This window comes from Schistocerca piceifrons, chromosome 11 (assembly GCF_021461385.2).
Source record: "Schistocerca piceifrons isolate TAMUIC-IGC-003096 chromosome 11, iqSchPice1.1, whole genome shotgun sequence".
In the NCBI taxonomy this organism is placed as follows: domain Eukaryota; kingdom Metazoa; phylum Arthropoda; class Insecta; order Orthoptera; family Acrididae; genus Schistocerca; species Schistocerca piceifrons.
In genome coordinates this window covers 149,926,318-149,998,406 of record NC_060148.1, presented here as the reverse complement: position 1 = coordinate 149,998,406, position 72,089 = coordinate 149,926,318, and the positions used below count along the sequence as shown (strand labels likewise).

Sequence of the window (72,089 nt, the reverse complement as noted above, 5' to 3'; positions counted from 1 at the left end):
AGCAACTCGCGATCGCGTAAAAGTAGTGATATTTGGGGTTTCTTCGCCGATTTAGGTGATGGGAAAGCAAAGTGCAGCTGTTGCTCTAAGATTATTTCGTCGCGCGATTCGTCGACGGGCAGTAGAGGGAGGACTGAAGTGAAGGGAGAATGAGTGACGTAGCGCCGATGTAGTGGGAGAGGGAGAGGGGAAGAGAGTGAGTGAACTAGAAAAAAGTGTGGAGTGTGCTATCTGTGAAGAGTTTGAGGTACCAGTTCATTGAAATTGAGTGGTTAGTTCACACTTCACTGGAGTGAAGCGTTCATTTGAACGACTCATTCACGAGCTTCCCATCACTATGTGCAACGGACCTAAGACGCCGATCAATTGCTTCGAACGTCTTCCTGTCGTGACACCTTCGTTCTGGAAATCTGTCTCGATACAAACGTATCGCGCCACGGCTATTGCCCCGTGCTAATCCGTACATCAAATGGGCATCTGCCAACTCCGCATTTGTAAACATTGCACTGACTGCAAAACCACGTTCGTGATGAACACTAACCTGTTGATGCTACGTACAGATGTGCTCGATGCTAGTACTGTAGAGCAATGAGTCGCATGTCAACACAAGCACCGAAGTCAACATTACCTTCCTTCAATCGGGCCAACTGGCGGAGAATCGAGGATGTACAGTACACACTGACGAAACTAAAATGAGCTCTAACATGGAAATTAAGCATTTCCGGACACATGTCCACATAACATATTTTCTTTATTTGTGTGTGAGGAATGTTTCCTGAAAGTTGGGCCATACCTTTTTGTAACACCCTGTATAGAGACCAGCAGCGGTCCTACCACACTTTCCTCGGATACTACTGTCAATAACCCTATCTCTGATGAACACTTGCCATTGAGGACAGCCTAGTGGGTTCTATTATTTAACAAGTCGTCGGGCCAATCACATACCTGCGAACTTGTTCCACATGCTCGTACCTTCGTTTGTAGCCAATAGTTTGGTGCCGTGTCAAATGCTTTCCGGAAATCTGCCCCGAGCGGCAATTTGAGGGGGGCGCAAAATTCAGATTTTTGAAGAAATACACCTTGTTTCACAAAGCGCCTAGCATCCAACACACGTTGGTCTATCGATTATTCATATGATTTTGAAACGCATCCCAGTTGGTTACTGAACATTTTTGAACACATTCTACGTTGACTTCTGAATGAATCATACGATGATTTTTGAATGCATGCATAGCGCACGTGATGTCGCTGCCAGGGGAATCCACATCGCACTAGAAATAAAAAAAAAAAAAAGCCTTTCCCGCAGACAGAAGAAGACGGGGCTACGCGAGCCGAGACGAATAAACGCGAACGGTTTAACACCAATCGCTGTTTGTTTGTGTCGTTATAATTATTAGCGAAATCCACAGGTTGAGACTACCAGACTGGAAACAAACGCCTAACGGGTATAACAGACGAGAAAGATTACACATTATCTTCTCGGTATATCCAAGAAAACGAAATTATGACAGAAAGTTTTTGCCGGATCGCTACACCGGTAACGGTCTCGGAAACTGACACACGGCCGGGAAAGCGGTGTGCTGACCACATGCCCCTCCATATCCGCATCTAGTGACGCCTATGGGCTGAAGTACCGTTGGGCCATCATGGCGTGTTCGGGACGACTTTAATTTTCGCTACACTGTTAACCAGAAGTTGTTCAGTCCAAATTTAGCAACCGCCTTAAGTTCTATACTCGAAATAGCACGGAAAAAGCTTTATACGAAAACGTAAATAACGCCTAACCGGAGAATAAACGCGAGACAACTGAACCGGTGATTCTAACATGGCTAGGGAAGTTAACCAGAGAATAAGTATTGACAATGACGAGAATAGTTACAGAATTAGTGGTGTCAAGATTTTTTGTTAGAACGAGCAAGGAGAAGAAACGGAGACATCACACAAATTATATGGAAGAATATGATTCCAAATTTATATTAAAATTTCGTACTACCACTTTTCGATCTCGTGGATGAGAAACTGGAGTGTATAAATCAAATGTCAAACTATTTACTAACATAAAACTGCTAATTATATTTATATGTTTTGACGATGCCATTATGGCCTTTTCACTTTAGGACATAGTGTAAAAAAAATATGAGGATGGTCATTACGGACTGAAACCAGTCATCGTCTAAAGAATTGATGTTGTTGTTGTGGTCTTCAATCCTGAGACTGGTTTGATGCAGCTCTCCATGCTACTCTATCCTGTGCAAGCTTCTTCATCTCCCAGTACCTACTGCAGCCTACATCCTTCTGAATCTGCTTAGTGTATTCATCTCTTGGTTTCCCTCTACGATTTTTACCCTCCACGCTGCCCTCCAATACTAAATTTGTGATCGCTTGATGCCTCAGAATATGTCCTACCAACGATCCCTTCTTCTTGTCAAGTTGTGCCACAAACTCCTCTTCTCCCCAATTCTATTCAATACCTCCTCATTAGTTATGTGATCTACCCATCAATCTTCAGCATTCTTCTGTAGCACCACATATCGAAAGCTTCAATTCTCTTCTTGTTCAAACTATTTATCGTCCATGTTTCACTTCCATACATGGCTACACTCCATACAAATACTTTGAGAAAAGACTTCCTGACACTTAGATCTACACTCGATGTTAACAAATTTCTCTTCTTCAGAAACGCTTTCCTTGCCATTGTTAGTCTACATTTTATATCCTCTCTACTTCGACCATCATCAGTTATTTTGCTCCCCAAATAGCAAAACTCCTTTACTAGTCTAAGTGTCTCATTTCCTAATCTAATTCCCTCAGCATCACCCGACTTAATTCGACTACATTCCATTTGCTTTTGTTGATGTTCATCTTATATCCTTCTTTCAAGACACTGTCCATTCCGTTCAACTGCTCTTCCAGGTTCTTTGCTGTCTCTGACATAATTACTATATCATCGGCGAACCTCAAAGTTTTTATTTCTTCTCCATGGATTTTAATACCTACTCCAATTTTTCTTTTGTTTCCTTTACTGCTTGCTCAACATACAGATTGAATAACATTGGGGAGAGGCTACAACCCTGTCTCACTCTTTTCCCAACCGCTGCTTCCCTTTCATGCCCCTCGACTCTTGATAGACACGAAGGCTATGCCTACTACAGTAGTACAAGTTTATATGCAAACTAGCTGTGCAGATGATGAAGAAATTGATGAAATTTATAACAAGATAAAAGAAATTATTCAGGTAGTGAAGGGAGACGAATATTTAATAGTCATGGGTGACTGGAATTCGAGAGTAAGGAAAGGGAGACAAGGAAACATAGTAGGTGAATATGGATTGAGGGTAATAAATAAAAGAGGAAGCCGCCTGGTAGAAGTTTGCGCAGAGCATAACTTAATCATAGCTAACACTTGGTTCAAGAATCCTAAAAAAAGGTTGTATAGATGGAAGAATCCTGGAGGTATTAGAAGGTATCAGATAGATTATATAATGTTAACACAGATTTAGGAACCAGGTTATAAATTGTAATACAATTCCAGGGGCAGTTGTGGACTCTGACCACAATCTATTGGTTATGAACTGTAGATTACAACTGAAGAACCTGCAAAAAGGAGGGAATTTAAGATGGGACCTGGATAAACTGACTAAACCAGAGGTTGTACAGAGTTTCAGGGAGAGCATAAGAGAACAACTGACAGGAATGGGGGAAAGAAATACACTAGAAGAAGAATGGGTAGCTCTGAGGGATGAAGTAGTGAAGGCAGCAGATGATGAAGTAAGTAAAAAGACGAAGGCTAGTAGAAATCCTTGGGTAACAGAAGAAATATTGAATTTAATTGATGAAAGGAGAAAATATAAAAACGCAGTAAATGAAGCAGGCAAAAAGGAATACAAACGCCTCAAAAATGAGATCGACAGGAAGTGCAAAATGGCTAAGCAGGGATGGCTAAAGGACTAATGTAAGGAGGTAGAGAATTATCTCGCTAGGCGTAAGATAGATACTGCCTACAGGAAAATTAAAGAGACCTTTGGAGAAAAGAGAAGCACTTGCATCCATCACATCAAGAGCTCAGATGGAAACCCAGTTCTAAGCAAAGAAGGGAAAGCAGAAAGGTGGAAGGAGTATATAGAGGGTCTATACAAGGGCGATGTACTTGAGGACAATATTATGGAAATGGAAGAGGATGCAGATGAAGATGAAATGGGAGAAACGATACTGCGTGAAGAGTTTGACAGAGCACTGAAAGACCTGAGTCGAAACAAGGCCCCAGGAGTGACAACATTCCATTAGAACTACTGACGGCCTTGGGAGAGCCAGTCCTGACAAAACTCTACCATCTGGTGAGCAAGATACATGAGACAGACGAAATACCCTCAGACTTCAAGAAGAATATAATAATTCCAATCCCAAAGGAAGCAGGTGTTGGCAGACGTGAAAATTACCGAACTATCAGTTTAATAAGTCACAGCTGCAGAATTCTAACGCGAATTCTTTACAGCCGAATGGAAAAACAGTTAGAAGCCGACCTCGGGGAGGATCAGTTTGGATTCCGTAGAAATGTTGCAACATGTGAGGCAATACTGACCCTACAACTTAGCTTAGAAAATAGATTAAGGAAAGGCAAACCTCCGTTTCTAGCATTTGTAGACTTAGAGAAAGCTTTTGACAATGTTGACTGGAATACTCTCTCAAGAAATGATATTGTGATCAAAGACTGGAATAAAAAACATTTAACATAACACTTGTTGTTTGTAGTAGGCTAATAGGCATTTGATACTGGTACTTTATGAATTATATTCAGTAGTGTTATTTATGTAAATCAGAGAGATAAGCCGGCCGAAGTGGCCGTGCGGTTATAGGCGCTGCAGTGTGGAACCGCAAGACCGCTACGGTCGCAGGTTCGAATCCTGCCTCTGGCATGGATGTTTGTGATGTCCTTAGGATAGTTAGGTTTAAGTAGTTCTAAGTTCTAGGGGACTAATGACCTCAGCAGTTGAGTCCCATAGTGCTCAGAGCCATTTGAACCATTTTTAGATAGATAAACGTGACCATTTGCGGCAAAACAGTCTGGCTTATTCCGCGTGTATTACGACTTCTGCATTATGAGAAAGGTCTATTTCGTTTTCTGTAGCAGACAGTTACAAATTAGACGTAATCGAAATCGAAAAGTCACACGAGTACTATTCATGTTAACAGCTTTTTCTGTATTGCACAACGACATTTTTATTTTTCATGCAGCAAAACGTTTGATGAACTTAGATGAGGTAGTTGATTCTTTCGTAGAAAGGAAAGCAGGCCGTGTAAAGCTGTAACAAAACAAGACAGGAAAAAAGTGCTGGGACCTAAGGACTGAAAATACTGTCGTGTTTGTCTCCTGTCTTTAGCGCTTTTGTGTTTCTTATATTTTATTTTATGTCACACAAAAGACAGAGTTATTAGTTAATGGGCAATGAGAAGTGCAGATTTTCTGAAGACTTCTTATTCTGTCGGTCACAAATAATCCGACCCTGTATTAATTGTGAGTTCTTTTATGTGGATTAGAATGTCAAACCGGTCGACTGGGAGCAGGAGAGGCACCACAGGACATTTTAATTTCCACTGTCCTGAATATAGGTTCGATGGCGTCCATTACAAAATGTACACGTTTGAGTTCCACAGAGCGAAATACAGTGACGTGCGATAGGTGAATGCTGTAAAGAGGGATGGTACTGCAGTTTGGCACACTCGAGGCTAAACAACATGTCTTAGATTTACTCCAACATATATGTTTTATATGTATCAAACAGTTCAGAAAGACGTGCGCTACAAAATGAACATATTTTTGAGAAACAGATTTCTTTTTAAAATTTTGGCCACCCCAATAGCTGAGTGGTCAGCGGGGTGGTCTATCACGCCAAAGGGCCCGCGTTCGATTTCCGGCTGGGTCGGAGATTTTCTCCACTCGGGGACTGGGTGTTGTGCTGTCTTCATTATCATTTCATCATCACCAGTGGAAGACAACGGGAAACCACCACTGGAATCACTTCCCTAGACGCTCATGCGGTGGACCTCTCTGACGAGGCTTTCCCCATGACAAGACCTGCCGTAAGGCATAGCACAAAGTTCAGGGTAAGAAATCTAATGTGCACTCCGTGTGCATACCGGGTGGAGTCATTCCAGATGTGGAAAGGGTCCTCCCGGATGCCATGAAGAGCACAGGCTGCAGCCAACTGCAGGTGGTGGCTCACGTCGGTACAAATGATGTGTGTCACTCTGGATCAGAAGAGATTCTTTCCAGTTCCAAAATGGTTCAAATGGCTCTGAGCACTATGGGACAACTTCTGAGGTCATCAGTCCCCTAGAAAGAATTACTTAAACCTAACTAACCTAAGGACATCACACACATCCATGCCTGAGGCAGAATTCGAACCTGCGACCGTAGCGGTCGCGCGGTTCCAGACTGTAGCGCCTAGAACAGCTCGGCCACCCAGGCCGGCTTCTCTCTGGTTTCGAGCGGCTAACAGGAGTGGTAAAGACGGCCAGTCTTACTTGCAAGATGAAAGCAGAGTTGACCATTGGCTGCATAGTCGACAGGACCGATTGCGGACCTATGGTACAGAGCCGGGTGGAGGGTCTGAATCAGAGGCTCAGACGGTTCTGCGACCGTGTAGGCTGCAGATTCCTCGATTTGCGCCAAAGGATGGTTGGCTTTCAGATTCCGCTGATTAGGTCAGGTGTCCACTATGCACAGGAGGCGGCTACACGGGTAGCAGGGGCTGTGTGGCGTGGACTGAATGGTTTTTCATGTTAGAGGATCTCGGGAAAACACAAGAAAGGCTTCAGTCACAGGTGGTGCAGGCTCAACACAGGAACCATTGGTATAATAGTTGTAAATTGTCGAAGCTGTGTTGAGAAAGTACCAGAGTTCCAAGCGCTAATAGAAAGCACTGATGCTCAAATCGTTATAGGCTGAAGGCGGATATAAGCTCAGCCGAAATTTTTGCGAAGAACCTAACGGTGTTCCGAAAAGATAGGCTAAACACGATTGGCGGTGGCGTGTTTGTTGCTCTTAGAAGTACATTGGTGGCCATTAAAATTGCTACACCACGAAGATGACGTGCTACAGACGGGAAAATTAACCGACAGGAAGAAGATGCTGTGATATGCAATTGATTAGTTTTTCAGAGCATTCACACAAGGTTGGCGACGGTGGCGACACCTACAACGTACTGACATGAGGAAAGTTTCCAACCGATTTCTCATACACAAACAGGAGTTGACCGGCGTTGCCTGGTGAAACGTTGTTGTGATGCCTCGTGTAAGGAGGAGAAATGCATACCATCACGTTTCCGATTTTGATAAAGGTCGGATTGTAGCCTATCGCGATTGCGGTTTATCGTATCGCGACACTGCTGCTCGCGTCGGTCGACATCCAATGACTGTTAGCAGAATATGGAATCGGTGGGTTCATGAGGGTAATACGGAACGCCGTGCTGGGTCCCGACGGCCTCGTATCACTAGCAGTCGAGATGACAGGCATCTTATCCGCATGTCTGTAACGGATCGTGCAGCCACGACTCGATTCCTGAGTCAGCAGATGGGGACGTTTGCAAGACAACAACGATCTGCACGAACAGTTCGACGACGTTTGCAGCAGCACGGACTATCAGCTCGGAGACCATGGCTTTGGTTGCCCTTGACGCTGCATCACAGACAGGAGCGCCTGCGATGGTGTACTCGACGACGAAGCTGGGTGCACGAATGGCAAAACGTCGCTTTTTCGGATGAATCCAGGTTCTGTTTACAGCATCGTGATGGTCGCATCCGTGTTTGGCAGCATCGTGGTGAACGAACATTGCAAGCGTGTATTCGTCATCGCCATACTGGCGTGTCACTCGTGATATGGTACGGGGTGCCATTGGTTCCACGTCTCGTTTACCTCTTCTTCGCATTGACGGGACTTTGAACAGTGAACGTTACATTTCAGATGTGTTACGACCCGTGGCACTACCCTTCATTCGATCCCTGCGAAACCCTACATTTCAGCAGGATAATGCACGACCGCATGTTGCAGGTCCTGTACGGGCCTTTCTGGATACAGAAAATGTTCGACTGCTGCCCTGGCCAGCACATTCTCCAGATCTCTCACCAACTGAAAACGTCTGGTCAATGGTGGCTCAGCAACTGGCTCGTCACAACACGCCAGTCACTACTCTCGATGAACTGTGGTATAGTGTTGAAGCTGCATGGGCAGCTGTGGGCAGCTGTATCTGTACACACCATGCAAGCTCTGTTTGACTCAATGCCCAGGCGTATCAAGGCCGTTATTATGGACAGAGGTGATTTGTTCTGGGTGCTGATTTCTCAGGATCTATGCACCCAAATTGCGTGAAAATGTAATCACATGTCAGTTCTAGTATAGCATATTTGTCCAATGAATACCCGTTTATCATCTGCATTTCTTCTTGGTGTAGCAATTTTAATGTCCAGTAGTGTAGTTTATCCTGTCGGGAAATTGAAGTAGATACTTCCTGTGAGTTAGTATGGGCAGAGGTCATTGTTGGCAACCTGAATAAAATAATAATTGGATCCTTTTACCGACCTCCCAATTCAGATGATACAGTTGCTGAAAGGTTCAAAGAAAACTTGATTTTGATTTCAAACACGTACCCGACTCATACGATAATAGTTCGTGGTGACTTTAAATTACCCTCGATATGTTGGCGAAAATACATGTTTAATTCCGGAGGTACGCATAAAATATCATCCGAAATTGTGCTAAACGCATTCTCTGAAAATTATTTCGAGCAGTTAGTTCATGAGCCCACAAGAATAGTAAACGGTTGTGAAAACGTCTTGACCTCTTAGCAACAAATAATCCTGAGTGAATAACCAGCATCAAAACCGATTCAGGGATCAGTGAACACAGGGTTGTCGTAGCGAGATTGAATACTGTAATCCCCAAATCCTAGAAAAGTAAGCGAAAAATACACCTATTCAAAAAAGCAGATAAAAATTCACTTGACGCATTCCTGAGACACAATCTCCACTCATTCTAAATTAATAATGTAAGTGTAGACCAGATGTAGTTTAAATTCAGAGAAATTGTATCGGCAGCAGTTGAGAGATTTGTACCAAATAAATTAACAAACGACGGAGCTGATCCTCCTTGGTACACAAAACGGGTTAGAGCACTGTTGCAGAAACAACGAAACAAACATGCAAAATTTAAACAGACGCAAAATCCCCAAGATTGGCGATCTTGTACAGAAGCTCGAAATTTTGCGCGGACTTCAATGCGAGATGCCCATAACAGCTTCCACAACGAAACTTTGTCTCTTAACCTGGCAGAAAATCCTAAGAGATACTCGTGGTATGTGAAGTATGTTAGCGGCAAGAAACAATAAATGCCTTCTCTGCGCGATATCAATGGAGGTACTATCGAAGACAGTGCTGCCAAAGCATAGTTACTAAACACAACCTTCCCAAATGCCTTCACAAAAGAAGCCGATGTAAATACGCCAGAATTCGAATCGAGAACAGCTGCCAACATGAGTAACGTAGAAGTAAATATCCTCGGAGTAATGAAGCAACTCAAATCACTTAATAAAAGCAAGTCTTCTGGTCCAGAATGTATACTAATTAGGTTCCTTTCGGAGTATGCTGATGAATTAGCTCCATACTTAACCATCATATACAACCATTCGCTCGACAAAAGATCCGTACCCAAAGCCTGGAAAGTTGCTCAGGTCACACCAATACTCAAAAAAGGTAGTAGGAGTAATCCACTAAATTACGGGCCCATATCGTTAATGCCGATATGTAGCAGGATTTTAGAACATACATTGTATTCAGACATTATGAATTACCTCCAAGAAAACGGTCTGTTGACACACAGTCAACATGGGTTTAGAAAGCATCGTTCCTGTGAAACACAACTAGCTCTTTATTCACATGAAGTGTTGAGTGCTATTGACAAGGGATTTCAGATCGACTCCGTATTTGTGGATTTCCAGAAGGCTTTTGACACTGTACCATACAAGCGGCTCGCAGTGAAATTGCGTGCTTTGGAATATCGTCTCAGTTGTGTGACTGGATTTGCGATTTCCTGCCAGAGGGGTCACAGTTCGTAGTAACTGGCGGAAAGTCATCGAATAGAAGCGATTTCCGGCGTTCCCCAGGGTAGTGTTATAGGCCCTTTGCTGTTCATTATCTATATTAACGATTCTGGAGACAATCTGAGCAGCCGTCTTCGGTTGTTTGCAGATGACGCTGTCGTTTATCGACTAATAAAGTCGTCAGAAGACCAAAACAAACTGCAAAACGATTTAGAAAAAATATCTGAATGATATGAAAAGTGGCAGTTGATCCTAAATAATGAGAAGTATGAGGTCATCCACATGAGTGCTAAAAGGAACTCAAACTTCGGTTACACGATAAATCAGTCTAATATAAAAGCCGTAAATTCAAGTAAATACCCAGGTATTACAATTACGAACAAGTTAAATTGCAAGGAAGACATAGAAAATGTTGTGGGGAAGGCTAACCAAAAACTGCGTTTTATTGGCAGGACACTTAAAAAATGTAACAGATCTACTAAGGAGACTGCCTCCACTACGCTTGTCCGTCCTCTTTTAGAATACTGCTGCGCGGTGTGGGATCCTTACCAGATAGGACTGACTGAGTACATCGGAAAAGTTCAAAGAAAGGCAGCGCGCTTTGTACTATCGCGAAATATGGGAGAGAGTGTCACAGAAATGATACAGGATTTGGGCTGGACATCATTAAAAGAAACGCGTTTTTCGTTGCGACGGAATCATCTGACGAAATTCCAGTCACCTACTTTCTCCTTCGAATGCGAAAAAATTTTGTTGTCACCGACCTACATAGGGAGGAACGATCACCAAGACAAAATAAGGAAAATCAGAGCTCGTACGGAAAGATATAGGTGTTCATTCTTTCCGCGCGCTATAAAAGATTGGAATAAGAGACTTGTGAAGGTGGTTCGATGAACCCTCTGCCAGACACTTAAATGTATTTGCAGAGTATCCATGTAGATGTAGATGTATCTCAAACGTTCGAGGGGAGGGGGGGAGGGGGCAGCGCCACTATCAAGTTTTTGCCCCAGTTCGGAAACATCGTAGATCCGGAGCTGATTCAGATTATACCTTTGTTAATATTTCTGGTAATGAAAGGTGGGTGGAGGTAGGAGCTTTCACGCTTTGCATAAACGATGTCACTACGATAATTCACAATCTAAGCTTACTTCTAAAGAAGATGGTGGAAAGACGCTGTGGTAACTTCTCCATTTCCGTTCGTTGCCAATAATATTTTGAGCCATCGCTATATCGAGTGACTGAAAACGTGGGTCCGATAACTGTGAACGTAACGACGTAGTTGGAATACGTATTCTAAACATGAACTCTTACGGCGCTTTGTGGTAATGTGTGTTGTGATTCTCAACATCACACTATCAATATTTTCACACTTGTTCCATTAATACATAATTAAAACCTAAAAAGAACTTAAGTAAAATACACTTGCTAGCGATTAATCATCATGTGGTGTTGTAGTTCGTCTTATGTCCGTGCTTGCTCCGGAAATACCACGATATCAAAACCATGAGAAGTTGTAGATTGTGTAGCAGGAAAGCTACCAAAATAAATGTCCAACAGCATCATGTAAATTAGAAAATACAAAATAACCCACCGAAGATAGCACAAAAGTGCTGAAACATGTATGGGTGAAACAAAACAGAAAGAAACGGTATCTTGCATAAGGCGGAGTTCCCATTTGCTACCGACTGTTTTGTTGATTTGAAATTATGTTTGAGAGCAAGCGCACCTCTTGTATATCGTGCAACAGCTGAGGAACAATCGTTAGAAATATTAGTAATAGCATTTCACGGAAATTCTTGTCAACTGGGTTACTGAAATGCTAACCTTAAATCCTGGCAAGTAATCGCCTACACACGCGAGAACATATTTCTTGATTGTATCTACAGACTTACAGTTCTTGTTGTTGTTGTGGCCTTCAGTCCTGAGACTGGTTTGATGCAGCTCTCCATACTACTCTATCCTGTGCAAGCTTCTTCATCTCCCAGTACTTACTGCAACCTACATCCTTCTGAATCTGCTTAGTGTATTCACCTCTTGGTCTCCCTCTACGATTTTTACCCTCCACGCTGCCCTCCAATACTAAATTTGTGATCCCTTGATGCTTCAGAACATGTCCTACCAACCGGTCCCCTCTTCTTGTCAACTTGTGCCACAAACTCCTCTTCTCCCCGATTCTATTCAATACTTCCTCATTAGTTATGTGATCTACCCATCTAATCTTCAGCATTCTTCTGTAGCACGAGATTTCGAAAGCTTCTATTCTCTTCTTGCCCAAACTATTTATCGTCCATGTTTCACTTCCATACATGGCTACACTCCGTACAAAAACTTTCAGAAACGACTTCATGACATTATACTCGATTTTAACAAATTTTTCTTCTTCAGAAACGCTTTCCTTGCCATTGCCAGTGTACATTTTATATCCTCTCTACTTCGACCATCACCAGTTGTTTTGCTCCCCAAATAGCAAAAATCCTTTACTGTTTTAAGTGTCTCATTTCCTAATCTGATTCCCTCAGCATCACGCGACTTAATTCGACTACATTCCATTATCCTCGTTTTGCTTTTGTTGTGTTCATCTTATACCCTCCTTTCAAGACACTGTCCATTCCGTTCAACTGCTCTTCCGAGTCCTTTGCTGTCTCTGACAGAATTACAACGTCATCGGCGAGCTTCAAAGTTTTTATTTCTTCTGCATGGATTTTAATACCTACTCCGAATTTTTCTATTGAACAACAACGGGGCGAGGCTGCAACCCTGTCCCACTCCCGTCCCAACCGCTGCTTCCCGTTCATGCCCCTAGACTCTTATAACTGCGATCCGGTCTCTGTGCAAATTGTAAATAGCCTTTCGCTCCCTGTGTTTTACCCCTGCTACCTTTAGAATATGAAAGAGAGTATTCCAGTCAACATTACTTGCGACTAATGACAGGTGCAAGATCTACCAGTGCTAAATCGCGCAAAGCGCAGAAATCGCAGACGGCACAGAAATCGCGTACATAACAGAAGTAGCAAGAATTGCAGAAATAGCATTAGTGGCGTGCGGAGGGAATACGAATTGTGAATTCGTTAACTGCCATTCTTAATTGCAACAAATCACAGTTAAGAAGCGTAGTTACCGAAAAGTACCATTTACAGATATCACTGATACTGGAAATTCGCAGTTTAGCCCATGCATATGCAGAAGTATCGGGTCGGTTAGTTGCCAAGCTGCACGGTACGAAGGTCACGCCTCGCGCAGGCCCTGAGTGAGAAGGTACCCTGGGGAGGGGAGGGGAATCATGTGACGTTCCAACTGCGGCGTTGGCTGGCGTAAAACAGTTGCTCGAGAGACGTGGCAGCGGTGGGAAGTGTTAACGGCAGACAGCGTTCTCTGCTCAGCAGGACGTGTGAACACACAGCAGGTAGGAGCGCTGACCTGGCTAGCCCTCTTCTGTGCACATTTTGCAACGTGCCGCATTACCAAGTGATATTTAGAAGTACTTAGTACTGGTGCACAAGCAGCAGCATAGGGTGAAAAGCTCCGGTGTCCTGTGTGCGAGCGGCCATGTCGCGCTACAAGATGGCTGCTTTAGCCGGCCAGCTGTTTGTATAAAAGAGCGCCCCCTAAGCTGTAGAATATCACACCTGGAGAGTAAGCCTACAAAATTAGGTTTACTTCAGAAAATATAGCGAAAAGGAATGGTGTGCATGAAATTTACAACGGGAGGAATTTCCTTGGATAGTTTCATAAATATCAAGTACGAAGATAATCATATTCTTCGAATAACCGTGAACGAACAGAGGAGCATTCGATTATCTCATCAACAAATTAAAGACGAATGGTTTTTACATGATCAAGAAGTTTTAACAGGCTATAAATGCGGAAGAATCACTAAGTACCCTAAATACGCACACACAAAATGGCGACAGCAACTAACAGCTAGCTGCGGTATAGCGGTATCGTTGCTGCGGCGTACCACGTACTTTTTATCTTTTAACTCAGTTACAGTTCCGTATACTAAGTTTTACATATACTGTTTACACTGCATCGCTAACTATATTTTTAGGTCTTGCCGAGGAACATCTGTAAGTGTTTACGCACCTATCCCAGTATATCTCATTAAATTCCTAATAAATTACAATGAACCATGACATTTTACAAATTTTTGCTGTTGCGAACGTAATTCATCAGCAGTCAGTGTTAAGGCCAAGTGTTTCAATTAATCTAAATAGTCTAAAAGTAAAGCGTACAAAATTTTTGAATAGGGAGTCAAACGTTGTGTGGAATGAAAAATATTAGGGAAACGTTGGGTCCACCTGATTTTCTATTCACGATTTCGAGCATCATTCAAAGGCACGTAGAACGTTTTTCTACTGTACTTGTTTCTTTTCCACAAATCATTTCACAAAATAATTGACAGATTTCTTTCCTTTTTTATTTTCAAGTGTTATTCAGAAAGCATGATATTACTCCTCGTTTGCCTTCCTAACGTTTTTCTGTTCTCGAAAATTCGAACTTTGGTACTTGATTCCAAGGAAGTCTTTTTGGCATTTAAATACGCCACCAGTCAGTGTATCTTACGTCCAAAATAGCTAGGCGTTGAATAGATGAAATTTTTGACACTTCATTTATTTGCTTGGCAGCAGCTTTTCGTGAAATATTTCAATTTTTCCTGAACTCATTAAGTTTTCGTTAATCACCCTGATTACTTTCAAGCAGTTAAATATTTTCATGCAAAACTAGACCTCACGCTGGTCACGTTGATACGCCGTTTACCCGTTTACCCGTTTCTCTCTTTTTTTGATATGAAAATTCGGACAAAACCTCGCGGTGTAATTTATAGTAAGTGTTTTCGCTCTGCTTACGCGTCTACAAACACGTATCGAGCGTTAATCACACGATAAAATAGTCCTTTCTGATTGCTGTCATTTACAAAAATCGTCATTTCGGTATCTTGAACCGTTTGAGATACGATTTTTACGACCACTTGATTCCCGAAGTGCAGGAAAGGTTCGGACGCGCCGCGAGCGACCCGTCCGCGGATACAACAATCAGTATCCCGAGAATGAAGAGAGATGTTCCGGTCTCAACTTTATATACAATTTAGATATATTGATTATTTCATACGCAGTAATGTACGGTTCTAAATGAACTATACGGAAAGTCTATGCAATGTGGTTTTACCTCTGCAAGTTCTTAAAAATGTCGTGCAGCCATGTACTCAATTTCGTGCATCACAGTAACTATGACGAATAACGAAAATAGACCTTCGTCGAGCAAAGATACAAGATTGTACACTATCGTAAATAATTTTAATTGTACGTAACATGTTTTTCTTTTAGTTCAGTAGACTCAGGAAATGTTATTACTCCCTGAAAATTTGAATACTCGACTCGAAGTGGTTTCTGAGATTTAAGGAAAAATGAAAGCGTAAATTTTTAGTAACGGCTTCTGAAGTATCAAGACTGTAACTCAATAAATGCTTAATTTTTTTTTATTCGCTCAGAAGCACCCTGTACCATACTGTGTATCATTCTCTTCATCTTTTTTCGAGTTTCTTCTTCTTTCTGGACTCCTTAGTGGCCAGCTGTGCTCAATACTCTGCTTTATCAATGCGAAAGTTGTCCGTCTGTTAAAGTTCTCAGATGCAGTTTGCTCCAGGATTAATTGCTATTGCTATGCTGTAGCACTTTCACCCTACCAGTGTTGCCATCATTAAAAGCAATAACAGCATCAAACCTCTCCCCCCCCCCCCCCCCCCACTTTAGTGTCTTTATTCCAACAAAACATTTCTTGGTAATAGTCCACGTAAGATTACTGAACGCCTCATTGGGATTGAGTCTGACCATGCAGACACCTCTTCAGCAATTCAGGATTTGCCAGGACTCTGTAAATAGGTTTTATGATATCCATGACTGCTTCTGCACCATGAATTAGGTTTTACATCAGTTGACAGTCTGTGTAAGATGTAGCCCATACTGCCTGCTTCATTTTCAACAAATCCTCAGTATTATTTCTAATGGACATCCCATAATACTGCTGTAGTTCATCAATTATTTTGCATGTTACCCTGCCTCTTACGGTTTTACCGTCGGGAAGTTTCTTGTTTCTCAAACATTGTGTCAACTTCCTCAACCTCATGCCCATCCTCTTATGGACATGACCAACACTGTTAACCTTTATAACTCGGCAATCCGCAGCCTTCTACATAAAAAAATACCTATTTAATTAGATCTTGAAGTAATGCACGTAGAAATTTTAACATTTTCAACCGGTGTAGATTGTATTAAAAGAAAATAAAATACTTCCCATGTGAGTTTATAAGTGATATAATTTTATTCGGAAGATTGCAAATTTTATGAGATAAAAATCCGAGAATGAAAAAATTTCCGTTCTGACTCCCCTCAAAAGACAGGAATTCAGCAGTGACGGCTTCTTAAGTTTTTCTCGCGTAGATTTCTCTAGGTAACTTAACAAGATGCCAGTTTAAGCCATGAAGGACGTGCAGTATTAATGCGATATTGCAGAGCCTATGTTCTTCGGGCATGTCTGACCGAAGAAACATTGCATCGCATTCCTGAACAACAAAGGCACTGCAGTGCCGTATTTATTATACACAGACACCTGGCAAACTACTTTAAATTAACATGTGCCGCTCCTCGGGAATATACACAATGAAAGAGTACAGATTGTTGACATATGGTGTGGCTGTGAGTCGAGTTCAAACAGCCTAATTGGAACGCGACTGCTCGCAGTAGGCAGGAAACCCGGCTTCGCCTCCTGGTCCGACACAAATTTTCATTGTCGTCACTCCATTATACAGTTCGTGGTTGTTCATATTCGTAATTGCGAGTACGTTTCGTGTGCAGCATTAATGTCTAGGCCTACCTATATTTTCAGGTAACTGTTCGTTAAAAAAATTAATAACCACGTCTCAGCTTCGCATTACTGCTTTTCGATTACTGAATTACCTTTCCAGTATTGGTTTATATATATATATTATCTAACTTAATTCCCAGAGTGCTTTAAGAATGTAGTTGCTGGTTGCCTTCCATCTGATACACCTCAGCTGATACCATGATGTTTAAAGAGTGTTGCTGTCGTATTGAAATTACTTTCAAAGCCGGATTTTATTTATTTACACGCCCAGTTCAGTAGGGCCAAGCTGATCTAAATGTTCGTTGAAGATGTCAGTACTTCTAATTTCAATATAAAAGTAATAACATTAAATAAAATGTATAAGAACCCAAGAATTCAAGCCATAAGTTTAAGTAAACTGAATCAACAATACAGCATAAGAATGAGCTTAATTTTTCAAGTAACTCCTCAAGAGGATAGGAGTGACACATGAGTAAACTCCTCAGTTTCGATTTGGAAGCGCGTGTATTACTGCGAAGTTTATGAATTTTTTCAGTAGCTTACCGAAAACGATGCAACAGTATGCTGCACACCTTGCTGCACAAGAGTTAAGTGCTATACAAATGCAGATTGGGTTTCTGCCTAGTATTAACTCAGTGAAAGCTGCTAATTCTTGGGAGTAAGTTGGTATTGTTAACAAGAAACTATAGTAAAGAATATGTATATTGAGAGGTCAATGTCAAAATACCCAGACTAGCGAACAGGGGTCGACAAAGAGGTTCGAAAACTTAACACCACTCATTGCTCGAACTGGCAGTTTCTGAGCCAAAAATATCCTTTTAGTCGAGAGTTACCCCAAAATATTACACCATACGACATAAGCGAATGAAAATAAGCAAAGTAGACAAATTTTCCCGTCGAACGATCACTTACTTAATATACCGTTGGAATAGTAAAAATGACCGCATAAGTCTTTGAACAAGATCATGAACGATGGCTTTCCACGACCGTTTCCTATGTATCCGAAGACCTAGAAATTTGAACTGTTCAGTTTCACTAATCATATGCCCATTCTGTGAAATTAAAACGTGGAGTTTTGCTGAATTGTGTTACAAATTATTAAAACTGAGTCGTACTGTGATTTAGCGTTACTTTTGTACAAGCCATTCTTGTCACAAACTGTACTATTCGAAACAGAGCCAATGTTGCACACAACGCCCTTTACTACCAAGCTAGTGCCATCAGCAAACGGAAATATTTTAGAGTTACTCGTAATACAAGAGGGCATATCATTTGCATAAATAAGATACGGGAGCGGCCCCTACACTGATTCCTTGCCCCCACCCCAATTTGACAGTACTCCACTCAGACCACACATCACAGCCGTTCTCAACAATGTGAATAATGACCTTTCGCTGTCTGTTAAAGTAGGAGGTGAACCGATTGTGAGCTACTCCCTATATTCCGTAATGGTCCAACTTCAATGGTTCAATCTGAGTCATCTCTTCCAGTATATAAACTCGATATGCTCCTAGCTGTATGACACAGAATACTGTAAATCCAGTGGCATAACATTTATTATTAACTTTACCTAACAACTGTTACTGGATGTAATTATGTGGATGACTTTTTAAAAGAGAGACCAGCTACAGATGAATGCCGTAATTTTTCTGTTTGAGAGGAACAGGATCTTTTCTGATTCTTTTTGTGATATCAAAAGACTGGAGAATTCCTGCGTTCTTCTATTGACGTCACTTACATCGAATTAATCAGTTTTCTACTAAGTGGAAGAGTAGAGACGAAAGAAAATTACAGTTTGCCTCGGAACTGTATTCTCGCGTAACAAACGTTTTTCAATGTGTAGCAAGCAAACTAGAATTTAAAGCACTGCTGATGAAGTGGTTACCATACTTGGAGTGAATAAAATTCCCCTATAAAGGAACCTCTATCTACGTAGATGTGACACAACCAATAATTCAGTAAACCTTTTGGCACCGTGACGTCAGCGAAAACATGACGGTTGCCGATCGATACTTGCAAAACACTGATTTTCAGGTTCTTTCGCGTTACATACTTACGTCCAATGCGAGGCAATAAGTTTGCCCGGCCCGAACTATTTGAAGTCCAGAGCATTGCGCATGCTCCGTTCAGAAGTTCCGGCGTTCAGAACTGTGGAGGCCTGTGAAGCTACAGCTTGGTATTTACATCGTCAAAGAGAAGCAATATGATAGTTTGCAGACAGTATACGTCGAGACTCATTGCAATTTAACTCGTCGTATTATTTCTTTTGAAAATAATTATTCGAGCACGTCGACGTAGTTGAAATATAGTAACCCCACGCCGGTAGGATTACAACAATGAGCGTTTCACATGTTTGAAATGGCAGGGTAGATTGACTGACGTAAAGGACGAGCTTTCGGGTCCAACTGGAGTCAATTGCCCTTTTTCTTTTGTTTAGACTTGGGTGAGTAATAGTGGAAACCTTAATTCGCTACAAATTGTGCAGTTCTAGGCTTTTCTAGGGTCCACATTTTTCAAAAGATTCCATTTTATAATCGTCTAATCTTTATACAAGGAGACAAATTATCATACTAGAAATATTGAAAATGGATGCATTTATTTGTAAATACTTGGATCGCCACCTAGTGTTTCTGTACTTTTCACGTAAGAGAAACGTATCGGTTGACTGGCATACTATAAATAATATAAATGTTGTTCTGCATGTGAGGATGAGAGTACGAATCAGATAATTAATAATATTTCAAAGTATTAAGATCAAGCAATGTTGTTTCCTATCGCATTGTCAGGCGTGCGAACAATGGCATTGGCGGCTGAGGTCGTTCGTTTGCTAAGTATTTCTGCATTATCGTGCGCCTTGCAAGTTCCCGAAACAAAATATCGCACTACTTGCAATGAAATTGCTGTGAAGATTGACTTATGGTTCTTTTATGCTAGGACTTTGTAATTTTTCATCAGATTGCTCACAAACCTCTCCCATGTCGCAGCCGATTACATCATTGTTAAAATTACTAAAATGAAAAAAATACAGAGAGATTAATGAAATACATATTGAAGAACTCACATATGCACATAAATTATTAAGACACTTGCATATAAATATTTGTTGCTTGGTAGTATATTAATGTAAATCAGTACATCGATGCGCCTCTTTACATCTGCCTATGTTCAGTATGTAATAAAATGTCTAGAGTTGTGGAGCAATGACAAAATGCGTACGTACAGGAACAATTATCTCAACACTCTCAGTAGCACGCGAGGAGAAAACGCTAAAGTACAATATTAAAACACTTTGTTTTTTCACCGCAATTACATATTCTTTATCGACAGTGCTTCATACCATGTCTTTGACAGCGTGAAAAAACACGGAATAGGTGTTCAAAATAGCTGATGTGGATGTTCGCGAGCTATCGAGCGAATAATTGCTCCCTTTGAAAACGGAGTTAGGGCATCTAAGGCAGGAGGACGTCTTTACGGTGTTGATGGTTCCACAAAGGAGATGGATTAAAGGGCTTCGAGATAATGGCGATGTAGCGAGAGGTCCGGTATCTGGAAGACGACACGTATGTGCATGGAGACAGGATGAAGAATTGGTCAGGGCAGCCTAGAATGATCCTTTGTCAGTCATCTGGGAATGAGGCAGAGCTTCACATTTCCCGGACTCTACGAGAACTGCTCTGCTTTTATAGATATAATTGTACAGTAAGTTACTACACACCATTTGCAACTCATTTTCCGAAACGTAAATTCGAAAACAAGACATCACCGTGAGTTAGCATTGTGGCATTGGGAACAGCGAGCTAGTCAGTGACGTCATACGAATCACACGACTCCAGTGGAGCTTTCTAGCGGGCGTTCGAATTATTTGAATTTAATTTCCGTTTTTTAGAATAATACTGAAATTCTAGAGGGAAAAAAGCACGTTGGGAGCATAAAATCACGTAATCAATCATTTAAGACTGTTTCCAGAAAACAGTTTCATTGTATTATGTTGTTCTGTTGGAAAGGCTAAGGTAATCGATTGTAATTCTTTGACTGTTTTCAATTCACTGTCGCTAGTGTTAAGGTCAATAGGTTAAAGCAGTACCTGGCTATTCTGGAGCAAATGCAAAAACTTTTCCCATCTAGATGAACCTACGGTGTGCACTAACGTCTTATATTTCTTTCGCCTGGCAACTTCTTTATCAGGGAAGTTTGAACACTGGTTAATAACTTTCAAGGTTGCAATTACTGTGTCTGAAGTGAGGCTTGAATGTCTTATTTCAGAAAGTTCGCATCACTACGTTGTAATCTAAAATGAGTCCTGAACTCTACAGTGTAGTTACTGACGTTGAGAAACTTGCAGATACTTCATATTTATCCAAAATACTTCAGAATCAATGCTGTAGGTCTGGATGTGTTCCGAGCAGCGTTGTGATGCGTGGTCGGATGGTCCCCCCCTCCCCCATCCCTCGCCTTCCACCGCTCACTTCGCCCTCACCTAACCCGCCCCCCTCCCCCCACAACTCTGACGACTGGTCTGACAACTAGTGGATCCTTTACGAGTCCAGGTGTCTCGGGTCACGCTCAACTACAGGATCAAACGATAGATGACGCTACGGTCACGTTACCATGATCCTTTGCGACGCCTGTAATACGGAGCGACAAAGAAATTCCAACTCCTGCTTATTCTATACATCTATAGTCTGATCTGTGAATGATGGCTGTTCGCGCAGATCGAGATATGGTCGGGGATTGCACTGTTTGCCGGTTCCAAGCGACGATTGCCGTAAGCGCATACACGTGCTCTGCGCAAAAAAAGCGTGTTTGCTGCAAATTATGATTCTCACTTGCCTGTGCGGAATTTGTTGCTTATCTCTACCATAGGCCGTGCCAAATAGCAAGAAATGGAATAAAAGTCTACTGAATAACTCGCTACGGTCGCGTTTAATGCTCACGATGGCAACCACTTTCATAGCAGAGATCTGAGAACAGTACTGAGCGCATATTGGTTGTCGGAGAATGCGTGACGTAGATGCGCAGAACAGGATTGACCCCAACTATAGTGAAAAAAATCCTGCAAGGAAAGGTTCCCTTCCCAGTTCCGCCACACAGTTTCGACCTAAATTCTGTAAAACTGGTCTGGAATCTTGGAAAGAATAAGATATGTAGTTCTAATGCATAGAGCATCTCGCTCACTGACCCGAAAAAATAAAGGCTGATGCTTCTGCTGTTAACAAATGTCACCTATCCTGAAGCAATCCTTTCGACGTAAACCGTTACGTTAGCGATTTGCGCGTCAGTTTTGCTCCTTTTATATTCAAGTTGCTTTTATGTTGGTTTCCTAAGGCAGAAGGAACCTCCTTCCAGATCTTTCCACCAGATAAATAACCTCAGTGAGTACTGACTGGGTATTGAACCCAGAACCTTGACATTACTAGCCAAAAACTGTAGTCATTACGCTACGACGTCATTAAGAATATTTGGGCATTGTAATTATAAGTAAAGTATTACAGTACGGATCAAGACCGTCATATACACAAAAATGGTGAGAGATAACTATTGGGGAAGAAATACTTTGACGGGCAAGGAAACTAAAAATATAACAAAATCACTCGGAATAGATTCAAGCAAAGGATCGGCTTTATCATTCGCGACGAATCAACATTCACAGCTATGAAAAATAACTACATCACCAAAGAAGATAGGTTAACTGTGGTTTTGACGGATACTGCCAGTGAAGATTCGTTAGCAGCTAAATTAAGGCATACTGTTACGTACTGTTCCTGTTGTCTTAAATGGGCACCTATTTCTGTGGCCGCATACACACAGGCGTCTAAAGCTAGCGGTAGCTTGACGTTAGAGCCATCTATCGGTAGGTCAGGTAGTTGAGCATCCCTAATTTCGCTAGCTTCACACGCATGCGCGTGGCAGCTGTGTGGAAATCCGTAAGTGTGGAGCGGCGGTTTGCCAGCACGCGCAACGCTTCCGCAATTGGAGGTAACTGCTGACCGCCGTAATGCGGCCAGCCCGAGAGGAACCAGCTGTCACGGGCATGGAGGTATTAAAGGCTGGAATACACGTTATCTGCTCTTTGTACTTGAAAAAAAAAAAAAATTAAATGGCGCTGAGCACTATGGGACTTAACAGCTGAGGTCATCAGTCCCCTAGACTTAGAAGTACTTAATCCTAACTAACCTAAGGACATCACACACACCATGCCCGAGGCAGGATTCGAGCCTGCGACCGTAGCAGTTGCGCGGTTCCGGACTGAAGAGCCTAGAACCGCTCGGCCACAGCGGCCGGCTCTTTGTACTAGGGGCGAATTTTCGTTGACAGTCGCTGTCAGACAGTTCCAAGCGAGAGCTTTCTAATCGTTCACTTCAGTTTACTTAAGTTTTTCGCGCGCGTTACTTGTTGTCCTGAGTGTTTTAGGCGTATGTCAAAGATTTTGCAGCGAAAAATCGAAAATATGTTTTAATTGCCGTTGTATATTTTACAATAATACACTAACGCGTTGTTCGAAATAGTATCAAAAATAAAGCCTCTGCCCAAAAGGAAATACTTTCGTGGCCCAAGTAAAATAGCTCTCAAGCAAATGGACAAAAGCAAACGTACGCACACCCCATGCCAGAAACAGTTATGGAAGAACTAAAGCCAATATATACAGATTCTAAACGCTGAGAATAACTTTTCCTTGACAAACCGCAGAATCAAAGTGAAAATTCAGATTGCACTTGGGACCACTCGCCACAAACTGTTTAATCGGCATGTCAGATTTTCACGCTGTGTCATCGATGCCATAATATGTTTTAAAGTTGGAATAACAAGCAGATTAAAAACCACGGGCAGACCAGGCATGAAAACTGGTGCGAACATAAAAAATACGAGTGGACAAACATCTCGCTGAAACGGCTGCTGAAAGTATGACAATAGACACCAGAATAACAAAGAAAAAAAACTAAAAAAGATCAAAACGATACTCGGAAGCAACAAGATTATGGAGATGCAATGTACTGACATATTATCATTGAGAAAGAAATTGCTGACAAATTTTTAATTTCAATTTCCCGTAACTAACCTGTCTGCATACTTACGTAGCATTATTTCCTAAAATATTAATGCTTCAAACAAAAGATTGCTTGAGTGATCATACAGTGCTTGCCTAAACATTGTACCGGCTTTATTCGACAATGTGTTAAGCATTTTAAGCTGGAGCATGTTATACGTTATTCAGTTATTATGAGAAAAAACTGACTTCTACGAAACATTTTTTAAATACGCAGGCAAAGATGTAAATTTTCTGCTTTATTGTTTTAACAAGTTAATAAGAAAAGAATAATTTTTTGGACCTTTTATTTCGAATAGTGAGGAGCTACAGTGTACCTAAAATAAAAATTACATTTAAGTAAATATGTCAGATAAAAATTAATTTTCACTCAAGTTTGAATTCTACAGTATTTAATTTTTTGTCTCATAGAGGTCACAATATACCAATTATTTCAAAATAATAGTAAAAAATAGACATTACGTCCAGGTCTCCTTAAATAGTCTCTGGTCAGACTAGAATATTCTTAAGGACTTTACCACTTTCTGGATTCGTTTAGTACCCCTGAAAAAATCGGCTCATTGTCTTATAAAGAAGTGGAACGAGTGCCGAGGTCTGTCTCGTGATCTTCCCAGCATCCTAAGTTGGTAACTTCAGTGGGAATGTAACCCCACTTGCTTAGAATTTCACAAAACACGTCGCCTTGTGAATTGTGGACTTCCAGAACACTGGAAACGCCATTCGGCGGTTACGTGATCAGTATTTGACCTGTACTCGATCCATAATCTCTAATAGACGCAAGCAAACAGTGTTCGTAACGCACAAACACTGCACCCACCTTATCTCTCCTTGCTTGACGAACCGCGTAATCTCCCAGATAAGCCCAACAGCTCTTCGTTGGGTGGCTCTCAAGAATCTCCAGCATAGGTTGGGAATATAACTGAGCTAATGTGGAGCCATCTACAACACGCTTGATTTTTCTTAATTATGTTTCCCAGTTTCAAGACTCTGTCCGCCTTTGTTATACATATGTCAATGAACATTCACATTTACATTGTTTCCAGCAGAATATAATGGCATTTGTACAATAAGAGACGGAAAATGAGATGATCTATTGCTGATGGATGATAGTGGCAACTCGGAGAACTTAATATGCTCAAGTGAAACATGACTGACTTTTATTGTCAGAACAGAGTAGTCCTTTTACGAAAAATAAATAAATTCAAACGTTCCTTGGTAACTGTCAGTGTGTTACGAATTATACTAACTCTCATTGGTGAGATATTGAATTGTGCTTACTCATACTGAAGTAAACAGTAGCTCCTAAAACAGGTTACCCCTACAGTTCCATGACTTGAGGAATGTTCAGTTTACATAACATGAACAGCTGATGTTTATACGAGGAGAATGGCTTTTCCTCGTACTTTAATCATAACAGGCAATTTTACTGCAAGTTCAACATTCTCCCCATGATATCCTTATGAATCAGCATAATTATTTTGATCAAGATTTGAAAATATTTTCTATGCAGCCAAACAAGATATATTACAAGGTCACAAAACTGTGAGTCATATTTTACTTTAACTGTGTTTTCTTTCAGAGGTAAGGCAAGGCACCGCAATACGAATTGAACACAAATTTAGGAACAATATTTATGCTGCAAGTATATCCATAAGTGCTGTTAAAGTATGCAGCAACCAGTAAGATAGGTTTTCAGTAAGTTTCAATAACTTTTAAGGGTCATTGGTGGGATAATGGTGGATTTCTAATCCAGTTTGAAGTTTTTTTTATTTATTTTTACAGAAATGTATTCTCTGCAGGAAATACTTCACATCCATTAACTGTGTTGACACAAATTGTATTAGTAGGAAAACGTTATTCCATCAAAAATATTTTCTTCATAGATCATCATATAAAAAGCTACCAAGAATCAAAGTTTCTTAGTTTAGGTTTTAGTAACACCATCTATCTTTAGCAGAGGGATTACTTTCATCAGCGATGGTGTTTCAAGATATCATTAACATTTCGTGGATCCGAATTTTTATAAAAAGCGCTATCAGCAAAAGAAGAGTTATGTTTGCCCACTGACTTGTTCATATCACTTTTCAGTGGTTACGTCGGCTCACTGCCTTCGAATCATGCATCTTTTATTCCCCTGAAGAATTTTCTGCCATTGGCTGCTGAATTACTGAAGAACTGCATTCGTTAAAATGACGTCGGTTCTAAATGAGGTGGAGATAACATGTGACAAAGTTATCCCGTTGTTAAACTCACTGATGAAACTTGCAGCGGATCGTGACAGCGTTATAAAGAACATCAGTTTTATCATAACCATTATTTTTACACGCATTGTTACATGAATGGCGTCTCAAAGTGCCCGTTTTCGTCTGGTTTCCTCAATTGCGTTCAGAATAGTAAAGGAAATTTTACTTTTTATTCCCCTAGTGCATAGAAATTCCCAAACCTCTTTTTATTCGATTGACTAGTAATTTTTGTTCTGGCGCGCTCTAGCTGGATATAAGGTGGCAAGACAACGCCATAGTAACATACACTACAGCAGGTGGAACCCATCTGTGGATCAAACTTACAAACGTAAACATTTGGGCGTGATTTGCCAGCTTATTCCTATGAACCTGTAGAGTGTATTCCATGAAAGTTCACCCACGTAAATTCAACCACATGTCATTGAACTTGTAAGTAGCCTGTTCATACGTTTCTGTTGGCAGTGCTATAGACTGTATTTATATCGCTGACAGGTCTCTGCGCCCTCCGTAAAAGACTCTGTGGTTGGAGGGACTAGCAGTTAGTGACCAGAAAGTGACGGGCTTGGATACGATCTCTTAGCAGACACTCAGTGTTGGTAGGACATGCATTGTAAAATGAGGATGGATGTAGTTGGTAATGTGTGGGTAGTGGAGTTATTGACTACTACATAATTTTTGGAACTAGAAGTCACGTGAATAAGGCAAAATCTGCTAAATACATTGTTTGCTCTTCAACAAAATCTTTCGTGTCATAACCATATGCCTCCCACTAGTTAATCTATAGTAGTTAGAATCCTTTTATTAAGCTGGCTGTAGTTGCTGCATGCTGTAATTGTAGTAGCCCATGTTATGAAGGTTTTCTATGAGCCAAGAGATCTATGAAAAAGTATTGGTTTTTGTTAGGATTTCTTGCAATTCAGGCCATTCTTTTGTGTTAATTATCTGAAGCCATGATGTCATTGTATAGCAGTTAGTTTGTGTTGGGCTTGTATATTGTGGGTAATAAATGAGTAGGTTAAGTTTGAGTTGTCTTCGTCAGGGAAAATTTATAGGTCAGTGTTGAAATGATAAAAATAAGGAAACACAAAGACGTTTCAAACTGTAATTCTTCTTGAAGCTTCATCTTTTGCAAAAAAGAAAAAACACCAAACGGGGGCAGTTTGTTTTGACCAACTTCTTCTGGAAAACAGTTGCAAATTGATTCCATAGCACAAGTGTTAACGCGTATGCGCATTTGAGAATCTTCACTCAGTTTTAGCGAAATATTTCCAAGACACATAGTTTTCATTGCAGGAGAAGCTCGATATCAAAGTATACTGCCGTATCATTTTTCGGTTTGAAGTTGTTAGTCACCTAGTAATTTCCATTCTTTACTGTGTTTAGAATACTTTCAAGAAATGTGTACTTTATACTTTTCATCTTCAGTGTGCTGTCGAAGTAGGTTGATTTTGGCATCGTCAGGCACACAAACGTGCATGCATTGTGTCGTACAGGTGCCATATGTCAGTTTGTCGGATAGAGTTCCATGCCTGTTGCTCTTCGTCGGTCGGTTAATGCTGTTTCTGGATGACACTGGAGTTATTGTCCGATGATGTCTCGTATGTGATCGATTGGAGACAGATATGGTTATTGACCAGGGTTAGGCTGGGTGTGGGGGAAGAGAGCAAAGAGCGAGGTCAGCGGTCTCATCGGATTAGGTAAGGACGGGGAAGGATGTTGGCCGTGCCCTTTCAAAGGAACCATCACGGCATTTGCGTGGAACGATTTAGGAAATCTCGGAAAACCTAAACCAGGATGGTCGGACACGGGATTGAACCATCGATCTTCCGAATGAGAGTCCAGTGTGCTTAGGGTGACCAGATGGGAGGATAAACAGCTGCAAAAAGGAGCACAAAGGAAGAAAAAAGAGGACACATCGAACGCTCAACTGCAAATGAGGATACCACCCGTCAGCTTCGGACAAGTCACGTGACTGCCGGGAAAACTACTAGTTTATTGTTACTGGTGGTCAGGTGGTGATTCCCAGAGCAACATTTGTTAAATTTTAAATTAAAAACATTGATTGTAGTGACAGTGTGGCATCAACTGTTTTTATATTCACGCGTAGGCTGCCTAAACGCCACCCCTCATTGATTGATTTCATGTGACTTGTCCAAAGCTGACGGCTGGTATCCTCATCTGCAGTACTCAATTTTAATAAATGAGTTTATTATTTATAGACATAACATACATAAATTCCTTAACAATTATTGATACTTCTCAGAGGAACCAATCTTTTGCAGAAATTTAAGCTTACTTAACAGATTATTGTAAAATGACACACATGAAAATTGTTTTAAATTATATTGAACCATCAACAGGTTTAATCTATTCCTCCCATCAGTCCACTGTGTGGTAATTAGAGAAAATATTCTTTTAGCATTATGCCCTGAAATACTGAAAAAGTATTCAACTCGGAGTGACAGTCAGCTGACTTACTGTCACAAAAACACTATCCATTTTTTACTACAAGATAAAGTCCTAAATTCTGGATCATCATTATTCCTTTTTAGAAATTGCCTGAAATTGCAAAACTGATCAAAACATTTTGCATCTTCAATTTCAAAGGCTTTACATTTCTCCTGAAAATATACAAGGCTTTTCTCAACATCACTGTAGCAAAAATCATTTTTAAGTCACATCCATCTAGAGCAGGAGAAGCTCTCATACACAGCCACCATTTCAAATATTCATGCCATGACTGATAAAGTAAAATAGCTTCCTCCATAAAATGTTTGACTTCTTTCTCAAAGCCTTCCCCTGTTGCCATTTTGAGGATCTGCTTGACCTTAAGGCAAATGAATTTTTCACTTAATCGGTCTTCAAGCATCTTACATACTGACTCTAAAATTTCAGTGACATCAACCACAGAGTTTTCTTCCTTTTCTAATTCCAGAATACTTGTACTGAACAAAGACATCAATGAATGCAAATACCATAAGTAAGCTTCACTCAACCTGTTCTCAAAAAATGGAAACAAAACCTGTGGTGCTTTGCTTTCCGAGAGAAAGTAAGTTTTAAGAGCAGCATACATTTCCAGTATCCTTTCAATGGCTGGAAAAAGAGACAGCCACTTAGTCTTCACATGAGACAGGATTTGATTGTAATTAACTTCAACAAATTCATTAACTGTATTACGCTCAACTTTGTGGCAAAGCCGGAAACTGTAAAAATCCGCCCAGACCCCGGACAAAGAGCTGAAAAGGAGGACATGTCCGGATTAATCCGGACGTCTGGTCACCGTAAGTGTGCTAACCACTGCACCAACTCGCTCGGTAATCGACCAGGCCAAGGCAGCATGTCTTCACTCTCTATGGCACGTTGGGTTACAACAGCGGATTGTGGGCGAGGGTTATCGTGTTGGAAAACACCTGGGTGCAGTCCATTATTGGTAGCACAGCATGTCGAATCAGCAGGTTGATGTACAACTTTGCTGTCAAGATGTGTTGGCATAACTACGGGACTGGACTTTGTCATACGAAATGGCATTCCAGAGTATAATTACGCGTGCAGGTCCAGCTTGTCCAGGTGTTGGCTGCAGAGCTTCAGCTGGCCTTCTTCTAGCCAAGACACGGCCAACATTGGCACAGACAGAAATAGCTTTCATCAGAAAACACGACAGACTTCCACCCTAGCCTCCCAATGAGCTCTCACGTGACACCAAGGAAGTCGCAAATGGCGGTGGTTTGTGGTGAGTGGACGCACTTTACAGAGCTACTGGCACGAAGCTGTCCTTGACGTGACTGATTTGTAACAGTTGGTTGCGTCACTGTGGTGCCAGCTGCTGCTGAAATCACTGTTGCAGATGCACTACGATGCGCCAGAGCAACACCGACTCAAAGGAAGGCCTCAGCGCCTGTTAGTGACGTCACGTCAGTAAGGCACGGCGAACGCCAGGTCTGTTGCAGGCAGAAACTCCTGGGCGTGCTTATCACTATAAATCTCTCATTTTTGGACAAAATGTTTGGTATTGTTGTGGATTCTGCAGTTGTATTTAGATGAAAGATTTTCTTGCTATTGTAAAGCTGCAAATGAAGATCATAGTTCTGTATTACTGAATCCTGTCGAAACAAACGTAGATGAATATGAGAAGATGCTTTGCCCCATTGCAAGCTTCGGAAATTTTACATTCAAGTAACTATATTTACTTGATCCATTTTACTATCGAAAATTACCCCAATCCCCTTACAATGAACTCGTTTCCTTCATTTATTTATTTTCGTTTGACATCGTCACTGAAATGTGAAACAATTTACATGTGTAAATGTCCAACTGTTGCCAGTCACTAGATTAGTCGTTTTCAACGAAAGGAATTCTAAACAGGAAACAAAATAGCTTCATACATCGAAAATACTGCGGAGCTTAAACTTTTTTAAACATGCACATTAGAAAAGATAAATATTCCCCTCTTGCAACTGAAAGGAGAAACTTAATAAGATAAAAAAAAATTTGATAAAACAAGTATCTCTTTTGCCTCTTCTTCTGTCCCCCACCCCCTCCCCCAACGTGTACAATCGCAAGATATTTCATTAACATTCAGTGCTCCTCACCGCATAGTCAACCAAGATATCTAAAGAAGAGCACCAATACGTTCAGTTTCTTGTAAAAGCGACCCAGTACAAACGTAACTTCCTCAGATTTACAAATAAGGTAAAGAAGCACGAATTCTGTTGCTGTTGTTTTTGTATGTCAATCCTTAAAACAGGTGGAAATTTAAGTTCAGGAGTACACTATTTGTTAAGAAGTGTAATGAATTGCACAATTAATTGATTGCAGAAATCTCTCAGAACAATGTGTATTGGTCAACTACCGCCAATAGTTTCACATTTTCCTGTGTCACAGAGTGAGACACCACCATTATGAGTATGCCTGCAACAGACCTGGCGTTGGCCGTGCCTAGCTGACGTGGCGTCACCAACAAACGCCGAGGCCTTCCTTTGAATCGGTGTTCGCCAGAGCCATACGCCGAACACGGTGGTTTTCGCTCTCAGTAGTGCCACGTGTCCGTCTGGAGCCGCTGTCAGCAATCATGTACACTGGCTACCTTCCTGGCAAGTCCTTCAGCAATATCGCAGAAGAAACAGCCAGCTTCTCGCAGCCCTATTACACCAGCTCGTTCACACTCAGAGAGGTGTTTATAACGGCGTCTTTGTCGCCTTAACGGCTTTCCTGACTACCATCAGCTCAAAACATAGCCCCGGGAGTAGACAACATTCCGGTAGAACTACTGACAGCTATGGGAGAGCCAGTCCTGACAACTCTACCATCTGGTGAGCAAGATGTATGAGACAGGCGAAATACCCTCAGACTTCCAGAAGAATATAATAAGTCCAATCCCAAAGAAAGCAGGTGTTGACAGATGTGAAAATTACCGAACAATCAGTTTGATAAGTTACTGCTGCAAAATACTAACGCGAATTCTTTACGGTAGAATGGAAAAACTAGTAGAAGCCGACCTCGGGGAAGATCAGTTTGGATTCCGTAGAAATATCGGAACACGTGAGGCAATACTGACCCTACGACTTATCTTAGAAGCTAGATTAAGGAAAGGCAAACCTACGTTTCTAGCATTTGTAGACTTAGAGAAAGCTTTTGACAATGTTGACTGGAATACTCTCTTTCAAATTCTGAAGGTGGCAGGGGTAAAATACAGGGAGCGAAAGGCTATTTAGAATTTGTACAGAGACCAGATGGCAGTTATATGAGTCGAGGGCCATGAAAGGGAAGCAGTGGTTGGGAAGGGAGTGAGACAGGGTTGTAGCCTCTCCCCGATGTTATTCAATCTGTATATTGAGAAAGCAGTAAAGGAAACAAAAGAAAAGTTCGGAGTAGGTATTAAAATCCATGGAGAAGAAATAAAAACTTTGAGGTTCGCCGATGACATTGTAATTCTGTCAGAGACAGCAAAGGACTTGGAAGAGCAGTTGAACGGAATGGACAGTGTCTTGAAAGGAGGATGTAAGATGAACGTCAACAAAAGCAAAGCAAGGATAGTGGAATGTAGTCGAATTAAGTAGGGTGATGCTGAGGGAATTAGATTAGGAAATGAGACACTTAAAGTAGTAAAGGAGTTTTGCTATTTGGGGAACAAAATAACTGATGATGGTCGAAGTAGAGAGGATATAAAATGTAGACTGGCAATGGCAAGGAAAGCGTTTCTGAAGAAGAGAAATTTGTTAACATCGAGTGTAGATTTAAGTGTCAGGAAGTCGTTTCTGAAAGTATTTGTATGGTAGTGAAACATGGACGATAACTAGTTTGGACAAGAAGAGAATAGAAGCTTTCAAAATGTGGTGCTACAGAAGAATGCTGAAGATTAGATGGGTAGATCACATAACTAATGAGAAGTATTGAATAGGATTGGGGAGAAGAGAAGTTTGTGGCACAACTTGACTAGAAGAAGGGATTGGTTGGTAGGACATGTTCTGAGGCATCAAGGGATCACCAGTTTAGTATTGGAGGGCAGCGTGGAGGGTAAAAATGGTAAAGGGAGACCAAGGGATCAGTACAGTAAACAGATTGAGAAGGATGCAGGCTGCAGTAGGTACTGGGAGATGAAGAAGCTTGCACAGGAGAGAGTAGCATGGAGAGCTGCATCAAACTAGCCTCAGGACTGAAGACCACAACAACAACATCAGCTCACCACGTCCAGTCTCAAAGATAACAAACGCTCACGATTGTTACAGCGTGTTTTTAAAGCGAACTTGATTTCAATCCCCATAATGACATTACTAGAGCCACTCTTATACGGCTGGCACAAAATTTTAATACACATATTTCGGACGTAAACAGGCTTACCAACATTCGTTTGTTGCACAACTCCTTCTCGGTGTTCTCATTTATTTTCCGTCAATGTATTCCACATATTACAATTCGACACACAAGTTTTCATTATATATTCTATTCTGCTGTAGTCTGATGTGTATGGTCACGCACTTGAGCCAAAATATTGTCCACAGAGATTTCACTGTTAACTGTTAATGTAGTTCGCTTAAAAATTTATGTATTGTCGCACAACACGATTAAGCTCGCAGAGCCCAGTACGTTGTCCTCAATGGTGAGTGTTCACCGGAGGTGAGGGTATCATCTGGAGTGCCCAAGGAAATGTGGTAGGTCCGCTGTTTTCTATCTGCATAAATGATCTTTTGGATAGGGTGGATAGCAATGTGCGGCTGTTTGCTGATGATGCTGTGGTGTACGAGAAGGTGTCGTTGAGTGACTGTAGGAGGATACAAAATGACTTGGACAGGATTTGTGATTGGTGTAAAGAATGGCAGCTAACTCTAAATATAGATAAATGTAAATAATGTAGATGAATAGGAAAAAGAATCCTGTAATGTTTGAATACTCCATTAGTAGTGTAGCGCTTGACACAGTCACGTCGATTAAATATTTGGGCGTAACATTGCAGAGCGATATGTAGTGGGACAGGCATGTAATGGCAGTTGTGGGAAAGGCGGATGGTCGTCTTAGGTTTATTGGTAGAATTTTGGGAAGATGTGGTTCATCTGTAAAGGAGACCGCTTATAAAACACTAATACGACCTCTTCTTGAGTACTGCTCGAGTGTTTGGGATCCCTATCAGGTCGGATTGAGGGAGGACATAGAAGCAATTCAGAGGCGGGCTGCTAGATTTGTTACTGGTAGGTTTGATCATCACGCTTCAGAAACTCTGGTGGGAGTCTCCAGAGGAAAGGAGGCGTTCTTTTCGTGAATCGCTACTGAGGAAATTTAGAGAACCAGCATTTGAGGCTGACTGCAGTACAATTTTACTGCCGCCAACTTAAATTTCGCAGAAAGACCACAAGAGTGATTAGGGCTTGTACAGAGATACAGGCAGTCATTTTTCCCTCATTCTGTTTGGGAGTGGAACAGGGAGAGATGATGCTAGTCGTGGTACGAGGTATCCTCCGCCACGCACTGTATGGTGGATTGTGGAGTATGTATGTAGATGTAGTGAAAATCGGGCAACGAGAACGCTCCAAAAACGTCATAACAGGTTGTAATTACAGGGCGACAGTTATTGAACTATATGACATAATATCGTCGTAACTTCTGAACGGTTTGCGTTAAGATATTTAAACTGCACGGTTGGCCGCGGGGCAAGATGGGAATTAGTATGCACATGCATGGTCTGGCTTAACGACGAAGTTCGCTATCATTTGGATAGGTTTGTCAGTAAGCAAAACTGGCGCATTGGAGGCTGAGAACCCATATTTAGCGATCGAGAAGTCTCTTCAAACTCAACAGGTGACTGTGTGGTCAGCTATCTCCAATCACGGAATAATCGGTGCGATATTCCTCGATGGCACGGTGACTAATGTTATATGGAGGTTGTGGAACATGGTTTCATCCCCATTGTCCTAAGTGATCCTGATTTCGACAAGATGTGGTTCGTGCAAGACGCTCGATCCCATCGCAGCAGGAGAGTGTTTGATGTCCAGAAGGAGCACTTTGGGGACCGTTCTGGCTTTGGGGACCGTTCTGGCTTTGGGGTACCCAGAGGCCACTGACATGGGCTTCGATTGGCAGTCATACTCTCCGGATCCGAACACATACGACTTCTTTTCGTTCGGCTATATTAAAGATAAGGGGTACAGTAATACCCCTAAAACCATTGCTGAACTGAAAACATCCAATCAGGAGGTCGTCGACAGCATCGATGTTCTGACACTTCAGCGGGTCATGCAGAATTTAGCTATTCATTTGCGTCATATCATCGGCAATGATGCCAGGCATATCGAACATGTGACACTCTAAATCCGAATATCTGTTGTGACGTAGATGTTTAATAAAGTGTGTGCACGGCGTAGTTTGTAACTAATTGCCTTTTTTCATATAGTTCGGTAACTGTCACCCTGTGAATTGGGTGACAGCGTAGCTGACGTGCGGTGTTCGGTGTCCTGTCGTGCGTTCCTTCTTGTTTGAATGAACTGTTCTGGGAAAGGAACTGTCTGGCACGGTCTTCCTTTTAGTTCTCGCTTCCCGTAGCTACTGTAAGTTCGAATGCACATGCACAGCTCTCTCCTTCCTTCATACTTACACCTCACTCCCTGGCCTAAAACTCCATAGCTCTGAAGTTCTAAAGGCGAACTTTCCGAAGTGCGTCGGATCGGAAAACGGAAACTGTTCCGGGGTAGTTTACTTCGTTCTGTTCAGGCTCCAATTCCGATCCTCCTCCTCCTCCTCTCACCCCCACCCCTCCCTGACACAGTTATTTTGTAAAGTAGAGCTGTAGTAGTTTCCATCATTTGCAGAAGTGCACTAGGCTTCCATTTCGAATGGCTTCCCGATGATGTAACATCGGACAGAAGATGCCCCTTCCGGGTCTTGTCATTATGATTTGTTTACAAAATATCGATATATCGACATTCCCTTCAAAAGAATATCGATATAAACAGGTGATAATTTGTCACCGATGTATCTTCATCGAAAGGGCAATATAGAATGCCGATATTTTTGTTATGTTTTTCACAAATCTCGATAAATACGACTGTGGGAACTTTAATAGTGGCATCTATTTATTTACAGATCGTACAAAATAGATGTGTGTTTCAAAGTTTCTACAGACCTTCAAAGTAGTCACAAGCATTGTGTATAGCACGTTGCCAGCGACGTGGAAGTCGTAGGATACTCTTAGCAGTGTCAGTTGTGTTGGAAGTTCGAGCGGCACGGTTTATTGGCCGACGAATTTGTAGCAGTTTGAAGCGAATGCCGTGAAGTGTTCCCTTCAGGTTAGAAATAGAGTTGAACTCACGAGGGCTTAAGTCACAGAAGTGCAGTAGATGGTATAGCACTTAGCAGCCCCATCAGTCAGACAAATCAGTAACAGCTTGCACTGTACGTGCTGGAGCATTGTCCTGCAAAATGATGGTCGGGCCCTGCAGAAAGTGTCATCACTTCTGTCCCTTCATTTTTGGAACACAACCTACGGCCAGGATACAGATAGAAGTGATGACACTTTCTGCAGGACCTGGCCATCATTTTCAGGACAATGCTCAAGCACGCTGCCTGGGGTGGCCGAGCGGTTCTAGGCGCTACAGTCTGGAACCGCGCGACCGCTACGGTCGCAGGTTCGAATCCTCCCTCGGGCATGGATGTGTGTGATGTCCTTAGGTTAGTTAGGTTTAAGTAGTTCAAAGTTATAGGGGACTGATGACCTCAGAAGTTAGTCGCATAGTTCTCAAGAGGTATTTGAACCATAAAACTCGTGATATTTTTAAAAATATGAAACTTACTTGTCATGAAATCAAAATGTGGTGATAGAAGGTAGTTCTTTAAAATACTGCGATTGACCTGTATCGTCAATCGGGAAAAGATATCGTGGTGTTGTATTTGTCTTGTGATCTACAACATTTGCCAAGTGTTGCTTGACGCACATCTGCCTGTGGCTTACACAGCTATTGAGGAAGGGCAAAGGGCTGCCCAACTGTCGCTGTTTTTCAGAATCGTCCGCAATGGAGCCAGTTGAGCTGTTTAGAGTGTCTGCTGCCATGGAACTGGATGCCCGAGACGCTGGAAACAGACACGTGGATGGTGGCGCACGGGTACATACTGTTTACCCGACTGCCCTACGCCGGCTGCGATGTTTCGGCACGACAGGCTGGAGGTCGGCAGCCTATCGTGCCGGAACATTGCGGCTGTCACGGGGCACCTCTCCGTGCTGACTAGCACGCGCTGCGCCCACATGGCTGAGGCACACTCTTCTGACGTATCGACTTGTGACGTCTGTGGTACAGCTTGCGGCTGCACATCTGATTGATGATGTATCTCTTAATTTAGATCATACACTGAAGTGCCAAAGAAACTGGTATAGGCATGTGTATTCAAATACAGAGATGTGTAAACAGAAAGAATATGGTGTGGTGGTTGGCAACGGCTATCTAAGACAACAAGTGTCTGGCGCACTTGTTAGATCAGTCATCAGGATTTGTTAGTTTCAACGTGGTGTTACAGTCGGCCCACGAGCGATAGGGGACAGCATATCGGAGGTAGCGATGAGGTGGGCATTTTCCCGTACGACCGTTTCATCAGTGCACCGTGAATATCAGGAATCCGGTAAAACATCAAAACTGACATCTCTGTGGCCGGAAGAAAGAACCTGCAAGAATGGGACCAACGACGACTGAAGAGAATCGTTCAACGTGACAGGAGTGCAACGCTTCTGCAAATTGCTGCAGATTTCAATGCAAGGTCATGAACAAGTGTCAGTATGCAGACCATTCTGTGAAACATTGATACGGGCTTTCAGAGCCGAAGGCAAACTCGTGTACCCTTGATGACTGCACGACGCAAAGCTTTACGCCTCGCCTGGGGCCATCAACACCGACATTGGGCTGTTGTTGACTGGAAACGTGGGGGCTCAGACGAGTGTCCCCTCAAATTGTATCGAGTGGATGGACGTGTACCGGTATGGAGTCAACCTCACAAATCCATGGACCCTGCGTGTCAGCAGGGGACTGTTCAAGCTGGTGGAGATTCAATAATGGTGCAGCGCCTGAGCAGTTTGGATGATGCGGGACCCCTGATGCATCTAAATATGATTCTGAAAGGGTGACAAGTACGTAAGCGTCCCGTCTGATCACTTGCATCCTTTCATGTCCATTGCGCATTCTGATGGCCAGTTCCAGCAGGACAATGCGACACCCCACACGTCCTGCATTGCTAGTGTGGCTCCAGGAACACACTGCTGAGCTTAAACACTTTGGCTGGCCACCAAACTCCACAGATATGAACATTATTGAGCATACCTGTGATGCGCTGCAACGCGCTGTTCAGAAGAGACCTCCACCCCTTGTACTCTTACTGATTTATGGACAGCCCTGCAGGAGTCGTGGAGTCATTTCCCTCCAGAACTACTTCTGACATTAGTCGAGTCCATGCCACGTCATGTTGCTGCACTTCAGGATGCTTGTGGAGGTCCTACACGATATTAGGCAGGTGTACCAGTTTCTTTGACTCCTCAGTGCACAACAATTAAGGGGGGGGTAGGACGTCAGACCGGCCGACTTGGAGCAGGAGACGCACCACAGGACATTTTATTTTCTACTGTCTATACTTGTAGAAATAAACTCATAAAACTTTGTCAGCATGACCAGGAAGGATTTAGGATTCACACTCATAGCAGTGGAAGGGCAAAAACATACCAAAATTTTTTTAGATATGAAATTTCATCATTTTTTCACTTACTGTGGGCTGCATTTGTTGCTATAGGTACATTTTTCTTCACAAGTGAGAGAGATTCTTTGATGAATTTTGCACAGCATACAAACCATACTTACAGGTGTATGAAACTCTAGAATTTTCCAAATCTATTAAAAACTGTGGTAAAAATTGAGATAATTAACTACAAAATTTGAATTTTTTTTCTAAACATGAAGTTTAAAACGTAACAGCTCATTCATTTTTTCATAAATCAAATAGATTCTAGAGTTTGACACCTGTAAGTATGGTTTGTATGCTGTGCAAAATTCATCTAACAGTCTCTCTTACTTAAGAAGAAAAGTGTACCTGCAGCAACAAATGCACCCAATAGTAAGTGAAAAAATATTTCACATGTAAAAAAATTTTGTTATGTTTTTGAACTTCCGCTGCTACGAGTGTGAATACTGAGTCCTTCCTGGTCATGCTGACAAAGTTTTATGAATTTACTTGTTAAAGTATAGACAGTCGAAATTAAAATGTCCTGTGGTGCCTCTCCTGCTCCAAGTCGGCCCATTTGACGTCCTACCCTCTTTAAGGGCAAAGCGCTGCCCACTTGTCATTGTGTTTCAGAATCATCCACAATGGAAGATGTTGAGAAGGTTAAAGGGTGTCTGCTGCTGCGGAATTGGGCACCCCTCTGGACGCCTGGGACGCTGGAAGCAGGAGTCACGTGACTGATGGCGCACCGAAGAGCCCTGTGGCGGCGGCGATGTTCCGACACGACAGCCTGGAAGTGAGCAGTGTGTCGTGTCTGAACATCGCCACCGACACGGGGCACCCCTTCGTGCTGAATTCCACACACTGACCCCACACAGCTGAGGCAGACTCTTCTGGTATCTGGGCTTGTCCCGTCTGTGGTACAGTCTATTATGATGCTCCATCTTACTGATGATATTTTATATAGTGTTGTTTGAAGATGAATGCGGATGTTCTGCGTGGTTCAGTTGTGCGGGTACTGAGGCGTAGCGCCGTATACCGATCCTGTCTTGAAGGCGGTTAAGCGGGAGATGTGTCTCAGAGCTGGACAGATGGTGACTCGAGATTGGACGCGCACGTAGACTATGTATCAGCCGATAGAGGAGAGTATTGGATAGGGGACTGATTTAGTTTCGATTGTGCCCAGTAGAGTGCACTGAAGTAATAGAATGTTTTTCATAAACTGTTCTAGTATTTTCATAAAGTGTTATGTCTTTTTTTTTGTATGTAAAATTCGATGTTATTCAATCTGTATATTGAGCAAGCAGTAAAGGAAACAAAATTCGGAGTAGGTATTAAAATTCATGGAGAAGAAATAAAAACTTCGAGGTTTGCCGATGACATTGTAATTCTGTCAGACAGCAAAGTACTTGGAAAAGCAGTTGAACGGAATGGACAGTGTCTTGAAAGGAGGATATAAGATGAACATGAACAAAAACAAAACGTAGATAATGGAATGTAGTCAAATTAAATCGGGGGATGCTGAGGGAATTAGATTAGGAAATGAGACACTTAAAGCAGTAAAGGAGTTTCGCTATTTAGGGAGTAAAATAACTGATGATGGTTGAAGTACAGAGGATATAAAATGTAGACTGGCAATGGCAAGGAAAGCGTTTCTGAAGAAGAGAAATTTGTTAACATCGAGTATAGATTTGTCAGGAAGTCGTTTCTGAAAGTATTTGTATGGAGTGTAGCCATGTATGGAAGTGAAACATGGACGATAAATAGTTTGGACGAGAAGAGAATAGAAGCTTCCGAAATGTGGTGCTACAGAAGAATGCTGAATAGTAGATGGGTCGATCACATAACTAATGAGGTATTGAACAGAATTGGGGAGAAGAGGAGTTTGTGGGACAGCCTGAGTAGAAGGGACCGGGTGGTAGGACAGGTTCTGAGGCATCAAGGGATCACAAATTTAGCGTTGAGGGTAGCGTGGAGGGTAAAAATCGTAGAGGGAGACCAAGAGATGAATACACTAAGCAGATTGAGAAGGATATAGGTTGCAGTAAGTACTGGGAGATGAAGAAGCTTGCACAGGATAGGGTAGCATGGAGAGCTGCATCAAACCAGTCTCAGGACTGAAGACAACAACAACAGATGTTAAACAGTAAACTATTGCAGCAGTAGTTGTTTGCTTGCGACCTATTAATGAGAGTTATCAAACGTTAAAAACAATAGTGCACTGGCCATATAACTGTGTATAGTGGGGGCTGTGAACAGCGAAAGTAAAGAACTGTTAAGCGCAAGTGTGCACCTGTCGGCTAAATCATTTAAAGTAGTCAGTGTTGAGCTTCCACACCCCATTATTCAGCCACTGTCACAACGCAATACGAAGACACAGAGGACAATCAACGAGGAAATAAAGCAGACGAACGTCACATGTTGACGTTTCTGGCTTTTGTATGGTTTAGATTGGTTTGGTTCTTCGGTCGTTAGAAGACTCGAAGCTGACAACTTGGTATAACTTGGACAGAATGTGGTGTATCTCATGCCCCCCTCCCCACCCTCCCCCCCTCCCCCCCTGCCTCCCCCGCTTTCCACACTTTGAGTTTTTCTCCTTTAAACCCCCTATACTGGGAACGAGTTGTAGAAGTACTGTATCGGGTTTTGTTTATCGGAAGAGTCGCAATTTCCTGCCTGCTGTATACTCACTACTTGATAAGGTCTTGAGCATAAAGCTCTGTTCCTGTACCTAGGTAAAAACTAATTTTTGCTTCCAGTATTAGGGTTATGAATCACTGTAGCATCTAACCACAAATGCCACTGAGAACATGCACAGGCATATTATATACTACTGTGACTGACTGTAAAGTGTACGGCACATAATATTTATAATTGATAAATATTTCACACACACACACACACACACACACACACACACACACACACAAAACCACTTTATTAGTCTACAATGAAAATTTTTTTGTCCGAAAATGCACTCGATATTATCAACTTTGTAAATAGAATCACTTCACTCCTTAGTTAATACTGATCGTTTTTTACCTTTTTTGTTTGAAGACTAGTGGCATGCTGAAAAACGTTTAATTTGGGTTTCTATAATCTCAGGGAAATTACTCTCCCCTCGCCTCGTGAGAAAATTCAGAATACTTTCAATATCATGGGTATTGCTTTGGCAATATAAGAAAAAAATGTAGTAAAGCAAAATGTGGAACAGTTACAAATTGGGGATTGATGATCATTACTATGAAATGAAAGCAGAAATGCCAAATTAAACAATTACTATTTAACGAAAGAAGCTTTTTATACAGACATCTAACATCTCGTGTATTAACTTTTTAATTTTGGACATAAGGAATTTTTGCGGTATTCGGCGAAATACGTAGAAATTACAATAATCTTAACCCGACTCTTTAGTGAAAGAAAAAAGTATTCACAGTAAAGTCATATCAGTAATTGCAATTGGCGATAATAATGGCACAATTAAACAAATTCCTGACAGGAATACAATTTCAGTTCATTTGAACAAAATGGAAGAAAATAGGAGTCTGATAGCGTAAGGTGCTGTCGGAAAGGCGCGCGACTAGAGGAGGAGAGAGAGAAGATGAGCGTGCATTCTTATATGGAACAAAATACAGATGATGTTACGCCGCTCTCATTATCCTGGGAGTACATATTCGCCGACTTGCAGCGCAGTTCATTGACTCAGTGGTTAAATTATATCTTTAACTCTTGATATTTCGATAGGAAAGGTAAATGGTATGTTTATTAAGTCGCAGGCAGGGCACAATATTACAAGTAGCTGTTCAGGATCTGATTTTCCAGTTTTCGTTCGCGTTTCTGTGTTATATTGGGCTCTACGTTGGTAATTACAATGAATCAGTTCTAACAGTGTTTCACAACTAGAGACCATCATCTCTTGATGTTCCTTGTTCAATGAACAACAGACAAGAAACGTGAAGAGGAACGTCTTTCCACTTGTCAATACTGCAACTGTGGCCTAGTTAAGCAATTGATTTCAAAATTATCAACTAATGTAACGGCTGATATTCACGTATAATAAGAAGAGTTGTTTGTGTGGAACATGTACATAGAAGATTTACCTGGAAATCTGTGCTGCACTGGGTTTAAATGTTAAATCGCACACATCGAGAGAACCAGTCAAAGAACTGGTCCATGGATTACAGGAATACTATTACCAATCAGGCCTCAGAGATGAGTGGAAGTTCTGAGTTAATGACGTAGAGAACTCGCACCACTTGCAAGGACGACCCGCTCGTGTTCCAGTATGAGCGATAAAACACAGAAACGCAGAAGTATTTGTTTCTTAAGCATTTTTTATTGCAGTATAAACTGCCTATCTACAAAGTGATAGCGTGAAAAAACGAACAGTTGAAGCAATGCTTATTTAATTTCTTGTTGATGATACCAGCACCTCACAGCACAACAACAGCGTGAAGGAGATTACACTTTTTGCTGAACAGATATTGTAATTATGAGTTGATCTTTGATAGTTTCTTTTTAGATTCGTGACATATTTTTGGGCATGGTGGGTGGCAGGGATCTGTGACCATAGTGTGCTGCAGTTGTGCACATTACCAATTGTTTTATAACTTCTCCATCGTATGTAAGAAAAATGTATCCAACGGAGAACTCTGGCTATGATATAAGGCAATAATGCAGCCATTAACTGGACTCATCTGGGCATTCTCAAAGAAAACAAAACTGAAAATACGTTCAGTATTAGTGTGTAAAAGTTAAGTAATGCAAACACCAGGATTTTAAAAAGGAAGCTATTTGATGGACCTCAGCAACTGCACTCGAAATGCATGGGTTAATGCTGCAAGATGATTCTGGGAGTACCACATGTTTTTGGCACCGAAAATGATACATTTTTGTTTTTGAGGTCCTTGCATGTAATCGTTACAGCCTGGTGTGCGCATGTATGTACCAGTTCACAGCAGTCATGATTGATTCAAGAACAGGTAATATGTTGGAAGTTCATTTGCTTAATAGCCAAGTAAAGTGTGTGGTGCTCTTATGACTGAATCAAACATTTGGGGAGGGCAGTGACTTTTGATTGAAACAAAATAATTACAATAAGTGAAGATATTCCCTTTTCGTTATAGGAACTGTAATTCGGAATTTCTTGATCCAGAATTAGAGCTTGCAATGAACAAATTGTATCGTGAAAGCTATCCTGTAATCATAATCTCAGATGCTGTAATTGTAAGAGATCAGATGGAAAACAGTAGCGTGTATATTGGTTGAATCGCTGGCACTTTCTCTGTTAGTGGCTCAACATTCCGTCTTAAACATTGGTGGATGTTGCCCTGTTGGAATGTCAGGAGTGCTCAGGAGAACTTGCGGTCTGACTGTGGCATCTTCCCCCAGCTAACGTTTCACAGTGAGGCAGCTCGGACTTTACTAACAGATTGTCAGCTGACTGTGTGAGTCAACTCCTGTAAGTCAACCTAGAGGACTAGTTGTTAACTTGTTGTTTTCAAAATCAGAACAGAAAACTGTTTACCAAAGTGGAACAATAGTTGCTTCTCGCCCACTAGTTTTTGTTTTATTGTGCGAGGTCTCAATTTTAAATGACACACCGATCGAGGAACATTGCACAGACGAATGAAATTGAGGAACTGATGTTTTCACCCATTTTAGGGCTTGTTGTGTAGATGGAACATAAAGGATATTCTTTAAAATTTTATTGTTGTGAATTTGCTGCTCTTCGCTGGTGACATCAATTTGATACAGGGAATATACCAAGGTGGTGCAGTGAACAGCATTAGTGAAGTGCCCATAGTGTTCGCAGATTCTAGAAAGGGCAGCGGGCTACTCTGTGATCCCATGTTTCAGAATCACCTGCAGTGGAACTAGTTCAGGAGAGCGCAGCCGTAGACGTGGGCACCCACCAAGTGATGGCCTTACAGGACTGGTCTGACGCAGTGTGTGTTGAAGAGCTGAAAGCTTACTGAGCCATCAGCAGAAACCAGGTAAGCACGGGACAAGCTGTTCATTTCCCAGCTCTAAGTACGAATATGCTCTATAGTGTACAACACTCAGTACATTCAGTCGTGCTTCCCTCTGGGTCTCCTTAATGAAGCTTGTGCTGTCAAATTTATATTTATTAATAGCTGCAGAAGCGTTATGCAGGTACGAGGGTTGATCCAAAAGTAAAGTTCCAGCCACATGAGGGTGCTAGGCAAAGTCTGTCAACACAACACCACACTGCACGTGACTGTTTCCCCCACTCTAAATTCCACCCAAACGCGCTTTGCTGCACTGCGCTGCCCAGTATTGGCTCGGCAGTAGTCTACGATGGAGGTGCCATTGTTTATCCCACTGAGTATGAGATTCGTTGTGTAATTTGGTTTTTGCACGCAAAAGATGCTCCACGCATGGATACTCGTCAGTTGACCCTAGTGTATCGCGACAAGTGTGTGTTCATTGACATGTCCGAAAATGGCGAAGAGAGTTCAGTGCCACTCGGTCCACCATCAAGAACAGAGTAGAACCCCTTCAGTTTTGGAGGTGGTTATAGAGATGGTCCAACCTGAGGTGCTTCAAAATAGGAGCAGCGCCGTCTGTGAACATGTTTCTCGGATTCCTGGGAGCTCTTATGGTACAGTTGAAAGAGCTTTAAAGAAAAAATTGGGGTATCACAGATATTTCGCTTGATGGGTACTGTGTATACTGAAAGCAGAACACAAGAGAAAACGCCTTCACTGTTCTCGCCAGTGTTTTCAAATGTTTCATGAAGATAGGGAAGAATTGTTGGACTCCAATGCTTCAGGAGACGAAATGCGAGTCTTCAATTTCACTCCCGAAACGAAAGAAAAATGGCGTCACTCAGGATCACCAGTCGCAAAGAAGTTTAAACTAACTACTCCTGCTTGCAAAGTCATGACCACTGCGTTTTGGGATCATAAGGGGATACTGGTGTAGGGCGCACTCAGCCATTGTGAGGCAAGCTGAGGAGTTACTTGGTTGAGAAGCTGCAGCTCTGATCCAGTGACACCTTGATGACAGGGTGGCAGTTCAGTTATTGTGAAACACTGGAAAATCAGGCGAGCTATCCAGAACCACCAAAGGACAACTCACAGAAGTGTAACGCCGCTTCACGGTAACGCCCGACCTCACGTCTCCCACCAAACCCAGGAACTTCTGAAAAACTTCGGCTGGACTTCGTGCCCCACCCATTGTGCCAAGTGATTGTCATTCATTCCCCAAGTCAGAGGAACACTTGGGGGCCAGCTCTCTTGGAGCAACGATGAAGTCAAAGAAGAGGTGACACGCTTTTTCAGTGGGTTGGCGGCAGAGTTCTGTGACATGGGCACACAGGAATTAGAGCACCACCTACAAAAATGCATATGAAATGATGGCGATTATATTCTTCTTTCCAACATTGTGAATTTCTGTGAGAATAAACAATGTTGTCTACTTACAAAAATAAAGGGAATCTCGCTTCTGGATCAATCCTTGTAACTTACAATTGCTTTGAGTACCTTCCTATTAGACCTTAATCATATATATAAACAGAACTGCTTTCAACTGTTGTTTTTAGTCAATGCATCCTTATTTGCAGTGACAATTTGTTTTAAACTGAATGTGTACAAGAAGTTCTTACATAGATTTTTGTATCAAATGTCTGCACAAAGGACACACAAGACATCGCTGCCCACATCATTGGACAGAGTGATGTCTGTAGTTTGCAGCCAAGGGTGGCTAGTGATCAGGTCCTGTTGTATGCACACTGCAGGTTGCTGTAAGCCTATAGTGTTTAAATTTGCTTAGTGTCTCTGTACCATGTATAAAGGGCTTCATACAGCATAAAGGGAAGATGAGATGAAGATAGTGTGTCACTCACAACTGACATATGGAACAATGTGCCATGTTGCAGCATGGTGCATGGAGGGCAACAAAATATTTACAATTTCCCAATTCTGATGTTGCCATGCAGTAAATATTGATCTGTGGAAACTTCAGATGTATCAAAGCAGACAGAGTAACCACAGTTGCTATATCAGTACTATAGCTTTTGTGTTGCCTAGTTGTCTTTTACTTTCTCAGTACAGTTATGCAATATACTAGAAAATTTAACACACACATTCTTTGCTTGTCTCCAAGAAGTACAGGGGAGGTTCTCTGTCAGAATTTACATGGAAGATGTCGAGAAAACAAGGTGACATAGACATCTGTGCTCCAGTGTGTGGTTGCCTGCTCCTCATACACCCTGCAACCATAGGATGACAACCAGTCCTCATGGCAGCTCAGAATGGTCCTCCACAATGCTAAGTCATCTTGTCTATTTTTCTTCTGTACCATTTTCGGCCATAATACATGCAGTGCTTGGCTACACTGCCTTCTGTGATGCACAGAGAAGGGATGTAGTAGTCAACATACTTTAGTTTCATCCTTGATGAAAAAGCATCAAATATGTCTGCCTGTCTTATGTAGGGTTCTCTATGGCTTTACTAAAAACTGTCCAGTGAATGCCACACAATATTTCCTTCTATGGTACAGTCACTACCCTTCCCTATTTTCTCTCTTGCTATTGATATTCCATCTATGATAACTTCAATAACAGAGATGTTCACATCCAGCTTTCCTTTGTTACACACCAACTTACAGTTGCACGATATCTCATGCCAGTCTAGTAGCAAATAACACTTACAAATTATCATTCATTTTTAAGTAGACTTAAATATTTACGTAACACCTTATATGCTTCTAACATACTGAAAACCTTTCTTTACTGTAATATTGTCTACACCTCTTAGTCCATTTGTAATTTACTTACGACCTGTACTGTAAACCATTCAGTCAGATTTCCTCTTATTCAGTGTAGATTCCATGGCTGAAAAAAGGATACTGCTAGAGCTCTACATTTCCTTGTAAAGAAATTATCTTGACACATTACACATTAAGGTATTTTTCTGCATTATGCCTGCCACATACTCGTTTTATATACTCTATCAAACGACACAGGTACTCGTGTTTTAAGCTTTTGATGTTAACCGTAGCAGTTGGATGTATTTGCATGTCCTGAAAATGCTCTTAATCAGACGCATCAGATCTTTTTCATATTACTGACTATCCTCTTCTTCATTACCTCATGGTTCACAAAGTGTTGGGTATTACTTGTCAATCAGCTTATTGTTACACTCATTTATCACAAATCTTCCCACTCACATCTTCATGTTCACATAAAGATTCATGTTGTATAAAATTAAGTCAGTGGCAACAATAAATGAAATATGAAAGTCAATGTCACGTCCAAAAAATTAAGAGACTGGGAGAGTGAGCATATGTATGTAAAACGAGTAGAATGCTGTAGTGGGGGGGAACGGATAAGGACAGAGTTGCGTGATAGTGTGAGAGTAATTAGAGAGGAGAAATAATCCAGGAGTTTAGCATTAAAGTTCTGCTACTAACAAAAAATACTCTGTTGGTGTAGAAAACCTGTTCTCCCACACATTCGCAGGATGTGGAGCACCTCATCTCCACGACCATAAGGTGGAGCTGCTGATATCACTGGTAACCACACCTAAGCAAAGCTAAGTCCTTACCCTCAATAGATGATGTATGTGGTAGTTTCAACAACACATTCAGTTGCTGAGTTCCCCGACTGACTTTGCTTTTAGTTCTTGTAGGCTGGTGGGAGGGCAGGGTGCAGATGTGACTGGATTGATAAGGCACTCAACAACTTCCTCCTCTATGCCCACCTCCTTTTGATCCTTGTCTAGCTGTTACCATCTATAGTTCCCTCTAATACCACAGAAGTCAGTTCCTTATGTTTTAACATGAGCCCTGTTATCCACTACCTTCTTCTCAGTTATTTCAATATGTTCTTTTCCTTAGCGATCACCTGGACAACATCCTTATTTCTTGGTTTATTATCCAATTTAATTTTCACCATCCTTCTATTGCACTACTTCTCAAATGCTTTGATTCTCTTCATTTCCACCTTTGACAATCCATAATTCATTTTATGAAACCCTGTACTCCAAACATACGTTCAGAGTTATTTCATCCTCAAATTAAAGCCAGTGTTTGATATCAGTAACCTTCCTTGCCTGTGCTAGTTTATTTCTTACTATCACCTTATTACTTGGTAATTTTGATTTTAAGGTAGCAGAATTCTTTTGCTTAGTCTACTTTTTAGTCCCTAATTCTAATATTTAGCATATCGCTGATATTATTTTCGCTACTCGTCATTATCTCCATCAATCTTTTGTCTATAAATAAAAATTCGGTGCTCATTTGGCTGTTAATGCCATTCAGTAGCCCTGGAAATTCTATGTCATTTTAGTTGGATAGCAATGTAATCAGTAAATCCTATCAATCTTCAGCCTCAACTTTAATCCTATTCCTGAAACTTTCATTTACTTTCACCATCAACTCTTCCATATGCAGTTAAAAATTGGAGAGAATGACAGCACTCCCATATTAGTCCCCTATTGATTCTTGTACATATTGTACATTGCATGTCTTTGCCTGTATCTTGTTTCTCTTGATCTGATATTTTCAAATATCTTTCACTGTTTTATCTTGTCGAAAACTTTTCCAAGTAGACAACTTCCATTACCAAGTCTTGAGTCTTCTGAAGTCTTGATTACCAGTAGCAACATCAGAATCAGCTTTCCTGAATCCACACTTATCATCCTCCAACAGGCCCACAGTTTCTTTTTTCCGTTCTTGGGTGTATTACTGTTGTCACCAGCTTGGATACACGAGCTGTTGCTCTCTTCTGAAGTTTCTGGTACATTTCTTACATTTCTGGCCCTGTAGAATCAACGCACCAACTTGAATAGCCATTGGGTTGCCAAGTATCCCAAAAATTTTAAAAACTGCAAAGGAATGCTATCTAGCCATTCTGCCTTGTTTGTACACAGGGTTTCCAAAGTTTTCTAATACTCTAAGTCTAGTAGTGAATCCCTTATGTTTTCCAAATCTATTTCATTTCTTCCTCCATCAAACAGTTTCTCTCCCATATAGAGGCCTTCAATACACTCTTCCCACTCACATGTGTATCACGGTAAATTCCTCCTCCATTTGTAATGTAGAAATCCTTAATTTAATTTCACCAAAGATTGTTTTGAATTGTCTATGTACTGAACCAGTCAGATGACCATTTCTTTTTAGATTTCTTATAATGTACCCTTCAACCATTTTACTTGATTTTTGTATTTTTTCTATTCATTTCATTCCTTTGTGATTTTTTTACTGCCATGTTCCTTTCTATTCTTGCATATTTTTCCTTCCTTCTTTCTTTCGTCAATAAGTTCAACTATTTATTGATTAGCAATGATTTTTGCTGTTACTTTCCTTGCACCTATATTTTTCTAATTTTTCTGATTGCCATTTTAAAAAAGTTTACTCCTGTTCAACTGAACTTTCTAGTATGGTATTCATTATCACATTACCCACAGTCTCAGTGAACTTCAACACACATTGTCATTCCTCAGCACTTCAGTATATTTAACTGAGCAATGTGGCACAGTGGTTAGAATGCTAAATTCACATTTTGTAGAATGACTATTCAAATTCGCAACTGAACATACACATTTCGGTTTTCTGTGATTTATGTAAATAGCTCCAGGCAAATGCTGGACAGTGCTTTTAAAACGTCATGGCAGATTCATTTTTCTCGCCCTCAAAACATTCTAAGCTTATGCTCCTTCTCTAATCACATTGATGTGAATGAGATGTAAAACGCAAATCATTCTTCCTTCCTTCCTTTCCTTCAGTATTCCTCTTATTTACACACTGATTCTTCATGGCAGTTCTCTTAAGCTTTATTGTACCCATCATCACTAAATTGCGATCCGAGTCAACATCTGTTTCTGGATATGACTTAAAATTTGATATCTGATTTTCAGTCACATGGCTGACCATGATGATATGATATCGAGCTGAAATCTTCCCATCTCTCCAGGCCTTTACAAAGTGTGTAACTCGACTTACTTGATTGCCTTATACTAGCGAAAACCACTGCGTTACAGAAGCACAATTATGAATGCACACAAAATGTAGATTTTCATATACGTCACCATGCTGAAAATAAGTTGGGAAGGAGAAGTGGGTTCCTCCAAAGGGACTGGTGTGGAGCCAAACAACTGTTACTTAACCCTGTAAGTGACATTGTTAAATATGTATAGCACTACAAACAACTGCAGTTACCATATACTAGTATAACTATTTTTCCTATTCATTGGTATGAATATTACCACTAAATAACTCTCTGTAGAACGGAGGTGGAAAGTGCAGTGACTATCACAGTGGACTCAAATTTGGGTTGGTGGTTCAAACCACCATCCTGATTTAGGTTTTTTGTGATTTCCCTAAGTCACTTAAGCAAATGCCAGGATTGTTCCTTCAAAAGTGGGAGACTGCTTTCGTTCCCCATTCTTCCCTAATCCAGGCTCTTGCTCTATCTCTAACGACCTCATTGTCAGTGAGATGTTAAACACTAGCCTATATAGATACACACACACACTCAAATGTGTGCACATGAAGTGGCATTGTTGCTCCATAGCTAAGTATCAGGTTCCACACACGAGTGTTCGATACACACACAACCCTATCATGATGTAACTTGAGTTTCTGCTAGGGTCAGTGCTATCTGTGTTTTAAAATGAAGTATCATCATTGTTACTATTCCGTGTCAGACGACAGGTCTGTGTGAACCAATGGACACCACAGACATGTAGAGGTGCACCAGCTCCACCATGACCTCACCTGGGGAAACACTATGGGGATCAAAAACATCTTCCAGGCTGTTCAATACTGTAGAATCATTCAAAATTCACATATGCTATATCACCATTGGACGGGAAAGATTAGGAAATGATTCATACAAATTATCAGAATGATAAGCTTTTTGATTGTATAAAATGTTTGTGTATGTAAATTTTTTCATTTCCTGCATGCAATTACTATTAGTTGGAACAGTATTAGCATTCCATGTGCATCAAACTTGTATAGAAACTGGAGTTTCTGGATGATGAAGTTAATTTATCTGTTGTAATAGCTCTGTCAGAATAGGAAAAGTGCTTTGTATTTATTTGTATTTAGCTTATAGAGAAATGGCACATGCAATGTAATATGAGAAAATAGGTACGGTGATGGTTGTGAGGTTGAAAACACAAGTGGTACTATTCATTTTTCGGTACATAAATCAGCACTGTGAAGTAGTGTGTGTTCAGAAAGTCAATGTTTGCTTTGTGGAAGATTTCTGATCACAATATAGTGCATGAAACATGAATTTTTGTCTCAGATTTTAGGATTTTTCGGTACATTATACATGTGGCAGCCACAAGAAGGTTAGGGGTGTGTGTGTGTGTGTGTGTGTGTGTGTGTGTGTGTGTGTGTGTGTGTGTGTGTGTGTGGGGGGGGGGGGGGGGGGGAGAGGAGAGAGAGAGAGAGAGAGAGAGAGAGAGAGAGAGAGTTAGTTTTTAAGTGAGGATTTGAAGAGAGGTGCACACTGTTATAGGGTTCAGTTTGACTATGTGCATGTGTGCCTGCATTCTCTTATACACACACACACACACACACACACTGAAATAGTACGTATGAGGAGAGGAAGGAAAAAGAAAGAATGAAGATTAGCATTTAATATCCCGTTGGCATCAATGTAATTAGAGGTGAAGCACCAGCTATGAATTTTTCAAGGATGGGGAAGAAAGTCGACTGCCCCTTCAAGGGAACCATTCCTGCACTAGCCTGGAGGTATTCACGAAAATAACAGCAAGCCTTAAATTGGATGGCTGGATGCATATTTGAAGCATTGTCTTCCCAAATGTGAGCCTGGTGACACATTGTTACAAAATCTGCCAGTAATTGAATGGAACATTTTTGCATTTTGTCAGGATAATGTACTCGTATTTAAATACTGAGAAATGGGATTTGTTTTATGTTACCTTTCGTAGGTTTGGGAGGGTTTCCTGCATACAGAGAACTAGCAATAGATGAACCATATAATTCAGTGGCAATAAACAATTGGTTAGCAGTAACATCCTGAGGTCAAAGGATCTTCACTTTGAAAACAAGTGTGAGAAAACTTGACAACTGAGTTTCTTCAGAAACTGCAAAAAAGGAATTTTTATTGGAAAGTCGATGAAGACTTTGATAAGGCGCTACCATAGTATGTCTGTGACCCACTTTATTGTGGAAAAGGGGATATAGTGGGCTTCTTCCTGAATAGGTGTGCAGTCAGAATTGTTTCACGTGTTGTAGTTTTCTCGGTAAGATAGGTATGTGTGTCGTAAAGCCTGAGAAATGTTCTGTTTTGCGCAGGAGACTTTCTGGTGAGGAGAGAGGCAGGAGGCTTGTCTAGGCAGCTGAAGACGGGGCAGTGCAGGAGCTGTGGACACTGCTGACAGCTGGAGCAGGTCTGTGGGCGAGGGGTGTGGACGAGATGACCGACCTGCACCGTGCAGCAGCCGACGGAGGCGGCGAAGCTGAAAGGTGTCCGGTGGGGGGTGGACGCCAGGGACTTCTGCACTGGGCCGAAGCGAATGGATACACAGCTGCGGAGCAGCAGCTGGTGCCGCCCTTTGCCGACACCGACGCCAGTCGTGTGGTCGGGTGGACGCCGTTGCATTATGCGGTATGGTATGGACATACAGGGGTGGCAACAGCGCTTCTCGTGGCAGGGGCTGTCGGGGAGACGAGGGATGACTAGAGGAGGAACACCGCACTGGACCTACCTGGGCAGTGCTGCAAACAGCAGCCTGTAGATATACTCTCACTGAGCTAATTGATCGACAAAGCTATGTGCAATAAAAATGAAATAATTTAACTGTGTCTACTTGTTAATTTAAATAAGGAATGCATTAAATACACCTACAGTCACTCATTTGTACTTACCTTTAAACAGGAATTATAAGCACTCTATTACCACTCCAGCAAAACTGAATCAAACTGTCCATTCGCATGAATGGACACAGGCAGACAGTGTTTGTTGGTAATGAGGATCACCCTGTGGCTAAACATGCCTCGGTGCACGGCCAGCACATCGTTAACACCGTCTGGGTTATCTGGATACTTCCCACTAACACCGAACTATCAGAACTCCGGAGATGGGAACTTGCCCTTCAATATATCCTCTCTTCCCGTTACCCACCAGGCCTCGACCTCCGCTAATTTCGTTGCCGCCGCTCGTACCTCACCTGTCATTCGACAACATCTCTGCCTCTGTACTTTCGCCTCGACTGACATCTGTGCACAAACTCTTGGCCTTTACATATGTCTGCTTGTGTGTGTGTGTGTGTGTGTGTGTGTGTGTGTGTGTGTGTGTGTGTGTGTGTGTGTGGTTGCACACACACACACACACACACACACACACACACACACACACACAGTGTATACCTGTCCTTTTTTCCCCCTAAGGTAAGTCTTTCCGCTTCCGGGATTGGAATGACTCCTTACCCTCTCCCGTAAAACCCACATCCTTTCGTCCTTCCCTCTTTCCTGATGAAGCAAGCGTGGGTTGCAAAAGCTTGAATTTTGTGTGTGTGTGTGTGTGTGTGTGTGTGTGTGTGTGTGTGTGTGTGTGTGTGTGTGTATCAACAAACCAACACTTTCGTTTGGTAAGTTACATCATCTTTGTTTTTAGATATATAAAACTGAATCATAGGTAGATATGAGTAAACTAATTTGAGTGTTAACAGACAACCTCTCCCTGAAGAAAAATGTCTCAAACATATATCTGCAGTAAACTTTGCAGAACTAAAAAAAGTCACTTCATTGCTGGTAAGGCCAACCACACTATTATGTCAACAGTGGAAAGTACAGTGTGAGTCAAAATGGACAATACAACTTTGAAATGATACAGGAAAGTGTTGAGACAACATACAGATACGGTAGATGTGTCTTTCTACTTGGTTTCATGAAACGAACTCTGCATCAAGACTGATTAATGTGACCACGATGGGACGGTTTGCTACCAGCAAGACTGTGCAGCACTTCATTTCCTCACGGAGGTTCGAGATTTCCTCGATAATCTCTTCCTGGGTCGGTGGATTGGCTGTGAAGGGTCAATCACATGGCCACCTCACTCTCAAGACTTGACACCACTGAATTTCCTTCTCTGGTGTGGAACAGCATGTGTAACTTCTTCCTCTACCAAACAGTTTAGACGACCTGAAAAATTGAATCTATGCTGCCACTGCACAAATTATGCCCAGTGTACTTCAATGAATGTGGGAAGGAATCGATTAGCTTAGGGATGCTAGCCGCATCACAAATCGTAGTCACATCAAATCAGAATGACATTTTACACCTTCATGTAAAATGTCAGTATGGTTGCTGCAAAATGACATCTACCAATTCTGTAAGTTAACACATTAAATTTCTACTTCATTCCAAAGTTATCAAGTCCTTTTTGACTCACCCCGTATTTAAGACTCGCCTACATGATACTAGGTAGAACCAGCATCAGTTGCACCATACACAGATTACTACTGAATTGACTCTTATTTGAATTTTCAACTCTGAGCTCTGTCTGACTTGACTTCTGTGTCTGTAGTCCACATGGGGCAATAATTTCCTTGTTTAATTACAATGTAACTTTAGTACAAGTATTCAAACCACCTTATCTGCTTATCATGTAGGACTGTATTATTAGTTCATGTTTAACTAAAGAGAACTAATGCACATTGTCAGATCTTATGTTTGCCACACAGCTGTAATGCAGCAGTTAAACATCCATTACCATATATCAGGTAATGTACATTCACTGTCACTTTACAAGATGTTCTTGGAACGGTTCTAATGAATACCTGCTTGCTTAATCTAATAGGCGGTGGAAGGGCTGACCCAATAAAGTGAACATCACAATTCCAGTGGGTTTATTAAGTGAACATCACAATTCCAGTGGGTTTATTAACAATCACCAACACTATGTCAAGGGTTAACAGGCACCACTCAGGCAAGATTAGTTAAAAAGAATTCATTACATAGAATCATAAATACATTAATAAATGACTAGCCCAAACACTGGAAACCGCCACTCAGGAAACATGTATAAACTCATTATATAAATTTATAAGCAGGTTAACAAATTTTCGGGCAAACACTAAGTATTGCCACTCAGGCAAAATATGACCATAACTTTAACGAGTGTTATTTGAAAACCTTTCAATTTCAAATTTTAAGCTTACATAAAAAAAGACATGCAGGCTCAATTTTAACGCAAATACTTGAACATGTAAGATGGATCCTATTTTGGACATAAAACGTTACACCAATAATAAATCTGTAATTACAGAAACAAGGCCAGAGTTTGCGAGGTTGAAGTTTAACCACAAATTGTGGAACCGACTGAGAGAAGTAATATTTAATTTCAAAGCGTGGCCCCTTTTGCCACGCCATCCCGATTAGTGAACCAAAATCTGAATCAAGCAAACGCTACCAAAGCGGAAGACAAGAGCTCGGGCGAAGTCCACTGCCCGTTAGCCTAACTTGTAATCTAAAGGGAAACTCTGCACTTCGGTTGCCCCTCCCTCAGCTCACTGAAATACAAACAGCAACCAACAGGGGTCGAAGAACTTTTTTTAACCTTAGCCTTTAAGATTAAGCAGTAAATAACATTATAAAATCAACAACAAATTTTACTAACGAGTGCTTCCTTTGATAGACAAAATGTTAAGGTTAACATTTAAGATTAACCAGTAAATAACACTGTAAGATCAAGGTTAAATAACAACTGGTTTTACTAACAAGTGATTCCATTGAGTGAACCAGTACACAAAACAAACCCAGAGTGGGAAATAAACTGGCTCATGAGAACCGACACACTAAAGCTTGGACACACAAAAGTAAATACATCAAAATTGTGCGGAAGCAGAGCACACGCTTAGTAAGAGGCCTCCAGTGAAACTGAACAAACATCACACACCTTGCAACGCCTTACTACATCAAGAGCAAATACAATGAAAATTAAGCACTCTTAGTAATTAGCAAACTTAAATGGGTGTCTTGATGCTGGGGCGATTTTGTGAAGATGAAGGTGCCAGGCCCTTGCTTCACAAGACCATTACGGCGTGTCCCTCTGAGGAAGCGGGCACATCCACAGCTCACGAGGTTGCTGGAGAATCTGGCGCGCCGGCTAACTCCTGCTGACTCCAGCACACCACGTGTCAACCGCCACCCGACCTCTGGTGCGCCGTCTTCGATTCTGTCGGCCAACCAACCGACGACTCGTGCACCACTGCGCATCATCCTCTAGGCGTTGTGACCCTTTAACTCGCGGTCGGCCCTCCGTTATCTCGAGCCGGCCCAAGCCCAAAGACAAACCTGTGTACTGGGAAGTCGAATGCACTTAAGCCAGAGAAACTACTGGCACTCGAGCTACCAAGGCTGTTCTCCTGCCATTCCACGCTGAAAGAAGGAAATCCAATATTGCTCATAATATTTTAAAAATAAGTTTGCAGATAGAACTTCCCAATTTGTGAAAATAAGTAAAAACAATGTCATCAGTCTCAATGGTCAAAAAAAGGGACATCATCTGACTACTTTGCAGTAGCTATAGTCTATCATACAAGCTGTGATGTAGTGGCAATGTAACATATGCCTATTCGAAACTTTCGTTATTTTACTGTTGAATAGAGAGATGGTTCATTGTAGACTACTTGGTTTTTGAATGCAACAAAGGTACTTTTTGATAAGAATAAAAGTAATGAGAAGACACAGTAATCCAGTTCAAAATTATTGGTAATGCATGAAAAAAGAAAGGTCATTCTATCCTTCTATCAACATATTCACTTCACACAATCAAATTACAACCAGAAAGGTATTTGGAGTAGTGTTTGAGGTAGGAGGTAGATTACCTACTTGAAACAGAAGACAAACACAAATTTTACAATGTCACACGTGGAAATTTACACAGGTATAGGTGAAGTGTAACCCAAGTTAGAAAAGTACTGATAATAAGAATGTAAATTAAAGTAATAGCTTTAATGAATAGTGTGTGTAACTGAATTACTGTTACTTTCTGGGCAGCCTTCGTATTAGTATTATGTGCATTAAGAGATGCAGAACGTATGTTCAATAACTAATCATTGGGTTTGCTATTCTTTTCCACAGAATATGTGCCTAATTTGGAGGATCAGTAAATTTTAATGGATATACGTGGTGAAAATTACCACCAATAAAACTTCGCTACATGATACACACTCTGAACAGTGTCTAGCCACTACTCCGAAGAATCCTATCATTGTTCCACTGGCTGGTGTCTTAATTCTCATCACACTTAACACCAAATTTATTTCTGCTCGTTGTAGTAGTATATTTTTTTCTGAAAGGGGAAGAAATATGGAGTAGTATACGGAATTATTTCAGCTAAGGATATCGATATTTGGGTGTCCGCGATTAGGCTTTTCTGCACATTCTGTCGCTACGCTTTTATAGTTATTGGGTGATGATCATTTGAACTAACGTCAATCAATGCAAAAATAATTCTCTTAACATTTTGTTTCTCCTGTACATACGAGTCTTCGCACCCTTTCTGAAATCCATTGCCCTACAACTTATGTAAAACAGCTCATCTCAAAACTAACATGTTTACTACAGTCTCCGTGAGCAGATGGATTTTTACGTCTCAAAACACATTTTCTGTCAAATATAATAATATGAACAGAAGATTTCGACCTATTATATAAAATTATTCCTTACAATACCGCAAATCACGTCAGTCTGATATGCAACTATGTCAGTCATCTCCATCTCCAGATGAAACCTCCATTTTATCCATGGTATAAAGTTGAAGCGTCATTTACACAATTTCATGCGTACATTCTTAGAGTTGGTCAGATGTGGCAACAAATGTAAATAGGCACCTATCGCAACTCATTTCGAGTGTTCATGCAAAAGATACAACACACCATATGCCTAGTATGCATACCGCCTCATGAAAGTAGTATATGGGAATTCTAATATAGGAGCCATACAAGGGCTGAAATTTGTAATAGCAGGAAGAGGTATAAGTTTATGAAGTTGTGTTATCTAAATGCAACAATAAGGAATATATTTTACCAGTGGATCAGTTATACCACTTTGCCATGGTGGCGATGAACGAAAAACAGGAAAGAACAGCTCACAGCCTTTCAATAAAAATTTCGGCTTCACAAAAGGAATAAGAAGTGGATTCTGGCCCAGTGATTTACGACTAGACCGCGGATTTTAGGTAAAAACCTATTTGTTCCTGAGTTCCTATTTGCATAAAAATGTCTACTTATGAGTTTCATGACTACACTTAATAGCGTTAATTCTATAGGACCTAAAAAAGCCTATTTCGGCGTTAGTGCCTATTTCGGGTTTAATAGTCTAAAAAGTGCCTATTTCATCATATAAGACAGTGGCTCCAAGTTTTTCCACACCATACGACAGATGGAAAAAAAATATTTTCTGCCCAGCGTGCAGCAAGGTGGCTAGTTGATATGCGCTCATGCTTCGTATTTGCCTAACACTTCGGTCTTTTTTTATATCGCTATCCCTCTTATTACTAAATACTCTTTATAGGTGTTCTATTATTCATATGTAAAAAATAGATCACGGATCTTTAGGTTAAAACCTATTTTTTTTTCCTAAGCCCCAATTTGCATATAAGTTGGTACTTATGCGTTTCATGACTAACCAAACTGAATACCGTTAGTTCTATAGGACCTAAAATTGCGTGTTTCGACGTTGACGCCTAATTTTGCCTATTTCGGCATCAAAATCCTAAAAAGTACCTATTTCGTTAATCTGCCATAGAGTTCTTGTGTTTTCAAAGATTAGAAAAAGGAAGTAAACTTAGGATTTTACGTCTCGTCGAAGGCGAAGGTCGTTAGAGACTGTTTACAATTCCTTTGCTTGCCTTACTAGCAACAGCACTCGGCACGGTTGAATGGTCATCCATCAAAGTACGCGCCGAGCGCGACTTTGTTTAACTTCGGTGAGCGAATGGGAACCGGTCAAAGATTTGAGTTACACATTAGAATCGAACGTGGGAGTACTAAATGTTCTATTTGAAAATAATTCGTTCGTAGGATTCTGACCAGCTGTGTATTTTCGCAAAGAAACAGTTTCATAGGCCTTAAGTTGAGCACGGATTAAAATATAACAATGTTAATCGTAGACGCCCTCTATAGCTAAATTACTGCCCTTCGCGCATTTTCTTGCTGCTGTCTACAGGCAATCCTATCAAACTACTCTGTTTCGTGAAAAGTATTATACGTGAATTTTCCGGCTCGAAAAATGTGCTAGTAGTGAGATGTTTTCATCTGAAGCACCGGTAGATTCCATTCGCTTGTTCAGAAGTCGCGGCCATGTATCAGGTGCCATATGTCCAGCAACTTCCCCTACCGCTCCCATGCACCGTAGTAAAAGGAAAAAAAAAAAAAAAAACAGGTTATCGTTCACTTTTTCCCAGCGGAAACAAATCAGTACTGACGAGCGCCACAGTTTTTCACTAGAAAACCTAGGAAAGATTTTGGTTATTTATTGTGAAGCCAACTATGGTCAGAATATGTGAAACTACGAATGTATTAATTAAACCATTGCCACATCTTTTTTACGGATATCTTTATCTTGCAGGAACTCAAAAATATTTGGAGTTACGTTCAAAATTAATGTTGTAGATTGCTGTGCTCTGTAACTGTGTAAACATTCATTCTCCTTGTTTTAATGACTAATAAGATGTTCATACTGTCAACACTGTGTATTTTAATTTATTTTTATTTTCTCTGCATCATTTTTATTAGAGCCTATTTTAGGTTTTGTACAGCCTAAATGAACTACTGAAGGAGCCTATTTTAGGTGCCTGAAACACACCTTTTTACGACCTAAAAATCCGTGGTCTATTTATCATATTACGCTCTCTGCATTTTGCAAAAAATCCACTTCCAGGGAACCCGAAACCAGACGATCGTTTACGCAAGATACTACCTATATTGGATTATTTTAACACGAGAATGTCTCAAGCGTATTACACGGGAAGAGATTTATCAATAGATGAATCAGTGATTCTTTGGAGGGGAAAATTGTCATTTAGACAATACATAAAAAGCAGACGTAAGAAATATGACATTAAGATGTACATGCTCAACAATCCAGACGGTTTCATAAATAAGTGCGGCGTGTACACGGGACGTAGTGGAGATTTGGGGGGAAAAGGTCAAGCTGAAAAAGGTCGTTTTGCATTTGATGGCGGAAAAGCTGCAGGTTGGTCATCACATTTACTTGGACAATTATTATAACAGTTTTCATTTAGATACAACTCTGCTGAACTTGAAAACACTTTCCACAGGTACTCTGAAATTAAGTAGGAAATATACTCCCGAAGACGTTGCATCGACAAAACGTGGGACAGGAGACACAATGGCGCGGTATTCTAATGATTGGATAATTGAAAGATCGACGAGAGGTACCTGCCTTCCAAAAAATTAATTCCAAATAAAATCATTAATACTGTATACGCACGCGCGCACAGGCGCACACACACACACACACACACACACACACACACACACACATATATATATATATATATATATATATATATATATATATATATATATATATATATATTCTGTTTTTAGTTTGTGTATCGATATGTGTTAAGTGTATTTGACGAAATAAATTACTGCATTACCTAAAACATATTCTTCAAAGACGAGACGTGTACTTGAAAAACTCTTTGTTTGTCTGCTAATGTAAAATAATCTATAAAAATGCTAATGTTCATTTGTTTCCACTCTTAAATCTTCGAAATTAGTTCACCAATTGCTTTCATTTGACAGAATGTTGCCATCGAATTCGCGCATGTGTTTATACGCAGCAATGACGATATGACTGCGAAAAGTTATAATAGGGTATTTGACTGCGTTCAGGAAATCGTCTTATATTAATTACGTCATTTTATGCTCATAATAAGCTGTTTTTTTCTTATGAATGTAAATACTAACAATAAGAAATTTCTTTCTTTCTTCGTGTAAAAAAATAAGAAATAAAATAAAAATGCGAAAGTATAAATAAAATGAAATTTAATATTAAATATGTATATTCACAATACTGCTCTTAAATATTAAATTCTAATCTCCTTTTACGCCCACTTTTTGAAAATCTTGTAATTACTTTTTCTACGTCTACAGGAATCTGGTAATGAATATGCATAAGTGCAAGACCAAGGAGGCGGTTTTCATTCATCGATGTTCTTAAATAAGCAGATTCTTCTTTCTACTCCGGCAGTTTCCTTGGCTATTTGCAAACACCAGTTTGTTTCTTCAAGATTTGACTTCCGAAATAAGCAAACAGTTTAGAGCAAAGCCACAACTCTAACACTGTTATGAAAATCATGCTTTTTTTTCAGATTGCGATAGAAGCATACGCTTAGTACCTCAGAATAAATTATATTGATGAGGAAAACGCATCTTCCTCGGTCTTTGGCAGAGTTGCCCTCTGCACTTTGGAGAAGGAGAAATGAATCTGAGTTTTCTAGATTTCAGTATCTGTTTGAATCTACTGCCTGTAACATTTATATTCTTACCGTATGAGAGAATGGATTGTGAATGAATCCACAGGCGTTATTTTCGTGTACATTATTACATTTGGCTAATTATTGTTTGTTCACATTCCGCATCAAAAGTGAGAAGAAAGCAAAAATGGGGGAGAAGCGTTCATCCAAATCGAAAACGTGCAATTGCAGAATGAAAGGGACTGTCGTAAGGCTCTCACTATTTGCAACTAATGGGAATATTTTCAAGTATTCCTTCGGTCTTCATCGCTTAATTATCAACACTATCTGTTTGCAAATTGCCACTAGAAACAAAATCTTACATACGCACTGCGGGGAAAGTGGTAAATATGCCTTAGCGAATATTATCATTTTGAAACTTCCTGGCAGATTAAAACTGTGTGCCCGACCGAGACTCGAACTCGCGACCTTCGCCTTTCGCGGGCAAGTGCTCTACCAACTGAGCTACCTAAGCACGACTCACGCCCGGTACTCACAGCTTTACTTCTGCCAGTACCTCGTCTCCTACCTTCCAAACTTTACAGAAGCTCTCCTGCGAACTTTGCAGGCCTAGCACTCCTGAAAGAAAGGATATTGTGGAGACATGGCTTAGCCACAGCCTGGGGGATGTTTCCAGAATGAGATTTTCACTCTGCTGCTGCTCCGCAATATCCTTTCTTTCAGGAGTGCTAGTTCTGCAAGGTTCGCAGGAGAGCTTCTGTAAAGTTTGGAAGGTAGGAGACGAGATACTGGCAAAAGTAAAGCTGTGAGTACCGGGCGTGAGTCGTGCTTCGGTAGCTCAGTTGCTTTCCCTCGATCATAAAGTGAGTGAAATTAATAAAGAACGAGGAAGTGGTGGCCAAACTGAAATCACGGTCAACACCTCAGGGCAGGCGCCGGCAACCGAAATTGCTGAAGCGTCTGCTGCTGTTCCAGATAAGCCGCGAAGTAAAATACCGACGCAACCAAATGATAATGTAGCTTGTAACCAAGGGAAGGGAAAATCCGGTAGGGGCGACCCAAGCCCAAAGAATGTTCAGTCCGAAACGGTAGTACACGAATCACTGGAGGAAAAATCAGAAAGTTTACCAGGAAATCAGTCTGCTTGCGGTACAAGAGAAAACATCAGAAGTAGAAAAAAACGGGACAGTAACTAATAAACTGATCGAAGTGTTATTCCATGTTCAGCCTTCCGAGAAAACTGTTACAGCTTAACTAAACCCTGAACCACAGTAAACTAAATTAGTTCATCAAAACAACTACATAGTGACAGCACAATGACGCAATCTTATTCTGTCACCACTATAAACATAAATAAAATCACGACCGGTTTGAAATTATCGGCCCTTAAGGAATTTTTGTACGAATCCGCGACTGATATTGCCCTGTTACAGGATGTTCTAATTTCGGATTTGGTAATTCCAGGTTTTGTCAGTTACATAAATGTGTCTCCAGAAACAAGTGTTGGAACAGCTATTTTGGTGAGGGAAGGGATTACAGTAAGCGAGGTGGAACGACTGGAATCCGGAAGGGGAATAGGACTAAATATCTATGATGTGACTATCATCAACTTGTACGCCCCTTCAGGAAGTTCTCATCGAGCTGACAGGTCACGCTTCTTCAAAGATGACTTGATATACTTGTTAAGGAAATCGCCAAGACAGTTATTGCTTGGAGGTGATTTTAATTGTGTTTTAAATCGAAAAGATCAGTTACCTAATTTTAATTTCTCAAGTGAACTAATTCCAATCCCAAAAAAAGCAGGTGTTGACAGATGTGAAAATTTCCGAACTATCAGTTTAATGTCACAGCTGCAAAATACTAACGCGAATTCTTTACAGACGAATGGAAAAACTGGTAGAAGCCGACCTCGGGGAAGATCAGTTTGGATTCCGTAGAAATGTTGGAACACGTGAGGCAATACTGACCTTACGACTTATCTTAGAAGAAAGATTAAGAAAAGGCAAACCTACGTTTCTAGCATTTGTAGACTTAGAGAAAGCTTTTAACAATGTTAACTGGAATACTCTCTTTCAAATTCTGAAGGTGGCAGGGGTAAAATACAGGGAGCGAAAGGCTATTTACAATTTGTACAGAAACCAGATGGCAGTTATAAGAGTCGAGGGGCATGAAAGGGAAGCAGTAGTTGGGAAAGGAGTGAGACAGGGTTGTAGCCTCTCCCCGATGTTATTCAATCTGTATATTGAGCAAGCAGTAAAGGAAACAAAAGAAAAATTCGGAGTAGGTATTAAAATTCATGGAGAAGAAGTAAAAACATTGAGGTTCGCCGATGACATTGTAATTCTGTCAGAGACAGCAAAGGACTTGGAAGAGCAGTTGAACGGAATGGACAGTGTCTTGAGGATATAAGATGAACATCAACAAAAGTAAAACGAGGATAATGGAATGTAGTCAAATTAAGTCGGGTGATGCTGAGGGAATTAGATTAGGAAATGATACACTTAAAGTAGTAAAGGAGTTTTGCTATTTAGGGAGTAAAATAACCGATGATGGTCGAAGTAGAGAGGATATAAAATGTAGACTGGCAATGGCAAGGAAAGCGTTTCTCAAGAAGAGAAATTTGTTAACATCGAGTATAGATTTAAGTGTCAGGAAGTCGTTTCTGAAAGTATTTGTATGGAGTGTAGCCATGTATGGAAGTGAAACATGGACGATAACTAGTTTGGACAAGAAGAGAATAGAAGCTTTCGAAATGTGGTGCTACAGAAGAATGCTGAAGATAAGGTGGGTAGATCACATAACTAATGAGGAGGTATTGAATAGGATTCGGGAGAAGAGAAGTTTGTGGCACAACTTGACTAGAAGAAGGGATCGGTTGGTAGGACATGTTTTGAGGCATCAAGGGATCACATATTTAGCATTGGAGGGCACCGTGGAGGGTAAAAATCGTAGAGGGAGACCAAGAGATGAATACACTAAGCAGATTCAGAAGGATGTAGGTTGCAGTAGGTACTGGGAGATGAAGAAGCCTGCACAGGATAGAGTAGCATGGAGAGCTGCATCAAACCAGTCTGAGGACTGAAGACCACAACAACAACAAGTGAACTAAATCAATTAGTTACTGGTTTAGAATTAAAGGATATATGGGAAATCAAATACCCCTCCACTGTTGAGTTCACTTATGTCACGGCAATATCACGTAGCAGGATTGATAGACTATATATTTCTAAAAATCTTGTAACTTCCGTGACAAAAGTAGAAACCATTCCTACGTACTTTTCAGACCATTCAAGTGTCTTAGCTTGGATAAATCTAACAAGACAGCCGGTTCGTCGACTCAAGAATCAGTGGAATTTGAACACTTCCTTGTTAGTGAATCATGATTTAGAAGATCTGATTAAAGAAACATGGGCAATATGCCTGCGAGCCCGTAGTAGATATGCCACTGCTATTGACTGGTGGGTTAAAATGGTAAAGCCAAAGTTGAGGAAAGTTCTTATTCAATACAGTGCCCAGAGCGCAAGGGAAATGAAATGCACTATAGAATACTACTGTTCCGTTTTGAGAGATCTATATGATCAAGTCTCAGCAGGTTCCTCACTTCGGATAGCAGACATCAAAAAAGTCAAAGCCAAGTTACTTAATATCAAGAGAAGTCACATGGAAGGGTTGAAAATAAAATCGAAGGCAAATTCGGTGTCAGCAGATGAAACTACTTCCCTATATCATTTAGTGAAGCATACGAAAAACGGGAGAAGGACCTTTATTGAAGAAATTCGAACAAAACACGGTACGATTCTCAGAACCCAGCAGGATATCATGGACGAGATTTATCGCTATTATTGCGAGCTATATTCTGTACATCAAAGTAGTGATGCTTCCTTGGAAGAATTCCTTGACATCCTAGCCCCACAGCTGACAGAAGATCACAACGAAAATTTTCTCGAAGCTGTCAGTGACGAAGACGTGTATGAGACTCTGTGCGCCTCACCGCCAAAAAAATCCCCAGGACCGGATGGTCTGCCAGCAGAGTTTTACATCCGTTACTGGCCAATAGTAGGTGCGAAAATCACGGACATTGTAAATGAGGTTATTCAGGGTTAAATGATTCCGGCTGAGTTTAAGGAGAGTAAAATTGTTCTGGTGCCAAAAAATAATGGAAACAAAGATTTAAATAACTTTCGTCCAATTTCACTGCTGAATTCTGATTATAAATTAATAGCTAGAATAATAAACAAGAGAATTTGATGCCTTACAGATAAAATTATTAGTCAACATCAGAACTGTGCCCAAGGCAGAACCATTTTTCAAAATCTAGCGGAATTCAGGGATATCATTGCAATATTTTCTGTAACTGTAAAGTGTGCTTTATTGTTTTTAGATTTTTATAAAGCGTTCGATGTAGTAAACCATGAATATCTTCTACAGACATTGAAGAAAATAGGTTTCAACGATAGGGTCATAAAGTTGATTAAGAACATAGCAACTGGAATAAATGCTAAAATAGCGGTGAATTGTCAACAATCCAGGCCGATGCAAATACAACGAGGTGTTCCTCAAGGAAGTCCTCTGTCCATGTCGCTCTTCACCATTTCGCTGGAACCTTTCCTCCGACATGTCCATGCTAGATTAAAAGGCTTAACATTATCAGGAAATAAAACTGTTATAAGAGCCTATGCTGACGATATATGGGTCATTATAAGGAATAATGACGAGGTAACCACGCTAGCAACGGTGACTGATTCGTACTGTAGAGCATCTGGAGCCAATGCAAACGGAAAAAAAAGTAAGATGTTAAATCTCAGAGGTTTTGATAATATCAACGTCGAGTGGGCAAAATTAGTCCGATAACATAAAACACTTGGGATCACCCTGACAGCATGCCCTATGAAAATGACGGCTTAAAATTGGAACGTTGCAGCAGATAAAGTGCAAGGAGCCATTGTAGAGAATTTAACTCGATATATGAACCAAGTTCAAAGAACACAGTATATCAACTCATGCATCCTTGCTAAGGCTTATTATACTGCCCAGCTGTTTCCAATACCGAGAATGATAGCGAGGAGAATAATGTCCAAAATCACAAACTTCTTGTGGAGAGGTGAAGTGTTCAGAGTACCTGCTAAAGTAGCGACTTTAGATCCTAAAAATGGTGGACTAGGATTAACTGATATAGCGGATAAAGCCTCTGCTCTTTTTGTCAAAAGGCAAGTTAATTTAATAAGAGACTCGCGAGAAAGCATAACCAGCCAACTTTTCGAGATCATTAAACCTCCAAGCCTGCTTCCCCCGATTGACGTGCAGAGTATCAACAGTCGCTTACAGCACGTGAGGATTTTCTATGTTGAGTTTAGTTATGTCAGTGTCGAACTCAGGCAGTCCCGACACTTAACATCGAGAGCCATAATGCGAGAACGAAAGAAAAGCGAAGGAAGAAACAAAATAGAACGACAGTTTCCAAACATTGAGTGGACTGAGATTTGGAAAAACATTAGTTCTAATGTGCTCACGTCTAATATAAAAACGTCATGGTACAAGACAGTTACAACATAGTTAGCACCAATGAAAGACTGCACGCAATCGGACTCTGTGAAACAAATTTATGTCAACAATGCCATATAGTTGACACAGTAATTCATAGATATACTTGCAGTGGTCACATGAATAGTTGGAAGTGGATCCGGGAGCAAATAGCTCTGATTACAAGAACATCCCCTGAGTATATATCGCTGTCATTGATACACAGGCCTGAAGCACGCTATTTCCCAGAAGCAAAAAATAGCGCTGTGTACTGGTTGCTGGGAAATTTTGTTGACTACGTCCTTAACAAATTAGGATCCGATAGCATCATAGAGTTCAAGGTACACATGCTGTGTGAGTTCCACAAAATTAGAAGCTATTCGAATCACAAGAAAAAGTTTGGTAATATGCTAAAAATTGTATTTGAAAGAATGGGCATTGGTTAAGATAAAAAAGAAGACTGTGTTGACAGTGATGTATTGTAGTTACCTTAAGGATACTATTTAAGATTTTACAGTATATTTATGATGTGTGCTTTTTCTACTTCAGAGAGTAGTTTTTTGATATTTATAAGCTAATGTACAGAACTTCTGTGACATTGAGATTGTGTGTCTGATAGTGCCAAACACAAAACATTAAAGGTGCATTATTGGCTTATACTAGAAAATTGGAAAAAGACGGTTTTTATAGAAATGTCCTTATTGATTGGTTAAAATCATAAGATTCTATCTGGTTAAAATCATAAGATTCTATCTGATAAATGTAATATTCAATGGCTGGCACATTGCCCTGTCCATTTTTGCAGTGAAAGACTGATTATATAGATCTGATCACTTCAGATACTTAGATTCAATTAATGTCCAGAAAGTGTAGTTGGAAGGCTAGTCAACTTTATTATATATCTCATTTCCGCCATTCGCAAGTATTTCAGAAATTGTCTAATATGATTATTAAACTGCTTTATATTTAAAATTATCGCACCAACTTGCTGATATCCATCATAAAGAACTAATTATGCTTCTGTAAAGATTGCAGCTCATAATTCGAAGTGCTGATTTTACTTCTTCAGGTTGAAGTTTGAATGTCTTTAAAATTTTTTTTCCTTGATGTTTAATTTAATTCTTTCTGGCAATTTAGTCAGTAACACAATCTTCTGTTGTCTTTCCTTAACGTCAGCGTAATTGAAATGATCAAACTGTTTTGTTTAAATAACTTCATCTATGTATAACTTAGTATGTATTTGGAATGTGTAACATTGTTTTTTTTAATAAAGGTTTTTATAAAAAAAAAAAGTTGGTAGAGCACTTGCCCGCGAAAGGCAAAGGTCCCGAGTTCGAGTCTTGGTCGGGCACACAGTTTTAATCTGCCAGGAAGTTTCATATCAGCGCACACTCCGCTGCAGAGTGAAAATCTCATTCTGGGTATTATCATTTTATTCGTAAGTGTAGTTGTTTCTTCTGTAGCTAATTCGCTAAATGGAAGAGGTTTCAAGGTCTCTTTTTGAATTGTTACATCAAACTGCGTGCCATTGTTTACATCTTCGACTTCAAGTAAAACATACTAGATAGGCCGACGTAATCAGCCCCTAAAGCAGTCGGAAAAAGAAAGATTGGTCATGCAGCGGGAGGGGGAGGGGGGGAGCAATTGCCCACATTGCCCCCCCCCCCCCCTTGGATCCGCCCCTGATCTGTCATCATTACGTTAGTATAGCACATGATCCCACATGTCTTACAAGGTCTTGACGTCAGGTGTGCTTTGGAGCGTCGGCTCCGAGCGGTGCCTGCCGTTTCAGAGCGTTACCGGCCCGCATTCTCATGTTGCCGGGCCGCACTGGAGAATTGCGCGCCTGCACCGATGCCGCTGCGAAAGTGTTAACCAGTGTAATTAGTGTTCCCACTAATTAGAGGCGGCCCAAGGAGGAGATGTACAGAGAGAGAGGGACCATGGAGTTTATGATTTACGAGTGTATCCAACTCCCAAACACATTAATAACTGCGAGGCATTGTCTGGTTCACTAAGATATTTATATTCGCCAAGATAGAAGTATTGTGTCCTCATATGTTTTTCCACTACTGGTAATTTGGGCGCCAGAATTTCTTACTGAAAATTGTTAAAAATGAATAGGCAACGGCCATGTATGTGGTCCAAACAGTGGGTTTTCCGATAAATTTCTCTCTTTTTTCATTTTTTCAACAGCCGGAAAGTGAAAGATTTAGTAAACGACTGCCACCAAGTTGTCGGACCGCGAACTGCCAGAGGACACTTAGCGCGCTAGGAAGTTAGTCTTGACCAGGCTTTGCCGGCCGCTGTGGTCGAGCGGTTCTAGGCGCTTCAGTCCGGAACGGCGTGCGGCTGCTACGGTCGCAGGTTCGAATCCTACCTCGCGCATGGATGTGTGTGATGTCCTTAGGTTAGTTAGGTTTAAGTAGTTCTAAGTCTAGGGGACTGATGACCTCAGATGTTAAGTCCCATAGTGCTCAGAGCCATTTTTGACTAGGCTTTCATCTCGGGCAGGTGGAAGGAAGACACTGAAGGCAACTACGAAGAGATAGACTTACCAGAAGACGTGATGTAGAGGAGATGGAAGTCGACGTGGAAGACATAGGGGATGCAGTATTAGACTCATCTACATCTACATCTACGTGGATAATCCGCAAATCACACTTAAGTGCTTGCCACAGGGTTCATCGCACCACCTTCACGAGAATTCTCTATTATTCCAATCTTGAACAGCGCGCGTAAAAACAAACACCTATATACTTCCGTGCGAGCTCTAATTTCCGTTATTTTATTATGACGATCGTTTCTCTCTATGTAGGTCAGCGTCAACAAAATATTTTCGCATTCGAAGGACAAAGTTGGTGATTTAAATTTCTTGAGGAGATTCCGCCGCAGCGAAAAACGCCTTTGTTTTCATCTTTCCACCCCAAGTCTTGTATCGTGTCAGTGACACTCTCTCCCCCATTTTGTCATAATACAAAACGTGCTGCTCTTCTGTGAACTTTTACGATGTACTCCATTAATCTTATCTCGTAGGGATCACTTTTTTTTTTTTTTTTTTTTTTTTTTTTTTTTTTTTTTTCACTTGCCGCCCTGATTTTACGACCCACCACCTAAGTGCTTAAGGTGGGTCTATTTTGACCACTTGGCCGCTACGACCGGTGTGCGGACTCTGATGTAGTTGATGAAACTCACACCAGTTCCCGCATCCGGTCGCACCGTTGCCCGTGTCCCGCCACGTGGAGGCGGGTCTGTGCTTTTTTTTTTTTTTTTTTTTTTTTTTTTTTTTTTTTTTTTTTTGGCAGCTTTCCCAAAACCGATTTAACAAAAATTTTACAAAAATTAATTTTGAATTGGAAGAAGGAAATACAAGGAATAGTTTAGTCTGAAGAGGAGAAAAGACGATAGGAAAGGAAGAGATGATAGTCCCACCACCGTAGGGGACTGAGGATGAGCGTCTTGGGATTTATCTTCAAGCCTCTGATCCTCAGTCCCCTAACCTTAGCCTAGGAAGTTCTATTCTGTTCTAGTTGTGGCGTTTGATATCTCTATTTATGTTCTATCTGGTTACTTGTATACAGGTTTAGAGTGCCGTGGTAGCTGATGGCAATTGCGACGGTGCGCCGACACTGTTTATGTCTAATTTTATACATTAATCTATTGTCAGTTTTAGGTCTACTTATGTAAGTCTATTGCATGTCAGTTGTTTTATATTGAGACTTAGTTTAGTTCTTCCACACTATGGTGTCTGTCTGGGTGCTGCATATAGGTTTATTGTCTGTGTGGTCTTCTGTTCCTGTATTCTTTGTGGCATTCGTCAGAAATTTTGTCTGTTAGTGCGTTCAGTATGTCCCAAAGTTCAGGTGTTCTGATCGCGTCGTATATGTGTTCCTCTGTCTGTAAGTGTTGTATCCCAGGTGTGTTCCTGTGCTGTCTGTATTTCCCGCAGAATAGGATTGTGTGTTCGGGGGTTCCCATACCCCCACATGTACACGTTGATGTGTCTCTAAGACTCACGCGATTTAAGTGCGTGGGATAAGGTCCGTGGCCAGTCAAGAAATGCACCATGCCGCGGCTAGGATCGGCATGTTTCATTCTTAATCTTTCCGTTATGTTCGGAAAAAATGTATAGACTCTCCGTCCCTTATCACTTGTGCCCCATTCCTGTTGCCATGTGTCGATTTTCCATTTTTTGAGGTCCCGCTTATTGTTCAGCGGGGAACCAGTCAATATGTTGACCTGGTCTAGTCTACCCATCTTTAACCAGTACAGAGCGGCCCGATATTTGATTGTGATATCTATCGGGAAAATTCCTAGCACGACACACAGTGCTTCAACTGATGTAGTGCCGAAGGCTCCCGATAGTCGCAGAAGGACGCTTCTCTGCCCTCGCCTAACCGCTGTTCTGTTTGTGACGAGGTTGAGTCTGTGCGCCCATGTACTGGCCGCAAAGCTTAGCACTGATTCGAAGAGTGCGCAGTGGTAAGTTCGTGTGACTGACAGAGGAAGTCTGTATTGTCCTGAATTAATCCTTGCCAGTTTATGTAGTAATTTTTCTGCCTTGTTTGTTGTTATTCTGATATGTTCATGGAAGTTCAGCTTCTCATCTATGTATACGCCCAAGTAGCGGGTTACCGTCATTCTCTTTATGTTGTTGTTCTGTATTTTAATAGATGGATTGCGTCTGAG

At 41.1% G+C, this 72,089-nt stretch overlaps 1 long non-coding RNA gene across 1 annotated transcript; it reads left to right on the top strand.

Annotated features, from left to right (window-relative positions):
• The first annotated feature begins 13,419 nt into the window (after nt 1-13,419).
• LOC124719928 lies at nt 13,420-53,300 on the top strand. Its single transcript, XR_007006020.1, has 3 exons — nt 13,420-13,493; nt 44,279-44,415; nt 52,721-53,300. It is a non-coding gene; the product is annotated as an uncharacterized LOC124719928 (long non-coding RNA).
• The last annotated feature ends 18,789 nt before the right edge of the window (nt 53,301-72,089 follow it).